The 68,040-nt window shown below is 47.4% G+C and overlaps 1 protein-coding gene and 1 non-coding gene across 2 annotated transcripts; one reads left to right on the forward strand and one right to left on the reverse strand.

Moving 5' to 3' along the window:
* Positions 1-13,509: 13,509 nt before the first annotated feature.
* Positions 13,510-60,670, reverse strand: LOC119433694 (GTPase HRas-like). Its single transcript, XM_037700948.2, is given in 10 exon segments — positions 13,510-14,713; positions 16,476-16,552; positions 22,461-22,621; positions 30,666-30,681; positions 30,683-30,706; positions 34,387-34,489; positions 40,564-40,648; positions 48,429-48,457; positions 52,437-52,485; positions 60,384-60,670. Coding segments are annotated over 9 exon segments (570 nt in total). The 5' UTR covers positions 60,415-60,670; the 3' UTR covers positions 13,510-14,713; positions 16,476-16,480.
* Trnas-gga (transfer RNA serine (anticodon GGA)) lies at positions 21,137-21,211 on the forward strand. Its single transcript has one exon. It is a non-coding gene; the product is annotated as a tRNA-Ser (tRNA).
* Positions 60,671-68,040: the final 7,370 nt, after the last annotated feature.

The raw sequence follows: 68,040 nt of genomic DNA on the forward strand, positions 1-68,040 counted from the left end.
GGCCCAGGTTTCATACACCACAGATTATATTTGTGCAAAAAATTACTTGAACCACTAAATGTGCAAATTCGCGATGTGCTTCCTAACAATACGCATTCAAATTACCTGGATATCAGGTTCGACGATATTTTCCCAAACCACGTAAAACTACTGCCTTACAGCATCTTAAACGCCATGTTACAAGACCACCTAAGCTCCTTAGGAACAAATATTATCATTGCAACAGATGCATCACAGAGCGAAGAAAAGACTGGCATTGGGATATTTTGTCCTGCACTCGACTGGTCTTTTTCTTTAAGATTGCCCGATTTTGTGCCTATTTTTCTGGCCGAGTTTTTAGCAGTAATCCTAGCTTTACGTAAATTAGACCAAACGACTACAACAGCTGCTATCCTTACTGACTCCCTTTCTGTATGCTCTTCCCTTACCGCCACTAATGATTCACCTATGCTAAAACTATTTTACTTGCTAGTTCCTGCCCATGTGCAATGTGTTCATTTGATTTGGGTACCTGGTCATAAAGGGTTGTTTTTTAATGAAACTGCCGATTCACTGGCAAAGACCTCACTTTCCGGCCCTGTTCTTCCCATTATACCAGTGACTGCACACATCACGGCGGCTAGATTTCGGATGCGATCAATTAGAAAAGCCTTATCAAACCCAGTTCTGACTGCTTCTCCAGATTATAAGCACCTGATATTTCCCTGGCGTAGCGAATCCTGTAACACAAAGATGCTTGAGGTCTCTCTCACCAAATTACGTTGCCGTATACCCTCCCTAAATTTCTACTTACACAGGTCGGGTTTGGTTCCCTCCCCCCTCTGCCCGTTTTGTAATGAGGAAGAGACGATACACCACTTTCTTCTATCTTGTCGCCGCTTTACTGCGGCAAGAAAACGATTGTTGGAAATACCTTTTCGAAGGCTTGGCCTGGACTTAACAGAACCTAATATTCTTTCGTTCGGGGCGTCCACTTTGGGATTCAGCCACAGGGATGCTTGCTTCGCCGTCCAAACGTTCCTTACAGACTCCAAACGAATACCCTGCTAAATTCTAACATTTTTTTTTGTACTTTCAAATTAATGATTACTCATTCGATATGACTTTCTTGGTTTACTTTAACATATAACTCTACGCTGTTCAATACTAATCTTGCGTTGTAGTGCACGTTTAAGAACACCAGGTTGACAGAATCAATCCGGAGCCTTCCACTACGGCGTGCCTCATAATCAGAACTGGTTTTGGCACGTAAAACCCCAGAAAGAGGAAGAAGCCCTATAGCGAAGCCAGGTATCGGTTTCTCCGAGCATAAAGGAAAAGGACGTTACCCAATACAGCCATGTGCTTGGCGGCTGTGCCTGATAATACAGGGTGTTCAAAACTAAGATTTATGGTTTTCTTAAAATTAGGCACTGGGAGGCACGCAAAGACCACCTGTGCAAATAACTTATGTGGCTAGGTGGGCACAAAGTGAGAGGATAATTATCGCTGTGAGCAGCCGAATTCACTTAAGTTGAACAATTATTTTTTTGTCGACTGCAGTAAGTGGGTATGTTTGTATTGAAAACTTAGACACAGTAGTGTTTCTACACAGTATTGGTCGGAAGAATTATTCTAGCGTGTTCGTGCTCCGAGATATCCGACTCCAAATTTCTATTGTCGTACTGCGAAGAGTTATGGAATCGACGCGGGAGTGGTTTATGCTTTGCGTTGCTGTGGAAGGGAGGCATTTTGAACGTTTTTAGGGCATTGACATCCTGATGGGTGAAGTGTTGTCATGAAATTCGTGCATGACAACATCAAACTTAAAACGGCAGTATATATGAAATATTCGTTAGCATAGCTAAAAAGGTTTCTGTTGTTGATGGTGTAGTTGTTGCTTTTGATTTCAATAAAACTTACAATACTTGGAAATCAGCAGTCACTTTATTTGCGTAGCCCAGGAAATGACCATGCCCGGTCATCTAGTCACCATTACGCACGCGCATTGCCCTCCGGCTTCTCCACTCGCGCCATTATCTCGGCATAGCAGCTGCCGCCAGCTTTACAGGCTGCGCGGTCGCATGTTATGACAGCGGTTACGGGTTCTTCGATTTCTTTTATTTCGCCAGCCGTCAGGGGAAGGGGGACAGTTATTATCTTTGCCAATGCATCCGCCGCGTTGTCAGACTAAACGCCGCACCCAACAGCCGCGTCACATCATGGAGGAGCTTTGCGCCAATCCTCACTCTCTTGCATGCGTAATCATGCGAACGACAATTAAAATTTGGAGTTGGATATCTTGGAGAATAGACATGCTAGAAGAATTCTATTAAGTGAAACTGTGTAGAAACACGGCTGCCTCTAACTTTTCAATACAAACATACACACTTACTGCAGTCGATAAATAGTTAATTATTCAATTTTAGGTAATATTCGGCTGCTGACAGCAATAATTATTATCTCACTTTGTGTACCCCTGGCCACATAACTTATTTGCCCAGGTGGTCTTTACGTGCCTCCCAGTGCCTAATTTTAAGAACACCATAAAGCTTAATTTTGAACACCCGGTATATCTAGCGTGTATTGTTTCTTAAAATAAAATTTGGGATGATCTGTCGCAGGTTTGTTATAAATGCGTAAGCACAGGTCCATCTTTGGAGTTCTGTTGGGACATCTTGATTTCCTTAAGAAGATTCTTTGTGTTCGGCTGAGACACCTTCGTTTGCTTTGGAGCTCCAACGCGGCAACCACTACGCTGGTTGTTTACGATATGCGAATCACCGCGTATGAAGAAGACTCACGACGCCACCTACAAGAACGATGTGGCCTAGTAGCCGAGAGCGCGAGCCAGCGTCTACATGTTTTGCTTCCCACGCGACGTCATCCTTTTACACAAGGCGCGCATCTGCTCCCGTTTCTCTAACCACGCGTGGTTAGCGGCCAACGCCCGCGCGCTGGCGTTGGCCGCTGACGTCACGCTCCCCCACTTCGCAGCCGCTGCTCGAGGCTTCGCCCCGCTCCGCGAGAACGGCCACTCAGATAAACGGATCCGACGGCTTTGAGCCTCCTATGCTTAATGTACGACAATAAAACTGCGAAGTTACAATGAAAAACTTGAGCGTACGAACCGTACTGTGCTCGTACTGGATATTGTCAACGTGTAACTGTGATCACACTTCTTTCTGGGGTTTTACGTGCCAAAACCAGTGATCACACTGAGTGCTACAGTTTAAAAAAAAGTTGCCTATGCGAAGTTCTTAGTTTAGCTGTTAGTTGTTATTATTTATATATGAACACTTCAGCGAGAGATCTCTTTCATTAAGTAGGTTGGTCGCGGAACCGATGACTGCCAATGAGGCAACCGATGACACCCCAATCGCGGGAACTGAGTTGATCAGTTGCGAAGGCGCTCGCGCGGACATCTGCGTGCTTGGCAAAAGGCACGTCCCCTCGTTCATTCGACGCCACCGATGGGAAGAGTAAGGCACGGCCGGCGCCAGGAGGTCCAAGGTGTTCATGAGAAAAAATAACTACGGCAACTTCGCAACACCACACCCCTACGGAATACAACTAAGCTTGTGAGCGAGCTAGCTTTACTTCTACATGGCTCATACCACTGGTACTCGCGAAAAATAATTTTGAAGAATGCTGGTGGCGATACTTTTTTTTTTTTTGCGACAGGGCCATCCCCCTGTCAGCGAGGGGGCGATGCAGAAATCTGAGGGGGGGGGGGGGGGGGGGGGGGGGCTCAGGACATCCGGACATCCCCCCTGGATCCGCGCCTGGTTCCACCATGCCCTCTATGATTGTACCGGCAGATGCAGCTGCGAGAAATTAGGCGTTATGGCGTACATTTCAGCGGGTTCCTGTCACGTCACAGGAAGTAACGAGGTTCAACATGCTGCTTTTTTTTTATCGGTTGTACCCCTTCTTTTATGCTCTCAACACGACACCATGCTCTCAGTGTGTTGTAGTTTTTTTAAACGGCCTGGCACCCAATTTCTCCTAAATGTGTCGAGGCCATTCACTGGGCCAGCACCTCATTCAGCGATTGTAGATTGCAGCCATCTTTTTCTGGGGACTGCGGAAACAGGCGAACGAGCGAGAGGGGTACCGCAGTCCCTCCAAGCGCAGAGTTTCATAGAATAATTACTAGAGGGAACTCCGGCTATAGTGTCTACGGCAGCTGCAAGCGGGGTGGTTCAGCCAGCATGAGTATAATGTGCACTAGAATGGGGGAGTGGGTCCAGCGGACGCATTGGCAAGCGCCAAGGGTGATGCAAAAGAAAATTTTGGAGGGCGCTTCAGCTTCGCCTTTATGAGTGGAACGCGATAGCGTCATGTACCGTAGCCATTGATCTCAATCCATCACACGTGTCGCAAGAGCGAGCGCGCGCTCCGGCGCTTAATGCACTAGCAGCATCCACAGACCTCAAACGGCAGCTGAAATAGGGCTTCGTGTTTCTTGCCGCGTAACAGAACTGTTTTTTCGTATATTAAAATTACATGGCGATGCTATCATGCCTGTAGGTTGTGTGTAAGTCATACTTTACGAATTTTCGACGCATTTTACTTTGACAAATTCAATTAGTTCAGTAACGCCTATGCGCCACGCGAAGGTCCTGCGTGGTTAGGGCTGGTTTTAGGTGCGAAGCACCTTTTTCGCTCGGGCTGTCGGAGACTCCTGTCGTCGTCGTAGTCACGGTAAACAAGCAGCTCGTGCTCGAGCTCGGCACACGCTCGTGCCACTGCCCCCGCGTTCGTCGTCGTCGTCTTTCACCGCTGGCTCGTTGGAGCCCCTCGATTTGCGCTCGTGCCGTTAGAGGTCGTGCTCGGCACGCGCTCGTGCCAATGTTCCCGCGTTCGTCGACGTCGTCGTCTTCCACAGCTGGCTGCGTTGCCGCTCACGGAAACGCGGTTGGCGTTTGCCTGTTGCCTGGTGTGGTGCATCGGCTCCGTCAATTATTGACGAAAGCCACGGTCAATTTCGTGCAACCCCATCAATTTTGCTTCCATCGGACTCCTAAAGCTGCCCGGCATCCGAAGACACCAATCTCATCCAGGTGAGCCCATTTTTGCAAACTTGAGTGATTTTCCGTTCCGGCCTCGCGTTGCTGGCGCTGAGCCTAACGGCTACGCCGGCGCGCGAGTGAGAACGGACCGGTCAGCTTGCAAGATGGCGGATCTCTCTGCTCAACGCGGTTACGATCCCAACGCCATGGCGTGGGCGACGTTCCTGGTCCCCGAGGGACAGCAATCTGCGGCTGCGGACCCCACCCGCAACGAAGAACTCTTTCGCATGGTTGCGCGCCGCTCCCAGCGCAAAGCTATGATGATGGCTCCATCGGCCCCGCCCGCCGGCAAGGCGCCTTCAACTCGGCCAGGATCTGCCACGCGTGCGGCACAAGGATACAGCGCGAAGCGCAGCAAGCCTACAACGACGTGGAAACCTAAGCCTCTGCCTCGGCCACACCCAGAAGACTTTGTCGTCATCATTAAGCCTCGTGAGGCAGTGGCGTTACGAGACGTCTTCCCGCGTGGCGCGCTCGGCGCCGCCTTCGCCCCTCTCGTCGGAGTACAAAAGGCGGCGACGCTCAACCTGCTTCTCTCGCCGGAGCAGAACCTCATCGTCGCTAGCACGTGGGAGGCCCAGACGGCGGACCAGCTGCTCGGCGACTTCGAGCTACAAACTGACATAGGCAAGGTGGCCGCCCACGGCCACCTGAAGCAACATGGCGAGGACGTCTGCTACGGTGTGGTCACGGTCGCCAACCACGATACGACCGACACCCTACGCCAGGCTCTGCAGTGGCGCGCAGGCAAACTCTTGGATATCCGAAAATTCGGCACATCGAACAAGGCTCGACTAACCTTTGCTGGCAGAGTCAAGCCTCGCTACAATCATCACAACTCGGAAATAACCTTCGTTCAACCCTATTACCGGACCATTCTGACCTGCGGACTGTGTGGAACCGTTGGACACCGGGCTGATTCGTGTCCCAACCCAGCCAATGCAAAGTGCGACCTGTATGGACAGCAGGCGGAGCTGGTGGAGGGGGTGCGGACCCCTCACGAGTGCAACCCAAAGTGCGCGGTCTGTGGAGGAAGCCACGCCACGAACTCGCGCGAATGTACAGCCAAGTACAGACAACCCAAGATGACCGCCCCTCAGCAGAGCGGCCTCCTCAAGTCGGGGAAGAAGACTTGTCATCATGCGGCGTTCTCGCGCGGCGGATCACGCCACATCGACGTCACAACGCAGCAAGCGCCACCACGTGGAGGTGACGTAAAGGGCCAAGCGTCGCAGCAACCGCCATCACACGACGCCAAGGGGAACCGCGACCAGCAGCAACAGCATCGAAACGATGCGGGAGCCGGTGCCTGGGCGAACGCATTGAAATATGGCAAACAGGTGAGCGGTCCCGGTTGGGCAGCCTCCCCTATACACTCAGTTTGGGTTTCGCCCCAACCTATCGGCGCAGGATGTCCTCCTGCATATTAAAGAGACCTTATTCTATCCCAAACGACGGACGGCACGCACGAGAGCTATCCTCGCATTAGACATACAAAAGGCCTTTGACAATGTAGGACACGAACATATCCACAGGACCCTTGCCACCACAGGATGCGGCCGTAGATTGGGACACAAGAGCAATTTCCGGAACATTTTCCTGTCAACCGGAAGAAATGGTCCAAATCCAGGAGAGTCCCGGGTAATCCGGAAGACTTGGCAGGTATGCAGTAGCAGTACTGCAGCAAAGAACCAGTCACATGCCCGCACCAAGTTCCGACGAGTGCTAGATGTGGGATAACGCACTATACAGTAAAACCTCGTTATTACGAACACAACATTAACAAACTTTTCAGATTAAAGAACTTTTAGAAATTCCCTGCTGACTTCTTATGGCTTCAATGTAAATATATTGTACTACGAACTTCAGAATACCGAACTGTTCAGAATAACGATCGTTATTCAGTTTCCCTGTCACGTCAACGCCTCAGTACTACGAACTAATATTCTGAAATCGGAGGATTCTTAGATTTTTATGTATCCTTCCCGGCAGCCGAAGCAGTAGGCTAGCAGACAGTGCATAAAGTGGACGTTGCCGTGCATGGGTTCGAAAAACCCGAGACGGCGCTCAATAAAAAACACGCGAGATAATTGTTTCTTTTTTTTTTTTTCAAATCTATTGCGGAGGTGACGACGCATCAGGTTTTGCGAGCGCATGTTCCGTCCAGAGAAATGTCGCCTAGCAACGGAGGCGCATCTCTCCCTTCTTTATCCCTTCTTTCTGCGCACGCCTTTCTTTCGCGCTTCCTTTGCGGCCGTACTAGCTATGCACGCGGAGAAATGTAACCTCTGTACTCGCGAGGATGCCACACGGTCGCACTTTACACTACAGCTGCCGACCATTTATTCGGCCTCAACGGGAACCGCCGAAAAGTCCGAATAATCGAGAGTCCGAAAAAAAAAAAAAGGATTCGACAGAAAAAAAAAAGTCCCGTTATGGTCACAGTGGTCGGAAAAAATTGTCAATGCGTGACTGTACACATGCACGCTTACGCGCGATCAGGTCAGCCTGTACATCCGACAGTGTAACTTGGGCGTCTTGCACTGGAGTTTGAGGTATAGTAGTGGTGCCTGGTGGCGGCGAAAAACGTCATCTGGGTAGTACCAGCTTGCCCTGGCTGTGGCGAAGCACGTTTCCAGCCCGCGTTTTGCGTCGATTCGCACTTTTTTCTGCCTTGTTTCGAGTGCGAAAAGGCTCGTCACTTCTCACAGACCATGGCGACCAGGCTGCGAGCTGGCCGCAGCCTATAGTTATACGAAAACGGACTTTCCGTGTGCCGTGGGACGTAATGCTGGAAGCAGAAGACATCGGCGACGCCGATCCGGAGAGATCTAGCTCAGCCTCGAAAAAGCGTCACCGTCGTTACTGCTGCGTCGTGGGCTGCCATGAACAAGAAGGCCTGAATCCCAACATCAGATTATGCCGTTTTCCTTCAAGGCCTCACGAAGTGGAGCGTCGGGCGCGCTGGGTAAGCGAAATGGAAGACCGACATAGCAGCAGGCATGGCTGGTGATTCACGATTCGAGACCCGGCCACAGCGACAATTAACAATTCGACCGGTGCGAAGTGGTGAAGTGAGCAGGCGAGTGCAAATGAATACAAATGGCGGCCTGAATGGGTGACAACTCACTACCCCACTACGAGCAGCACAGGTTAGAGAGTTGAATGTGCTCATCCTTGACCTCAAGCCAGCACGTTGAGGCAGCACAGCAAGGTAGCATTGATTACAGCACATCGATGTTCGAGCGCTGTCATTAAAAGCTACATCAAGCGAGCAACGCACGAGCTCGCGCTGCAGCGCCATTCGCACGTTACTGCGAGCTTATGTGCATTGCATCAGTTATTTATTAGACCGATCCCACCGACCGATCTGCGCATGCGCCGGTTTTCCGGAAGTAGCACTGACACCATCTTGGTTGTAGTCAACCACACCACCGCAGTCCGCGCTCGTCGAGTACTGCGCACGAGCTTCCCAGACATCTCTGCGACTCCACCACCGAGACACATTCGTCGCGTATTTAAAGAAATTACATCGGCTGTTCATTGCAGCATGCGAGGCGAACGTTGAAAAGTGCCTGTTCCTCTTTCCTTTCGGTTGTTACCCGCTTATAACGCGTTGAGTATCGTATTTTTTCGAGCTTTGTATGTAGTACATGCTGATGTACGCGGTCGTTTTGCGTTACTATTTTTGCGCACGTGCATCTCGGTGACTGCAACGTTATGTTTGCTTAGCGACGGACATAATAGGATTTGTATACCTGTTGGAGACAGGTTTGAAATGCGGCGCCAAAACTTTCGTTCCCTACTTACCTACATGGGTTTCGCGCACGACTTGCAGACTTCGGTAACAGCGATATCTAGAAGTTTAGAAGTTCTGAAGTAAGCTAGGCGGCGTTTTTAACAAAAAAAAACGCTGATAGCCAATCAATAATTGATCAATAATCAATAAATTCCGGAAAATTCTGGGGATGACTTCGTAGTGCTTAGCCTAGCCCCAAATACGTAGCCAATACCTTGCGATACCCAATCGATAGCCAATCAATAGCTAATCGATAATCGATCAATAATAATTCCGGAAAATGCTGGACATTGGTAGTGCTTAGCCTAGCCCAAATACGTGACTAATACCTTACAATAGCCAATCAATAGCTAATCGATAATCGACCAATAATCAATAAATTCTGGAAAATGCTGGGCATGACTTGGTAGTGCTTAGCCTAGCCCAAATACGTGGCCAATAACTTGCGATAGCCAATCAATAGCTAATCGATCAATCAATAAATTCCGGGAAATGCTGGGGATGACTTGGTAGTTCTTGGCCTAGCCCAAATACGTGGCCAATACCTTGCGATAGCCAATCAATAGCTAATCGATAATCGACAAATAATCTATAAATTCCGGGAAATTTGAGTACACGGGTGTTTTCGCATTTTGCCCCGATCGAAATGCGGCCGCTATTCGTCCCCGTATTCTCACGCTGTGTATTACCAGTACCACCTATTAATCCGTTGGATCCACGTCTCTCGAAGCCTTCGCTCTTTAGGAAACACATAGAATCCGAAGCCTTTGTCCCTTGTGTGGTTGTTGTACCAGCCAGGAACGCAGCAGGTCAATCCTCCCATCGCACGATGGCTCTACACGAACCATAAAAATTGCCAAAAATCGTTCGGATACAGAACACACAGGCACTCCTGGCGGCTGGAGCGGCCGGATGACTACAAGTACCAGCATGCACCGCGGCAGCGGTGGCGTCGTGAAACTGGCTGGTGGGATCGGTCTATTGCTAAAGGGACAGATGGCCGCTACTACAGCGCAGGTATAATTACTTGTCTAGCGGCATGCAGTCAACAAAAATTGCAGGAGACCCGCCATTTCGCGGCATGTCGAAAGACCGCTGCCGTCGCGGCGCGTAGTCGTGCGCTCGAGCAGTTCCGCACACATGCCTGCTTATCTCTGCTGTGAATTCATTTATAGAAAGCATTTCCTCGCGTTTGTGCGCCTGAATCTAGCAGCGTGCAAACCTTACCTGAAGTTCAACTTCGCACGTGCGTGACTCGCTTCACTTGCGATTGACACCGCGCTAAAACTTCGCCGCTTATTTCTTGAACGGCGTACACGTACTCGGCGTTGCATAATTTCTTGCCTTTACACAGCATGTCACCCATGGAAAAATCTTTGGCGTCCGATATTTGCTGCAAGCCGTGGTACAACACAACCGAAAGTGGCGGGTCCATATTGTAAACGTGCTTCTCGAAGCAGACGACCGAGCTTGGTACTACCCAGTTTCGGATTGAGGGCGCTTTTTAGCACCATTTTTGCAGCACCCCCTGGGCAACGCAAGAGCCCCTGCAGAAAAGAGCGTCGTCAAGGCCTGCGCCAAGTCTGCACTCGATGGCTGTGGTGTGGGCGGTGCGTCGTCATCAGAGTCGCTGTCCACTTGCGACGGCTCCAGAACCTGACGGACGATCTCCTCATCATCCAACTCGGCATAGGGCAGGACGGCACTGTGGAAGTTCACAAACTGTTCAAACGTAACAGCGGGGATATCGACCCCACTGGCAAAGAGGTCGTTGATAACGTTCACGTCAGGTGGCAGCTCAGCCGCTGGATTTTGGTCTGTGGCACTTCACTATCAAGGACAAATCCTGCATGTCGAAAGCAGTTGCGGATTGTGTCCACCGTCACTGCCTTCCAGGCATCAGACAGGATACCGATGGCCGAGAGCGCATCCACAACGTAGTTCTTGTCGCGGTCCACACACATAGAGGCGCGATCGGTAGTGAACCTTGAAGTTCTTAATCACGCCCTGGTCCATGGGCTGCAATACACTTGTTGTATTTGGCGGCAAAAACTCTAAATAAATCGCCTTCAGGTTGTTTATGTGCCTGGAGGCACCGCAGTTATTGACGAACATGAGCACCTTAAAGGGAAACCGAGACATCCACCCAAATGTAGCAATTTGCTACAATGGAAACCCAACCGGGTTCGTCGAAAGAAAGCCTCGCAGTTGAAGAAAAATTCGTCCTGGTCCGGGACTCGAACCCGGGACCACCGCCTTTCCGGGGCAGCCGCTGTACCATCCGAGCTAACCAGGCGGCTAGCAGATGGCAGGGCGAAGTCGAATTTGTCGACAACTCGAAGCAAAGGCAAGTGTATGACGTAATAGTTCAGCGGAAATCCGCTAGGTGGAGATAATTAAAGGGAAACTGAGACATCCACCCAAATGTAGCAATTTGCTACAATGGAAACCCAACACGTTCCTCGAAAGAAAGCCTCGCAGTTGAAAAAAAATTCGTCCTGGTCCGGGACCTTGCGAGCACCTTGCGGTTCTGAAGCTCGCATTTAGGGTCAAGCTTCCGTGCATACATTTTGAAAAGATCCTGGGTTATCCACGCCTTAGAGTTTTCCCAATACCAGACAGGCAGCGTCTTAAACCCTTTAGAACATCTTGGATGTTTCGACTTGCCTATAACGAGGAGCGGAAGCTTCTCCGTCCCTGACATGTTGCCTCCCACAACACACTCCTTGCTATGCAAGGACCCCGTGGCAGGGCTCCCCGGACAAAGCAAGCGTCTTGTCAAAATCTTATAAAAGAGATTCGTTGCAGTTGAGATTCTCATCGCAGTTGAAGACGTTGTCTGGAGAGTACTGGTGCAGCATGGCACACATCTTGTCTGCGCGGTAGTTCCGACAACGGTTTAGTCAACAGCCCCACTCTCACCACACATTCATTTAAATGCCAGGTCGTACCTTTTTTTTTGAAGTTCCACAGCCAGCCATCGCTGAATTTAAATCCGGCAATATTCATGTGCAGGGCCAGTTTCTCTGCTTTTTGTCTGAGCACATCGACAGACACAGGTATCCGCCTAGCTACAGTGGTGCTCAGCCACACGTTCAGGGCCATTTCCAGCTTCGGATGGCTGCCATCGCGGAAATTTTTCTGCTTTCTCACAGACACTTTTTCCGCTGCCTCCAGGATCTTCCGCTTGTTCAAGTAGTCGGAGACGGTTTGCTTCGAAATCAAGAACTCTCGAGCAACTTCGCATTGAGGTCGGCCGCTTTCCACCTGATAAATAATGGCTGCTTTCTTCGCCATCGTCAGAGTCTCGTCTGCGCAGATGGCACGGGCGGCATCGGGGAGCCATTTCGTACCACGCGACGACTGGACGAGATCGTGTGCTACAAGCAAATCAGGCCTAGCACACAAAGCAAAAGAGCAAGACTTAAACGGTAGCTGTTGACAAGGCCTAGGTCAAGTAACAACTGACAACACAAAGGCCGAGCAGACTTACTGGCTTGGATTGGCCTAGCCTGCAGTTTGGCCGCGGTAGACAGTCTGGACTGGCTAAATCCGATACGTACAGCCAACGAGATCGGCCTTCGAGATCGGCGTGCCTTCGAGATCGGCAACTGTAACTTGTAGGTGTTGCGTGGATTTAGACACCAGCTTTCCAACAGCAAGCGCACCCTTTCAGTACTGGCAAACCAGCCAAATGTAAACATCGCGGTCAGCTTGTCGTGGCGTTCGACGTCGCATCTGACCAGGCAGCCGGAGACCGAAAAATCGAACGACGCGCTGTAGGGCGTCCGAAGTATCGGTCGTGGTTGTACATTACTTCAATTGGACGAGTGGCGACAACAAATCATAATATGCTGGGTGCGTGGACATAGAGGCATCGAGGGTAATGTTCTTGCCGACCAAGTGCCGCGAAGGTGTCCGAATAAACGGTCGGCGACTGTATCCGGATGGCGTGGTTCACACACGCTTGCACTTTGGAATACTAGTTCAGGTGTCCGCCTCGAGTAAGACAGTTGCGATGTCCACGGCAAGGAATGTGAAAAACAAACAAGAAACATTGCACTTTTGAGGCGACATGGAGCTTCCTCTTTGTCGGTAGTTTTCTCAGCGCGAGCGTCTGCTTTTATTATATGATGCTTCGGTTGTGCGTGGCGGCGGAATCTATGGAAATAGTAACATTGCGGGCCAAGAGCCAACAGCGAAGTTTTCGTGGATAGCTTTAACGGTGCCAATTTGTCAACTGATAGGTTGATGGGCGGAATGGTTAATTTTGGGGATTTCACTATGACAACCTTTCAGAATAACGAATGATTTTTGACGGTCCTGCTTCATTCGTTATATCGAGATTTGACTGTACTCGTCTGCTTATGCTTGTGTGTGTCTGCAGGCAAGAACTATCAATGACACTGAGGGGCTCGACATTTCGTAACAACCGTACGAAGCTAAGGAAAGCATGGGGTTCTTTAAATTCAAATTTGGAATTACTAATTATCAATGATGGTTAAATTTGCGATTAGCTTCTATTGTTTCCTTAGCTTCGTATCATTTGTGTGCGTTTCTTTGTAGGGTTTGCCAAGAACATTTGCCCTCTTCAAGGATAGCTGACCAGAGCTAAGCCATGCCCCACAATGCTGCAAAAACACAGGTGCACAACAGTAGTGTTAAAAAACAGTTTATACAAGTGAGGCTTGTGCTGTATGACTCGATTCCAACGGCATGAAACAATGACAGGAGTGGCATCGCGCCCACATTTAAATGTCGTGAACCCTTGCCATGCCATTGACACACAACAGCAATGAAGAAAGGGGAAGAGGCAGTAAATCCAAAGCCAGGCATTCATGCTTGTGACACTAGCATACAAACTAAGCAGGACCGGGAGGCTTTGTTGGCATCACATCCCTCACATGCTTTGGTTTGTAGAGTCTTACCAGCTTTGGCAATCATCATGCAATTCCAATGCATCGTTTTCGTGTAGACACCAAAAGGTCAGAGGCATGAATGAAAAGCTACTGCTGCAACCGTGTAGGCGTGAAACGGCTGAGAAAGCAACAACGCTTGGGCAAGCCAAACTGCACACAAGGAATTGCTTCGCACCATGAGTCAGCTACAATTAGCTCTGCCAGAGCAACAGCTTCACACCATGGCAGAAAATGTAACAGAAACAAACATCAGGAACAAACAGTGGGCTACATTATTGGACAAACACTAGAGAGGAGTACCAAAATGAATCAAGACCAAACATTCAGTTAGATGTGCAGAGGCCAGAGTTTGCTGCGCACTCTATTCCAAAAGTTGGCCGCTTGGCGTTCACCTGGGAAGCACTAGGAGCAGGGCTTTGCATCACGAGGGCCAGCTTGGAACATCACATCGCCCGCCCCCAGCCAACAGTGTGCGACCAACCAGGATGCATAAGAAACCCACCACAAAGCACAGAAAAGTACTCTGGCGGGTAAGAAGCTAAAACAAACCACCCCGACAAAGAGACAGCACAAAAAGAAATGACTCGATAAACCGTGGACACATTAGGAAAGGGGGTTAACAAGTTTGTCAGAGGCAGGCAACATCCAACTGAACATGCACGTGGTGAAAATGTAAGACACCGCAGCACCTGCTGCTTCACATTACTAGACCGCCCGTGAAGTGGACGACACACAAAAACACAGCACATAATTAGAACAGGGTCGCCGTTAGACACACGGCGGAGCACACATCGTGGCCAGTCTTCCAGTCTGCTGCAAGCTGGCCACCCTAAGAGGTGTCCCTTGCGCATCCGTAACAGTTTGCATCCTGCAACAAGCCGCCCCCTCCTGCTGGCATGGCAAAAAAGGTCCAACGATGTCCTTGGTAGCTATGCACCCACCTGCAATGCAGGGAGAACAACATCAGCACCAAACCAGTTCAAACCTCACAGATCAGCAGAGCACTGAGGAACGGCACCAATAGCTGCCCAGATTTGCTTTCACAACAATGCTTCACACAGCACTGCTGTGAACTAGCATGCCCCACCTGTTAAAGGAGCTGTATATAGTATTAATTCATTGTGTGGCACATCATATATTGGCCAGACCGGTTGTTTAAACATTTCACTGCATGAGCATGTCAAACAATGTTAAAGATCCTCTCACCAGCTTTGGCGGTTGCAAATAGACAAGCACAGTGCATATATCACAGTGACGACCGTGTCTGCAAAGCGCACTGATGCACACTGCAAAACGGCTTGGACAAACCACTTGTAGCATCGTAGCCCAGCACGAGACGTCTGCAGCATAATCTAACCTGGGCAGCCACCAAAAGACGGTGCTACTACTAACTGTATATACAGTTGTACCCCTGGCGAAAACAGGAAACACGACGTCGACCAAGGTGAAACCTGACTATATTGAACCTACTTGCATCGAATTATCCTTTAAGTGAACAGTTTCTTAACAGTGGAAAGTTACAATGAGAATACTTAGTAAAAAGTATGGTTACATCGAACAAAAGTACCAGCCACTACCAATATATCGAGCTTCAAACAGCACGAAACTGCCCCAGAAGTTGGCTTTCCCACATGGATCATGTATTTTGGGAGAGCTACATGCTTCAAGTTGCATGTAGGCACAGGAGCGCCTTATCAATTATGTGGTTCGGATGCTTGTTTTGCACTTGTTCTTCCTTGAAACATATGCTGTTCTTTATGCTGTATGTGTGATTCCGAACAATGGATGCACTGTTAGCTTCACTTTGCTGAGTGCTGCAGCCTCTGCTTTACGGGGTGCTTTGAGCCATTGCATTTTTTGATTGCTTACGGTGGTACGAGTCATTGATGATGGTAGTTTTCTGTCGACGGACCGAGGTTTTACAGCTTCGCTATAAAAACCTCGGTTATCAGACGCGATTTTACCCGCGTTACAAGATGACCCACACGAAGCGCGGGATCGAACGGTGCACGAAAGTGCCGTGGGCCTTTGTTTGGATTTTGCAATGCTTTTTATCGATTCGGAGAAAGTCGTATAATCGGGGTTCCACTGTAGATTGACTTTTCAGACACTCTACACACATCTTGTTGTACTTTCTACCCTGCATCAATTGCAACTATTTTAGACCATTATGCATTCTTGGAATGCCCTAGCTAACACTATACAACAAGGAAATAATCATTTTACATTTTATTTTCTTTAGCAATGAAAAATCCTTTTTAGTGCTCGAAATGTAGGAAGGAAGGAAGAACAGGACAGAGCGCACACTCACAGCTAGCACCGAGTTGTGAACATGCGGTCTGTCCTGTCGCCTTCTTCCTTTCTTCCTACGTTTAGTACCCTTTTTTTTTTTGAAGTATTTTTCCTTGTCTACACAATGTTTCACCAAACAGCCTAAGGAGCCTCACATTTACATTTTAAGTACATAGTATAAGTGAATATTTGTGCTTTTTTTCTCTAACTAATGTTGTATAAACAGGAACTACCAAATGTTTATGCATTATCTCGTACCATTCGCCTCTCTAATGCTATTTTACCTTGAAATACTTAAAGTATATCTTGAGGTACTTCAGATAAATCTCTGGCCTAGTTAGAACTACAGATGAGCTAGTGTGCAATATCTACGCACTGTGCATTACCTCACCTGGGTGTGCACACACTCACCCGTCCTATAAGATGAAGCAGCGCTTCTTGCGACCCTCCTTACGATGCCGCTTCTTGTCCTTGCCTTTCCACTCGCGCTGCATTGGGAGGAGAGAGAGAGAGGGGGGAGAGTCAGCATGGCACACTACACTAAATCAGCTTTGGCTGATAAGGCACTCTTTCAAAACTCCATTTCTTTCAATGATTTGCTGATAACAGGCTCATTACAAAAAAAAAAAGAATGAAGTCTGATTTTCCATTTCATTTAGTTTTGTGCTGAATACCGCATCGTGTGATGTCATGGATTCCAGGGTATCTCTTTTCTATCTGGGCTGTTGTGTCACAGTGAAAGACATCACAACTTGCAAAGTGCACACTTGGCTCCTTTAGTAGCCCATATTTACGGATAAAAATTAAGTAGCCCCAATCAGATGCCATAAACACCTATGACGTCATGGTGAGCTGGTGTGACGACTCCATCCAAGCCAAGCCTCCACTCGCAGTACAAGTTGCTTCTGTGGAGAGACTCAACTAGTCTGACAACTGGCCAGAACATGTCGCAAGACATTGATGGAAATGGAATTACCTGATAGAATCCAGCATGCTTTTCTTGATTTAAGCAGGAACGTTAATTGTAAATTGGCAAAGAAAGTCAAAAATAAGCAAGTGGTGCGGCCCTTGTGGTGAAATCTTGTTACTTCAGATGTAGTACAGTAGAACCCCGTTGTTACGTTCCCGGCTGCTACGTCGTTTTAGGCCAGTCCCGGCATAGCTCCCATAGATTCAATGCACTGGAAAACCCGCTGGTATGTCACAAGTGTGGGAACGTTCCCACATGTTATGTCGCGAACCGTCACTCCAAGCGGCCAGTGCCGACGGCTATATTGACTTTTCACGTAGCTTGAATTGGCGTGACTGCAGGATTAGCCTCACAATGGCCTATGCCTATTACGTTTCCGGCTCCCGCCAGCAAAATTATGGCCTTCGAGATCAGTATTTACTATTCATAGGTGGCGCCTATGACGAGTATTCGAAACTAGATGAGGCATCTGTATGCTGCAGTAAAGATCCGGAGACCACTCAGCACATCCTAATGGAATGCAAAGGGATTCACCCAGCAAGAACCGTAGGCAATGTACAACTTCCAGAAGCGCTTGGGTTTAAAGTGGAAGGAAACATCAACCAATCAGCCGTAGAGATAAGCAAGAGACGATTACAGTGGAATCTCGATGATTAGAATCCCATGAGGTCACGAAAAATATTCGTATTAGCCGAAATTCGTATCATCGAAACACAATTAAAACTAGCTAAATTAAAGAGTCAGAGGTGAACTCACTCAGGCACACGCACGTAAAAAGCATTTACAGTATAGGCCACTTATAACGTAACCGTTTATAGTGCAGAACTGGCTACAACGCGGCCTTTTCCGACTCCCATTTACACTCCCATAGAACTCCATGTATACGCATACCGCTTACAGTGCAGCCGCGCAAGACGAAATACGGGTTATAATGCAGGTTCCGTGGGAAAATCTCGCCGACAAGGGCGGCAGCGAGCACGCTTCTGAGGTGCGCCCACGGATGGGAGAGGAGATTAACAAGGGCGATGTGGAGGAGGAGCATGAGACGTGGAGCATGAGTCCAAGGGCGATAAAATCGTCGCCGCGCGCCTTCACGGAGAGCGAATGCACAGGAAAGAGCAAACGCGACTTCCGTCACGCGAAAGGCCGTGGAGGTATGGAAGGGAGGGAGGGGGGGCAACGCTGTGCTGTGGCACCAAATGCATATCTTGCATATCTTGCAATCTCCCAAGTGAAAGGAGCAAAGCGGGAAGGCAGCACGGGAGGGAAGGAGGGAGGCAGGGAGGGAGGGGGGGGGGCAGCTTCTACTTTGTCAACAAATGCGTTCTTGTACTTTGCGCCTGTGCCGGCTGTCAGTGTTGTCGTGCGCACCGTATCTTGAAATCGATCTCCACACGGCTCTGACCTTTGTATGCGCTGTGATTACGCCGCTCAGTTTCCATTGAAGCGATAGACCGCACGAACCTTTGCTCGCTGCGGTGGCCGTGCTTCACCACGCCGGCGTGAGCAAAAGCACAAAAGGAAAAGCACTGAAAGCAACAAAAGTGCCACTGCTTCAAACTCTTCACGCCCAGTCACGGCCTCCGTGCTGTCCGGCGCCGCGTCTATGCACTGTTCTCTTTCACGGCCGTCGACACGGGTCGAAAATCTATTCGTAACAACCGTTCTTTAGCACGCTGCAAAGTAATGGGGCTCGGCCGGAACCACAGAAAAATTCGTATTAGCCGTGATCGTATTATCGTGATTCCACTGTAGAGCAATGGTGGAAAAAAAGCAGGGAAGAGATTGATACGACCTGGGGCGGTATTCTGTAAGAGTCTACTTAGTGGACTGTCCACTTCGGCTGTGCCATTGGGTGCTGCTTGATGTGCGCGAAGGTGCCAGGCAGTCTCCTTCCAGCTCGTGAAGCAGCAGCCAATCAGAGACAGCCGAAATGGACATCCACTAAGTAGACTTGCAGAATACCGCACCGCCTCTGATCTCTTAAAACCATAGATAGCAGTACAAGGTAGATTTTGTGGAAAGAAAGAAAAAGATCAATGGGAGGTATACAAAAATGCTAGATAGAGAACATGTATAGGCGACTATTTGTCACCGCCCCGTTTCAAAGGGGATGCCATTAAATCATCATCATAGCCTTGAAATCTGTTTCGGCATACAAATGTAGTAAAAGCAGCGCCTTCCAGATCCGTTTCCGTTGCCCAGAGAGCCGTTGCGTTGGCATGGACTCATCATCGTTATCACGTGCAAGTGGTCCGTCCAAGCTTCCCACAGTTTTCACGCGCTGCCTTTGTGTTGCGAGTTAACACGCGAAGTGGCTATGCAAGCTTCGTCCTTCCACTTCGTCTTTATTTTATAACTCCGACGCTCCAAGTTGCCTGCCTGCCTGCCGCTGCGCCAAACGCTCCTGCTTCTCATCGTGGCTGACTGTGTGTAGCGGCTTCCTTGCTCCGTCGCCTGTCATCTCCTTCAGTTCATGCCACACGGACATGCAGAAACAAGTGTTTTGGCTCCAGTACATCTTTGTTTGACTACCGTGGAAGCATAGTCTACCACCAGAATGGCATCAAGAAAAGGAAAAGCACTTTCGCTGCAATAGCAGTTCAATATTCTCCGCGCTGTGAAAGAAAATCCAACTCAGAAGAGGGTGTGTATTGCGAAGGAACTAGGACTAACGCCTTCAATTCTCAACTCCATTGTCGCAAAACGGAGTGAAATTGAAGAAAACGGCAGAAACTTACGCCGATAGATGCAAGCAAGCCCGGGGATCAGAGCACATGCAGCTTGATTAGGCTGTTTCGAAGAGGTTTAAACAAGCGAGGGCCACAGGAGTCAACTTCGATGGCACCATCTTGCGAGAGAAAGCGGTTGAGATTGCCGACAAGCTGGGCATCTACAGTTGTGCATCAAACGGATGGATCGACCGCTTTAAAAAGAGGCATTGGATATGCTACCGGACGGTCATCGAAGAGGCTGCAAGCGTCGACACAGCAACCGTCAAGACCTGGAAGAGACCATTATCAGCGGCTACAAACCTGGGGACATTTTCAATGCCGACGAAGCAGGCCATTTCTTCAAGGCACAGCCATCCAAGACACGGAGGAAAATGCAGCAAGGAATGCTTAACAGTGCTGCTGTGGTGCAACTCGGATGGCTCCGAATTGATGAAACCCTGGGTTATCGGCAAATTTCCAAACCAACGCTTCTTCAAAAATATCTGCCACCTGCCCTGCATAGCGAGGACTGGATGAAATGCTCACTTTTTGAAGAGTTTTTGGCTTAAATGGACTCGAAGATGGGCTGCCAGGACAGAAGTTATTCTTTTTCTGGACAACTGCTCCACACATCCAAAAGACACCTTTCTTCTTTTTTTTTTCTTTCTGGGGTTTTACGTGCCAAAACCAGTTCTGATTATGAGGCACGCTGTAGTGGAGGGCTCCGGAATAATTTTGACCAGCTGGGGTTCTTTAACGTGCACTACAACGTTAGCACACGGGTGTTTTTGCAATCCAAAAGCCACCAAGTTGCTGCAAAATATGAAGGTGGTTTTTCTCCCCGCCAACACCACAAGCAACCTTCAGCCCTTGGACGCTGGCATAATCAAAAACGTGAAGCACTTCTACAGGAAATGCATTGTAAAGCGGTCCCTGGCCAATGTGGAGTGTGGCAAGCAGCGGACAGGCATCACAATCATAGATGCCATGCACTATTTAGCTTCGGCATGGAGCACTGTCACTGCAAGTACGGTTCAACACTGCTTCGCAAAGCGTTTCAGCACGCATGCAGACGGCACAGCAGAAGTCGTGAGATGAAGCCTTCGCCGACTGCGACGAACTCTGCACAGCGACGCAAACTATTGGTGAAGTAATCGCGTACAGTGTTTGACGTAATAGTTCAGCGGAAGCCCACTAGGTGGAGAGAAGTAATTAAAGGGAAAATGAGACATGAGGAACAGGAGCAATTGCTGCATTTGGGTGGATGTCTCATTTTCCCTTTCATTACTTCTCTCCACCTAGCGGGTTTCCGCTGAACTATTACGTCAAACATTGCCTTTGCTTCGAGTTGTTGACAAATTCGACTTACGCCCTGCCATCTGCTGGCCGCCTGGTTAGCTCAGGTGGTAGAGCGGCTGCCCCGGAAAGGCGGTGGTCCCGGGTTCGAGTCCCGGACCAGGACGAATTTTTCTTCAACTGCGAGGCTTTCTTTCGAGGAACCCGTATGGGTTTCCTTTGTAGCAATTGCTGCATGTGGGTGGATGTCTCATTTTCCCTTTAATCATATACAGTGATTACGTTTCTATCGACGACACCGTTGTCACCTCCGAGGTTTTATCTGTCGACGAAATCATGGCCGAGTGTGCCGAGTGAAGTGGCCGAGTGAAGACGGAGGCGGAAAGGAAGCAGCTGCCACAGCCAACTTCCTCGTCGGCCGTAATGGCACTAGATTTACTCAGATGTGCGAGCTCAAGCGACGATGTCGAGAGCCGCACGTCACTGCAGCTTCTTGAAAAATGCCTCGTGCCGCTGGGGCGTGATAAAATGCTCCAGGCAACGCTTCACGATTTTTTCAAGCGCTAGCACTGAGATAAAATTGTGTGCCGATCCCCACCGCTCTCCCCCATTTTTCAATTTTTCCCGTTTCCCGGCTCTTACGTTTTTTCTTTACGGTCCCGTGAAGAACTTATCAGCGGGGTTCTACTGTATATGAGAATTCTGTACGTAAGTCGGCTATTAAGTACAGCATAGTTAGCGCTTAAACTTGCAGTTCGTATACTATTTGATGCTTGCACTTTATTCTATGCGTATTAAGAAGCAGGCTGACACAACACCGATGACGACAAGAGGACGACCTCATGCTGACGTCTACAATCGGCCGACTAGTTGGCAGACGTACAATAGAACCTCATTCATACGTTTTGCAAAAAAAAAAAAACACGAGAAAAAACATACTAACCGAGAAAGTGTATGATACGAGCAACTAAAAAATTTGACAGACTCAACTGCAGTTGACATCTACGAAATGAGAAGCATTGCGCGAATCGTTGCACATGAGGCACAAGATACGCATCGAGCTGGTAGGGCTTCGGCAGCCTGAGGCACGTTTTGTTGTTTTCCTATTGTGTAGCGTTTTAGTGTTTCAAGACGGCAACGGGAAACCGAAACAAAATGAAGCTGGTAGGAGACGCCGGATGCTGTCAAAGCGAAAACGTGGCGCTGAAATCGCGCCGTCGTTCCCTGCTGCAAGCGGCACAATTATCCCCTACTAAACTAAGGTGGTGCCACAGCACAATGCAAAAGGAAGATTGTCTAGAAACATCACTTGGCAGGTGTTGATAGGCACATGACGTTGCTGTTGCTACAACAATCAGGACCGCGTTCTGTGTTGCCCAGAGCACTATTGCCCGACAGTGACAGTCGGTGACTTACATCTTTGCGAATTTCCCGAACGAGCGTGTAGAAGGCATCGTCCACCCCCATCCGGGTCTTGGCACTTGTCTCGATGAATGGGATGGCGTAGTTGCGCGCAACCTCGCCCGCTTGCTTCATGTCTACCGCCCGCGTCGGCAGGTCACACTTGTTGCCCACCACTGCACATGAAAACAGATGACCGCCATGTCAGGGAAGTTGTGGCCGACTCTAGGTCAAACCGTAAATGGACAATCACGGCAAAATTCAAAGTGCAAAAATGTTTACAGATGTAATTTGGCGTGTTTACAATTTAGCGTTATGAATTTGTTTAAAAGGCCAATTCAATGAGTGGTAGCAGTGGCGTGAACATAGGCTGCCAGAGAACACAGGCAGCCACTGGGGATAATTTGCATGCAAGTACACAGTTTTCATGCTGTGTAGCTAAAAACCACGGTTAAAGTACACAGCATAGAGTTATAAAATATTCCTGGTTCCTGTAAACCCTACCATGGCATAGGTTGTGCACCATGCCTTTCTATTTAAGCAGGTCGCCAACTTTCCAGAGAGGTGAAAGCCGAGTACCGAAACTGTTCACTTTTGCACAGACAAATAAACAAGTCCGAGCATTGAAATACCAACTGCTTTTGCCAAACTTGGCGGCACTTGTAAACTGCACATGCTGGTTGTAAGCAGCATGCATGACTTACAAATGGAGCTACTGCTTCAAGTCAGAGGAACTGCTTGTAACATTCATTCTAGGGTTGGCAATATTGATGAATGAATGATCGATTAATCAATGTCCACTTTTCATTTAATCGACTTAATCGATTAGACCTGTTCGATTAATCATTTTCGAGAGGTTTACAGGAGTAGTGGGAAAATTTTGAAATCGTACGGGAATGGCTGCGCACGAGCAGTGACTGTGCAGCTGTGGTAGAGCTACTGTCGACTGTTTTTCCGAGTCCCGAGTGATGCCGAGCCATGCACTTCCCCCATCTTCCCCCACACTGCACACACCACCATGCTGCGCGAATCCGGAGCATGGTGGTGTGTGCTCACAATTCAAGGCATGCTACAGTCGAATCTCGATAATTCGAACTCGAAGGGGCCCAAAAATTTGTTCGAATTAGAAGAATTACTTATTTTTGAAGTATTCGTGCACCATAGCACGACGTACGAGCGAGTGCCACGAAACTGCCCACGTCGGTTAATGCTCGGTTCCCAATAACGGCAGAAAACTAAACTTCAGGGAGCAGGCGGCGCCGGCACGGCGCTGCCGAGCAGGGACTGTCGAAGCTGAGGAGAAGGGCGGCAGGGAAGTGGATTTGGCCTCGGCAACTCTGTCGCTTCGGTGACAGTGGCTTTGGTGGCTCTCCTCGCGCCTCCTCTCAACTCCCTCAAAACTCCTTCAACTGTCTCAGTGCGCGCCCACCGCCGTGCCGGCGCCACCCGCTCCCTGAAGTTTCGTTTTCTGCCGTTGAAGCGAGCGTTGGCCGGCGTGGGCAGTTTCGTTAGCCGGATTGGGCCTCCGTCGTTGCTTCTCTCTGTGCCGCAGCATTGCCCGAGACGTCCCAGTTCTTTTTCCCGTTTTCTCTCTATTTCTTTTTTTCTCCGCGCGGCGTTGTGGGGTCTTACGCCTAAGCTTTTGCTCTATGGCGGTGTCGGAGAAATGCCGGTCGCAGGCGCCGCCACGTGATTTGGCGTGCTGCTGAGAGCATTGTCCGTGCGCGGTATGTTCGAATAAACCGTCGCAAATGCTTTTGCGTTCGAATTACCGGGCATTTTCGCCCATTGGAATACACATACTACCTTTGATGGGAACACAGCCCGAGTTCGAATAAACCGGAAGTTCGAATTAAGCGTGCTCGAATGAACGAGATTAAGCTGTATTAGGAACCCAGTCGTTAATCGTCGTGCCACTCCCAGTCCACTAAAGACTTGGCACAGCATGCGCACCAGTTTCGAGCATGAATTTCACATAGCAATGGAGTTCATGTCGATTCCAGCAAATCTATAGCGTCCGAGCATCTATTCTCGCATGCTGGATATGTTACGATTCAAAGAAGGTGTCGGTTTCACCCATACATCCAAGCCAATTGACATTCCTTCGCTCTGTAGAAAAGAGCATGTGGTTTAAAATCCTAAACCAGGAATTTTCTTTTCCCTGGTGCATACTGCAATTTCTTGCATATCTCAGTTGAACTGTACTGTCACTAGTGCCACGTACCTTACTTAATTCTGCCCTAATTGACATTTTATAACATATATTGTTTATCTTTTCAAAAGCCACTAGTGCAAACTATATTTAGTTGATCCTTTATCATCATTTATACACTTGTGCTTTACATTTGGTTCCACCTCTCAAACATTCAAATAGGGTCCTACAAAAGCAGATCAACTATGTTCCAACCTTTTTAAAGTTGCCTGGCCAAAATTTTGATTAATCAATGAATGATGAAAAGCTCTGCATCGAAAGCGATTAACCGATGAAAGTCTAAACTGATGAATAATTAATCGTTAATTGAATAAAAATAATAATCAGCCATCCCTAATTCATTCATTGATACTAGTTGTTTAATGTCCCAGTAGAGAGCTATGAGCAACTGCTTTAGTGGAGGGCTTCGCAACTAATGATGTGCTCGGCAGCGGATCGTCATAGCCACCATGACGAATGAAGAACTTAGTACTAAACCAGAATAAAAAAATTTAATTGTGGGACTTAACATGCTTTTTTCACTGCTATAGCAAACCTTACCGAACGAAACCGAATCTACCATACCCGAACTAATGATATCTGGTTCCAGAGCAGACTATGGTGACCAAATCTGCATTATCAGCTCCCCTGGTTGTCTGTGGCGGATAGCACAATTCTAGTTCACGAGCTGGTCTACTCGAAGAGGTGGACATTACTTGCACAAAAAATTGAAATGCATAATCGACTAATTAAAAAATCACCAATTAGGTGTTGAACATATTAGCTTATGGCCCGTGTTGCAATTTACAAATTCTAGCCGTGGAATTCGCAAGGCGGATGCACTAGGAACTAATTCTCAGGATGGCACCAGTTTCGGGATATTAATTCCCGAACATTGCGGAGAAATGCATTGGTGTTCCAGTTACTTTTGCACTTACCCGCCGTGGTTGTTTAGTGGCTATGGTGTTGGACTGCTAAGCATGAGGTCACAGGATCAAATCACGGCGACGGCGGCTGCATTTCGATGGGGCAAAATGCTAGAACACCCGTATACTTAGATTTAGGTGTACGTTAAAGAACCCCAGGTGGTCCAAGTTATTCCTGAGTCCTCCACTATGGCGTGCCTCATAATAAGATCGTGGTTTTGGCACGTAAAATCCCATAATTAGTTGTTTTCATACTTTTGTGCTTTGATGCATAAAAGACGTTTTGTTGAGAAAGTGACTGGCATGCCAATGTATTTCTCCGCAAAGTTAGAGAATTAATATTTAGTTCAAAGTGCACTCCACAGCTGGAATTTGTAAATAGCAACATGGGCTATAAAATAATTAGCTAAAAACTTAATTGGTTAATTTTGTTAATTAGTCGTTTATGCATTTCAATTTTTTGTGCAAGTAATGTCCACCTCTTCGAGTAGACCAGCTCATGAACTGGAATTGTGCTATCTGCCACAGGCAACCTTTAAAAATTTTGGGAACTGTTCGTTGAAACACCTTGTATATAGAATTCACTCAGTAACCGAAATGATGCCAAGCCGGATTCACTCAACATCAGAATAAATAGAAGTCTATAAATCATGCGCAGCAGCACTTATACTCGGACTCAAAGCACTAAAAAAATTAAAGAGAGTGCAGTTTGGCCGGGGAGGCGAAGCAGTATTAGTGATAGCGAAGTAGAAGACAATTACACTAAGAAAGATTCTTACCGTGTGAATCCGTGTACCCGCACCCCCAACTTGACAGCCAATATTTAAAAAAAAAAAAAAAAAATGCAATCGAGAAGCAATTGCGTTCCATGCACTGATTCTGATCGGGCTCAACAGCGAATTGTTGCGCGCAGCGTACTTTCGCGCGTCGCTACTGGATGTCGAGAGGAGGCGATCGCGGAGGTTTACGGCGGATTTCATACTCGTAGTTGGAATAATGCGGTCAAATGGCCTGGTCCCATGACCACGGAATGCTGTCGCTCGTCAAAATCGCGACAGAAAAGTGTGGCCCTTACACGAGTATACACGTTAGTTATAGTGGTCATATAAATTGTAGTAAACATTCACCTAAAATTGAAATAGTAAGCATACTGGACATAGTGGACATAATAAGCACGGGCCATGTAAACCTGTAAATACCTCACTGGATGGCCTCGAGCACTCGCTTTCACAACGCAAGCATTGTGAAGAACGCCGGCAGCGGAGGCGCACGGTTCGTACAGCCGCGCAATTCACCGCAACTCTGATTCAGCAACATTCATCATCATTATCTGCCTATTTTTATGTCCACTACTGACGGCCTCTGTGAGTGATCTGCGATGACCCTTGTCTCTTAACTCTGCAACACTAGGGGCGCAGAAAGACAGCCCGGCAAGGAAGACAGCGCACATGAAGTTAGCAGCCATCCTTGGTCGCCCTTTATCATTGCACCCACCAATGATTACCAACAATTAGATATGGCACGCGGGCCCCCATAAGTGTCAGCCGCGCACAGTCATTCACAGTTACGGCAGGGCTAGAGGTGAAGACACGTGCTCTCCTTCCCATTCGCGTTTGATTACGTAACCTATAACTAACCCGAATATTGAGCGCGTGGGAAATAATGCCATCAAGCCGCCATCCTTTTCGGCTCACTGTTACGTGCTTTGTCCCGCACAGAGTATGGATCGCTCATGTATGATTTAATGCGGAACATCATGGCGACAACAACCACGACAATTTGCCAGAAGTGTCGATATAAGTGCTGTCGCCACAAAGCTAGAAAAAGAAAATTGTGAGCAGAGGATATATATATGGGTAGGTTTCGGAAATCTGGTCGGGACTCGGCTACGGAATGGTAAATCTAACGCTCAGTGAGGCAAATTTATTTTATGCTAGAAAGTGCTTTTTCTTTCCTATTTGTGCATATGGAGCAGCATTAAAAATGAAACAATTACCTCTATCATTAAATAATCATTTTTAAGCACTGTCAATAACAAAGTACGAAACGATGTCTGCGAAAGCGTCTACGAGTGAGCATGCAAGTGAAGCGCATCTCTTGAAGATGCAAACCACTTTTCCTTGCGATGCGCAGCAGGTGCAAGGTGCATAGATTCGCGCGAGCTTGCACCCTTCGGCAAGCACACGTGTGGTCTGTTCTTAAAAGTGCGCCTGAAAAAAGTCCCACATTCTCTTCCACGTTGGCCTAAGCTGGGAAAGAGAAAGACCAAACACACCACTTAGTGTTAAATGTGACTTATCTTTTTCTGCTTTTCCCTTCTGTGTTTATGCAAATGCGAAACTGTCCCATGTGGAAGCTAAGCTGATTCAGTACCTCTTCCAAGAAACCCAAAGCGCTGTCAAACATCACTGCAATACTTGTCGCAGTAACGCATGTGCAGAAGCTTCCCCACCCCTGTAGCTTTTCCTTCATTGCAACAAAAAGCTGTCTGCGAGTAACCTGTGCCAGCAATGTGGTACACCCAATGTGGCCGCTATACAGTGAAACCTCATTACTACAGTCGACGACAGGTAATTCGTACTTCACGGGGAACGTAAACAAGTCCGAACTGTCGAATGTGCCCAAAAAGATCATTTTATTTACGTTTTAATGCCCCTGTGCAAGGAAGAAGTGGTCAATTCGTTGCTGCACACACTTTCCGCTTACGTGCAACCCAGTACGCCTATATTTCTGCCGGTTTTCTGTTGTCGCTGTACGCTGATGCCCGAGTCAGATCCGTACGGCACATCACCCGAGTCGCTGTTTGACGGTGGGAGAACTTGCTCAATTATTTCGTCATCGTTCAGTTCGGCACACAACACCGCGCTGTCGAGGTCTGCAAAATCTTCAAATAAAACGGCGGCAGGAACCGGCACACCGCAGCCTAGCAGATCATCAACGATGTCCGCATTTTAGCTCATTGTGGTAGGCGGCAGTTCAGGCTCTTCAGTTGCGGAATTGGGGTCATTTGGACTGCGACTCAAGATTCATTCGGATTCAGACTGCGAGGGGACCGCTCGAGCCATTTGACGCGGTCTGTCGATAACTTCATGAGAAAGACTTCTAGTAGCCAGCAGAGGGCTGTCTGGAACGCCAACTAAACAAACCGAATGGCGAGAGCAGGCCATGCGCTGCGATGCCGGAATCGGATGTGATGATCGCGATGTTGATGCGACCTCACAATTCAGGCAAAGCCTCCAAGATCATATTTGTAATTTAATCTAAGGCGCAGTGCTGCGACCGAGACAAGGCCTCAGGGATTACCGTTTTACGTGTAATCTCTTCATGTCTCATCGAGGTTGCCAGAGGAGATAATGGCGGCAGAATCCGCGCACGCTACAGTTACGGACGGAGTCCAGATAATCGAATGTAGAGAATGTCGACATTAAGTCTACGGGGCATCACTGACGGTGGGTGCCGTGAAGCTGTCCGAATTACCGAGCATGTCCGGATTATCGGTGTCGGATTAATCGGTTGGTAACTGTACACCCGACGATTTATCGGTTGGTAAACTGTACACCACATTAACAAATTTCAGATTAACAAAGGAAATCTCCTGCTGCCTGCTTATAGTATCAATATAAAAGTACTTCAGTACTACACACTTAGAATACCAAACTTTTCAGAATAACGATTGTTATTCAGTTTCAGTGTCATGCTAACAATGCTTTGGTACCACAAATTCACATTCCAAAACCTCGGGATTCTTAGATTTCAATGTATCCTTCATGGCAGCCGGACCATAGCGACGACACTGTACAGAAAGTGCATGCCCTGGAACATGGGCTCGGACAACCTGAAATGGTACAGGAGGAGAAAAAAAACTTGGAGTACACTTAAGCTTTGCCTTTAAGAGTGGAACGCGATAGCGTTATTGGACGCCGTTGACGCTGACACTATTTCCTGCGACATGGGGACCGATCAAAATTTAGAAAGGCTCTGTTTTCAACATTCCCCTCTATGTCGCCTAGAACCAAAGTACAGCGAAACACCATCAGATTTAGAGGACGCTTAAACTTCGCCTTTAAGAGTGGAACGCGATAGCATTCAAAGATCCCTGGCTGCTTATCAGGCTTTTTTCTCGTATATTCAAATTACGATCCGACGCTATCACGTCTGTAGGCTGTGGTTAAGTCGTACTTTACGATTTTCCCGACGGATTTTACTTTGAGAAACAAAATTTTTGTTCACTAACACCTTGCGCCACGCGGAGGGCCTGTGTGGTCGGGGTGGTTCGGGATGATGTGGTTCGGCATGATTATTTTTGCCAGACGCCGATGCTTAACGCCGAAGCCGACACCGACTCCGGATTTTCTGGGACACGGGGCCCTTAACGCTATCACATTAAAAACGCCAGGGGGGACGGATTTTGGAGCTTCTTGTAATTGCCTTTAAAGAAAGTCCGCGGAATACAAAAACAACCACGTGATAGCACCACTATTTCAGCACTCCTAGACGATCGATCAAGAAACGAAATCGCATATCTGAACAGCGGTTCCGGGACGAGCTTGGCGTTTCAGGTGGCCGCAAGGTACGCACCAACATCTCTTGCTAGTAAGATATGATGGCGAATGAAAAGGAGAACATGACAATTGCATGTTCCTTCCCCATTAAACAGTTGTGCGGTCAACATTTACTCAAACCCGAGCTGCTTTTCTTGCTTTTTTTCTTGCCTTGTGTGTGCGGGCTTCATTCCACGAGTAGAGCAATCGCGACAGGGCACGCGAGTGAGTTTCGAAAAAAGATGCAAGCAATGTCCTTTACTGATTGGTCGTCTGGGGGCGCTGAACTAGTGGCGCTATCACGTGGTTGTTGTATTTCGCGGGCTTTCTTTAAAGACAATTACAAGAAGCTCCATCAATGGTACTTAGTTACGGATAAACAAATTATAAACAATGTACGCGTGTCAATACTGACATCAACAGGCAATAAAATATTGTTTGTTAGTCAGCACTGTGTTTGTCAGTCGTCACCTTTATCCGGTTTTTGTGCTGCTTCCTTCAAGTTTAATGACAACCCAACATATCAAAGAAGCACGCTGAAAAACATACAAAGGCTACTTACAGACCATGGGCACAGTCGTCTGCATCTTTAACCCTCTTGATCTGAAATTGCAGAAAGAGGAGGCAGTGAGAGCAAGCACTTTGCTACAGGCATAAATGGTCACATTTAAGATGACTGCACCCACTGCAGGTTGCAAGAGGTTTCTAGATGGCGTTAACTATGCACCGGATTTATCAGTCTAAGTTAAAAACTGGCGCGTTTTTTAATCCTCGAATCTAAGCCGACCCTAGAGTTTCATATGAGATTATTTCAAAAAAACTATCGGCCTAGATTTGAATAAATACGGTACGTAAAAATATTCTCTAAACATAGCGAAAATACCAATAACACGGTTATTCAATTATGCATATAATTTTTTTCAAAGCCCAATAACTACAGAATATGCATAACACAGGTGACACGGTGAGCTGTTCAAATGAACCGGTTCATTTCAGTGAGCTGAGCCGTTTCGAGCGGCTCACTGAAGTGAGCCGTCTTGCCCATCTCTATTGTGGGCGGTGCTTTTTCGTCCTCTGCTACCATCGGCTGCTGCGCTTCGGATAGTCACGAAGCAAGCAGCTCACATAATTCATATTTAATGGCAGCCATTTTCCGTCCCACTGGAATGAAAGTGACTGGATAGATTTGTAATCAGATAAAATTCCCTAAATGTCAGCAACATTGACACTGCCGCCTTTGTTCGCCTTCTTGTTTCATAAAGATTTGCCCGTTTCAAAAATCTTTTAATGTGCGTGTCGATTCCAATGATTCAACGATAGCTCGAATGATTACTTTTCGTAAAGTAATATGTTCTTTAAAGGCGTCGGTGGATTCTTTGTTCAGCCTACGCACTGCAGCGACTCGAATATGCATTAGTAAAAATTAGGTGGGCACTATACATGGAGAAATCTTTAATATAGATGTACCACAAAGAGACAAAATTGTCATGTTGGTCTAGTAAGTTGAAACGGCAAAAATGTTTGCGATTTAATATTTTGCCTCGTCCAATTTTCTTTCAGCTTTGCAACGGCTGGCTGTCAGTGTGTGACCATGCAGTCACTGGCCAACATAACAAAGGCTTGCTTCACTACTATCCGAAGCGCGGCAGCGCACGGTTACAGACGACGAAAGAGCACCGCCCATAGCGCTCACTGTGCCTGTGCGAAACTCGTTGCAGCCACCAGCCGGCGGTGGCGCCGAGCAGAGGTCATGCGCTCCAGTGTTCCCTATAACAGTGGACCGCTCTGTACATCCACCCTCACAGCGTCGGCGGGGAGTGCGCACGCGACAAGTGAGAGGGAGCAAGGGCTTCTGAGAAGGAACCTCTGGCGCGCAATTGGCCGCGCGGTTGGTGACGTCGTTCCTCTCTCGCAGCGGTGCGCGCGCAGATCATTCTCGCTCTGACATCGCAATGGTACAGCCACGTGTCGTGCGTTCTCCCGAGGAGCAGCTCGCGCACGAAGAACGGTCACGCGAACAGCACTGGGAGTCCCCGCCTGCCGCCGTCGTGCCGCCAATGCTAAACGTGTTTGTGTCTTCATTGCTTGGCATCAAGGGGCGCGTAAAGTGACACATAATTGCCTGACACAGTTCAGAAACACTTTATTATACCCACGTGATAAACCTTAAGATAAACACCGTAGCGGCCCATTTTCAGCTTCGCTGGTCAACCATCTCCATGGGATGTAAGGGCCGCAAATTTCTTTAAGCGAAGCTTTATAGGCCCACAAGTGTCGGTGGTGATGGCACGCTGAAAACTGGGCCAATCCTGGGGATAGTGCAGAAGGCATCCAAGCTCAATGGCACATACCCCGGTGGGCTCGCGGACCTGTAACGCACCCTTGAACTACCCTTGTCACAGATGGGGGTAAGCAAAGTGTGTTGTCCTATTGTAGCGTGAGGGCTTTCGAAGCCCAGGCGAAGCGCCGGCGAAGAGCCGCGGACTCCGAGTTGCGAGAGCACGAGGTTGAGGCCAAACGTCGGCGAAGATCCGCTAACCCCGAGTTTAGGGCAAACGAAGCGGAACACCTGCGACAGTGTCGTCTAGCCACAAGCTTCGCTTACCCCCATTTTCTTGACGGGGGAAGGGCTGGTGATACTTTTAACTAGCATTTTGGTATACATATCCTTAATCTTTTTTTTCGCCTTCAATATCTACCTTGTACCGCTACCTATGATTTCAAGAGGTCAGGTCGTATCAATCTCTTCCCTGCTTTTTTTTTTCCCCCACAAGTACTCTAATCATCTCTTGCTTATCTCGACTGCTCACGGGTTGACCGTTCCGTCCACTTAAAACCCAATTGCTTCTGGAAGGTGTACGTTATCTACCGTTTTCACCCAGGTGAATTTCTTCGCATTCCATTAGGATGGGCTGAGTGGTCTGCAGCAGCATCCACATGCCTAATCTAGATCCGAATATCTGCTCTGGTATGTTTTTGTCCTTAGGCAACAGACTCTAGCCTCAAATAGCATGGCACTGCGGTTTGTGTTATCGTACAGATTTTCCCTTCCAATTTCTTTCTTCTACGATTAACATGCAATTAACTGTCTCTGTTTCTCTCACTTTCTTTCTCATGACTCCTGGTTGTCTATTTACAGTTTCAATTACCCTGTACTTGGTTGCCAACTTTCTTGACCTCTTCCTCCATTCTGTGTCCACGCTTTTCAAGTACAGATACTTGTGCATTTTAGCGGCCCATTTATTTTAATTCATGTTCCTGTGTCTTAGAGTCAGGGACATGAACCAACTAAATTTAGAGACTTAGATAAATTATCAGGCACAGCCGCCAAGCACATGGCTGTGTTGGGCAATGTCCTTTTCCTGTAAGTTCGGAGAAACCAATACCTGGGCCGCGATTTTGTAGCGATGCCTTATGATTTATTCTATACTACTCTTATCATCCACCACTCACGGCCGGCTGATCCCGTTGATAATGCGAGCGGACTGTCGCTCTGACCACTGACAAAGCGCGCGATAAGCGCGAAAAGGCATTATTCCCGGAAAGACATCGCTACAAAATACTGGCCCTGGCTTTGCTACAGGTGTTGCACTAGCCGTATACGAGGTGGGTTTATCGTGAACAGAAACAGTGAATTTCGGTAAACATGGAAGGCTACTATCATCATCATCACTGACGGACGCTGACCCACCCCCAGCAAAAAAAACCTTGATCCACCCCTGTCTGCGTCGTACATTTACGTAACACTACATGTGGCACGGCTTCACCTTTGAACAGCACAGCATCAGCGCAGTGCAGAGTCACACTGCGCAGCATATTGGTGCCCTCTGTGGCTGATTGTTAGGGTTGATTGACTGTCAAAAAATTCATATCAAACCGCCCCAAGTGTTGTCCCGTCGCGATTTTGCCCTCTAATGCGCATTTGTGCAACACGCCACCCCAAGTGAAGTGTGCTGCAATGCAATCATTGTACTTGTAGATTTCTTTGAACTGGCTTTACTCCAGTGATAGATCAAAATATTTTGCAACTTACGCAGGTGGCATCATCAATACACAAAGTTGAGAGTCTGACGACATCTCAGCCGATCGGGAACAATCGTGGCAAGAAACAACACAGAATATGATAAAGGTAAAAAATGACTTCAAGACTAGAAGTTTTGTTTCCCACATTGCAGCCTTGTTCACAATGAAGTAACCCTTTTCACCTTGGTCAGCACCTGAGTGTACATCAGTACACAAATCATTTTAGTGTGAAGAGCTGCCCAGCAGCTAGGCTCACCCACCTGCTCCCTGTACATGCTGATGTCCTCGAATGACTTGCCGTTGTTGACTGCGAAGACGAGCAGGAAGCCCTCGCCCGTCCGCATGTACTGGTCCCTCATGGCACTGCAGTTGATGCCAAACACACACACTTGCGGCTACAAGGCAAACAAGACCCTGCTCACATTAAGTCAAAGCTCCCATTAAGTCCCATTCCGCTGCAGTCTAATGTACATGGTTAGAATGGAAAAACGCTTGTGTACTGTGCTTTGTTAGCATATTGAACACCAGTTGGTAAAAACTAATGTCAAGTCGTGCCCTACAGTATTTCACTACTGCTCTGAGACATCAAGCCTAATTAATCAATTATTGTCTCATAATAGACAGCTCTTGAAGCACACCAGCACACACACGCAAAAAGAGAACGGCAAAGGAGACAGGGCAGTGGAAGCACAGTCCTGTCTGCTTTCCCGTACTCGCTTTGCATGAGCGTGCTGGTAAGCTTCAAGATCTGTCTGTTACGAACATCAACCAACTAGCCCGGCTCACCATCGTGTCGAATTATTGTCTCATTTACTTCGACATTTCATCTGCATTACCCCTGCAGACACTGTTCCCCTGAAGTCATCTTAAAAAGGTTTCGTACAGAACAACTGAGTGAAAATTCAAGGACAATTCAAGGATTTCAAGGCTGCTGAAGGCCCAAATTCTAGGAGGGGTAAGCGAACATTCGTACATATACAATAAAAATAGTAAAATCTCCTTAGTTGCAATTTCTTGCAGCTGAGTTGAATATGCATTTCAAGCTCTTCAGCTGGCTTTCCAATGTTTACTTTTCCGTCGTAATAATGTCAATCGCCTTTTGGCATGATGTTTATTAGTGTCTGGCTTCAGCCAAAGATATTAGTCAAATTAAAGCCAAATGACTGAAACTTACCTTCCACCACACATTTTTTTGAAGTTGAATTTATTTTCATCAGTAGTACAAAAAATATAACAGGCGAAGTATAATTGCACAATCGGAGGTCCCGAAGTAAAAACTGTCGGGGGGACCTCCTAAACAGGAAACAAATGGGGGTTAATACAATTGTGGCAACAGTAGCAGGCTACATCATACAAAGGTTGTGTTTGTCAGCGAAAACAAAAACAAAACAAACAAAAAGGAAAAACAAAACAGCCTAGGGCTCAAAAACGGAGCCATGATGGCCGAGGTTTGATCCAACTAGCAAAACAAATGAATAGTGATACGGATTGGACGTTTAATCTGGCTTCATCTAGCTCCACCATGGCAACTTCAATTTAAACAAGCCCCGACACAGTTTGTTACTTTGAATGTTAAAAATTTGCCCACAACCAGGTTTTCAGAGCACATTTACAAAGTAAAACCTCGTTAGTTTGACCCTCGTCAATTCAGACTATTTGGACTCATCCTCTGATACTGGCAGGCACGTACATTATTTAACAGAATTTAACTCTCATTAATTTGGACATATTTGGCCGCACACCGGTTCATTCTCACAACTTTTGGAGCTTGCAAGCGCCACAAACGTGCGACACAAAAGAACAAGAGGGGCACTAGTGTCCAACTGAAACGATGCGGCGGAGTCCTTATCGCAATAGTCACCAGCAGAAATTGTACGTGAACCACCGCTAGGGTTGCTAGAATAGGGAGGTGTGAAGACCGGCGTTCGGAGGCTGGCCCAAAAACACGTTCCTGCCGCATGACGGCGCTGCCATCGGGGGCGCCATAGTTGCTCGTGGCGTCTGCATACCTCTGGGCGGGCGAATGATTTGGTCGTGCTTAGTTTTTCTGCTTGAGTGCTTTTGATGCCGACGAGCATTTTTTGTGTACCTTTGCGAACACACCTTGGCATTTTTTTCTTTGTCATTGACGGCATTCTTTAGAGCGTGTCAATGCATAGCCACAGCAGCTCACAGCACCTACTTTGAAGAATTACTTAGGAAACGCAAGAAAAACACAGCTGCATTACACATATTACGAAAGCTACATCGCGCAGCTGTAGAGTAGCTGTCTGGGTCAGTTGGTACATACTGAATAGTAAAAACCAGTCAAAAGACGAAGGACAGAGAAGAGACATGGCACACACGACGACTGGACTACGAGACTGACAGGCTCACGGTGCCCCCGACAGTAGCACCGAATTTTTCCCCAGTGGCAAGAACGCGCAGCGGGGCCTTCCTAGGCAATAGTGGCGATACCGCAGTCTTCAGACCTTCCAATTCTAGCCACCCTACCACCGCACATAACACCAGCCGCGTGTCATGCCGTGCTTTCATAACTGAGTGGTAGCGATCCATGATCACGCCAACAGCGACCACGGTTTCGTCTATAGCGGTTGCGGCAAACAGTAGTTTCGTTCTGACCTGGTGCATGCAATGGCCACATGCCTTCATAACTGCGTGGTCACGGTCCATGATCATGTCGATAGTGGCTGTGCTTTCGTCAGCAGCGGTTGCGGCAAACAGTTTTGTTTTGACTCGGTGCCCACGTCAGCTGTGTGCTTTCAGAACAGCATGGTGGCTCTTCAACATCGCGTTGTTAGCGGGTGCGGTTTCATCCACAGCGATTGTGGCAAACAGTGTTGTTTTGAATGTGTACGCGTCAGCCACGTGCCTTCATAACTGTGTGGTCGCAGTCAACGATCACGTCGATTATGAACCTAACCTAAACCATTTGCTGCTTCGGTCAGTCTTGATGGATAGTCCTTTAATCTGAAATTCTGGCAAGCTTTTCTCAAGGTTGGATATATCAGATTTCTGCCCTTATGCGGCAAAACCTTTGCAGTGTCACAAGTGTCACGAGATGGGACATGTCAGTCGAACATAAAAAAGTATTGATTTGTTGACAGTGCAGCAAGCCTATCACTTGGCTACTGTACTGCTGCGCCTCTCAAGTTGCTCTCCTGAAGCACATCTTGTGGGAGTCTTCCCCAACCCGTAGCGCGTATAATCGCAGCTACGTAGAGTTCGGGCGAATAAGGCAACAAGCGAGTCAACTCAACAATGTTTATTGCTGTGGCCAATAAAACACACTTGCAGAGGGAAGTCTGCTCTGTATAATAAGTAATAAAATAGGCTTGCCTCGTTGTGTGTGCTGGTCACGCAAACGAGGTCACTAACGGGTTGCAGCGGATAAATGCGTACGGGCAGGTAGGTGTAGCGAGGTCAGAGAGCCCCGGGGGTCTGTCGGTCGCGCTCTTTTATACCTTTTTACCTTTTCGCGAGGGGAATGTCCTCCTCGCCCGCCAGATACTTTCCCTCGTCCCGCGCAGGCGCACGCGTCGCGAGAGGCATGCGAGAATCAGGAGAGGGCAAAGTGCATCTCTCCTGTGTCCGCCCGGCTCCCACTGCGCACGCTGTGCGCGCACGAGATGTCCACCCGGCTCCCGCCGAGCGCGCTCCGTGCGCAAGCGACGGTGAGCGACCGTGGGAGAAGGTGGCAGCGTGTGCTCCCCACAATCTACAGAGCCCACAAAAAATTAAAAAATTCAGCTGTCTGGCTTTTGGTGCACTTTGCAGCTACTTGGCACGTCAAAGCTGGTGTTATGAGGAGTACCACCACTGGCTTTGCAGGTGTCGCACCTTGAAGGTACACGAGGCGAGAGCAAAGGAAAAACAAGGCGGCGAGTCTGGCTAGTTGGTTGATGCACCACCAGCCCAGACACCAAAAGAAAACAGCCTGTCTGATTTCACCGTTCTCTGTGTGCTGGTGCGCTTCTGTCCACTGCGAAGGACAACTTTTGGCGCTTGTAGCTTGAGGTTTTACTCACGGTTCTGCTCAGATCACTGTGCACCACAGCATGGTATGCACGCAGCTGATCAGCACGAATGGTAAGTGTCTGTGTGCACACAACACTCGTGCCTGCAGTGGGACGCTGGCCTGGCTCTGCTGTGGAACCGATTGAGCAGCGCGTGAAGGCAGTGTTTGGTCCACATGGTTTGGTCGTCTTTGCAGTTAAAGAGCCCCAAACCACCTGATATTTTTTTACCATTTCAAGTAAACGTGCATCGAGTTCGGAATGCCGTCATGATCAACGATGCTTAACGCTGCAGTGTTACGCACCGCGGGCCCGCCACAAAATAAAGAAAAACAATGCCGTCATCCTCTCCTGGCCTTTCCGGTATCCCCAGCGGTCATCACGATGTCAGCAGGGTGAATCTGGTGATTTCAGCATCGGCGATGATGCCCATTGGTCGAACAAGAACCTACAACTTCCGGTTTGTCTGCTAGCAGGTACGCGCGCTCCCTGCTCTTTCTGGTCGTGTTGCTCGCTTGTGCGCCCTTGCGAATTGGTAACTGCAGCCCGCAACGCAAGTGCCAAATCGCTCGTGTTCCAACACAGTCGTGCTTAGCAGTCCGATTAGCTGCGCGAACAGAGTGCGACAGTGTTGGCCTTTCTAGACGAGTGCACAACACAGGGTCTATAGGGGCACGCTTCGCATGAACAGGGGCCGGCACCGCAGCAACAGCGGGTAGCCGAGAAGCGCCGAGTCCACGTCCCCGTTAATGGCACGGTAACTCGCCGCATGCCGTTTGCCATTCGCGGGCCACCGTTCGACGGCGGTTTTCTTCGCAAATGACGACATTTCCTTGCCGTAGAGAGGATGAGACCAGGACCAATTTGTGCGGTATATAGCCTCACCGCCGCCGATCGCTCGACGGTGCCGATATCGTTGCTAGGCCTTTTCCGGCTCACTTCAAAGCTAAAACGGACGGCGCTTCGGAATGAATTACCGTCGCTCACAAGCCGCAATATTTTCTTACCGTTGTTATCGTTCTTCGCAATAATTGTACACGAAGAAGAAAACACGCTTATATTAGAGGCGCCGTCGGTAGCTGTGCACGGCAGCTGAGCTCTCAAGTTCATTTTTAACGTTTGACAGTGGATATCGTTCTTCATAAAATGTCCAATTTACGCATCACTTTATCTAGGAAAAATAATTTTGCTTAGAACAGAAGCTGCAGCCGATGTTTTCGTCGCCGGTGGCGGAGGCCATCGCAGTCGTCGATTGGCCTGTTAATCATACTGCGGGCGGTGCGCCGGCCGAACTACCGTCTACTTTGGACGCCTCTAGCGCGGCAACGTTCTACGGCACTGGAGGTCAGTTCGCCGTCGCTATGTTTGCCGTTAGCGCGGACGTGCCTTAACCGGAAGTAGGTAGTGTTTTGAGAAGCGCGTTGGCAATGACGTAGGTCACATGACATTTGGAGCAGCACTCGGTGAGATGAGACCAGCCAACAAGGAGAGTAGCGAAGGATAGAGCGAAACGAGCTAGGGTCATTTTTCGATCATCAAACTAGTGTAACTCCGCTATTACGGCACCATTTCGAAAAATTCTCGCGGCTACGTGTTCGTTGTAGACTCGTGCATAACTGCAACACCACAACTAAATTTCGACCTCTGGGTGGTTTAGGGGCCCTTTAAATGCACTGTGCATCTCTCAAGACCTTGTAGTAACTGCTCTCGCTTTCCTTCGAAGGCACCATACAGCAGCGGAACCATAAAACATTTGGTTGGTCTATTTGAGTGGGAACTCATGTCCCCTCTCACCCGGTTTGCCTTTTTGCTGGCCGGCCCCGCCGAAGGTCCTTGACCCAGGTGGGCACATGCCCGTTAGCTGCTCCTGTTTTGAAGGCTATGCCAAAGGGCTCACTTCACGTGCATAGGCGTACTGTGCCGGGTCACCCTCGGAGGCTATATTGAGCTGAAGGAACACTGCCTTGGTAGCCCCGTCATTGGGAGCAATCCTTCCATATAGCGGCGCGTTACAGCATTTTCTCACACTTGTGTCACCCTTGAATTGCGGGAGCTCCGACTCGTGCACGCCACGCGCACAGACACAGTTTAACAACGCCAAGGTGGTCGTCCCATAAACGCCTTCCTTGTACTCTGGGCCTTGTCCTCATGGTACTCTGTCTCGCTCCCAGTGGAGACCGAACGAACATCCAGCTCGGGCACACGCAGCTGAGCTGATCCTCCCCCTGAGGGCAGGGATCGTCAGACCCATGCGACGGTCAAGGTGATTCCCGACGGAGCCATGCATGATCTCACAACCTCATAACCTTAACCCTGTACACGTGTGTTGCGAATGCGCCACAGTACGACGACATCACGGTGGTTGAGAGCACAAAATCGTGCCTCGTGCACCCGTATAATTCCTATCAATAAAAATCCCACCTGTACTCCTCTTGACCTGCAGTGTCGAGGATGTCCAAGAGGCATGTCTCTCCATCAATCACCACCTGCTTCCGGTAGGAGTCCTCTGAAATTAGCAAACAGATCACCGCTGTTGTCTCCACAAAGGAATATCTTCCCTTAAAGGGACACCAAATAAGGGTGTACAGACATTCGAAACATTTGAAAAACCAAGAGAATATTGTGCTACAGTGGAGTCTCGATGATACGAATCTCACAGGGTCACGAAAAATATTCATATTAGCCGAAATTCGTATCATTGAAACGCAATTAAAACTAGCCAAATTAAGGGGGGGATCAGATCGCGAAATTCGCGAGAAAAATCGATTTTTGAAAACCACGCGTTTCTGTATCTGCAACGCCTAATCTACGCTGTATCAAAATGGTTTGGCTGAAAACACACTAAAAGTGCCCGAAAAAGATTAATTCGTCAGTGCGCAGGGTGAGAAAACAGCTTTAAATCGCGCAAAATCACCGCAGATCACGGAGACATATCTCGTATTCCCGCCACCGGGCGCCGCCATCTTGGTATCGTTTGAAAGCTCAAAGTTTCGCCGTTCCGCTTCTCAATTCGTCCGTCGTGGCCATCTTGTAACAGACACACAAACACAAAGGAAGCGTGGGTCTGCGATAGGTAGTTACACGGGCCCTCCGATGAAAGCGGGCCTCCGATTGGCTGCCGTGCTGAAAGGCGACTCTCCATTGGTTGCTGCTGTGACAGGGGCAAGATGGCAACGGCAGTCGTCTGCTTCGTAAACCACGCCGGCGTTTTCACCTGACACGCAGAAATCGGATTACTGTGAGCTCCCAGGTTAGTCGAGATCGTATCTCGGTAGACATAGCTCGCTGCGACTAGGCAAAATGGCGCAAACACAAAGAACGCGGCCCGAAGCACAGCAGCCACTCCGTCCGGCCGATGGCACGCGGAAAAGGAGGAAAAGCACAAAAGCCACAAAAGCGCCACCGCTTCAAACTCTTCGCGCCGAGTCGAGGCCTCCGCGCAGCCCAGGCGTGGACGCGGCACCTCCGCACCAAAAGAGAAAGGGAGAAAGCGCGTGTCTGCGCGCTGTTCTCTTTCGCGGCCGTCGGTGGGGCGGCGTTTATTCGTATCAACCAACGCGGGTCAAAAATCGATTCGTAACAACCGTTCTCTAGCACATGGTTTCTCAAAGTGGGTTCCGCGGGAACCCTGGGGTTCCGCAGGTCCCTGCTCGGGGTTCCGCGAACCACTGATACATTGTCTGTGGTCCCGCGCTCACCAAGCGGCTAAAACGGCGAAAATGAGGTGCGCTCGATCCACAGAACCTCCATTACTCATGCCCGAGTGTCAAAAAGCACTCGCAGCGCGTAACGGCAACGCGCGAACTGCGCAATAAATTCGCAAGCAGCTTGTAGCCACCCAACCTCCGAAAACGGGCAGCGCGCCTAAGCTTTCGCACTTAAATCTCGGAGGCTGTAATTTACCAACATGCGCATTTCTCCCATTGGTAGATAGCGTAGGTGCCGATTGCGTGCGCACTGATGTATACGTTGGAAGAATTTAAAAAATGAAGAAGAAAAAAAAATGCACGGACCATCGCAAATACGCGCCGCAGAAGAGCAAGAACGGCGCTAGCACCCAACCGAAACGAAGCGGCGCAGTCCGCATCGCCATGGTCCTCAGTGGCAATCGTGCGCGGCACGTGATTGACAGCTATGCCGGAGCAGTTCGTGCCTAATTGTGCCCTTAAAGACTTTATTCTTGCGTTTATCGCCGCGCGTAACACCGCGTTGGCGGCATGCCGCGCACCTTCATAAGTGCGTAGTTGCCATCCATGATCGCGTCGATAACCACTGCAGTTTCGTCCGCAGCGGCTGCGGCAAACAGTAGTTTCGTTTTCACTCGGTGCCACACAACTGCGTAGTCGCCAACCATGGTAACGTCGATAGCGACCGCGGTTTCGTGCGCACGTCTTGCAACGAACGGTAGTTTTGTTTTGCGTGCGTCGGCCGCCTGCCTTCTGAACCGCAAGGTCGCCGTCCATGATCGCGTCGATAGCGGCCGCGGTTTCGTCCGCAGCGGTTGCGGCAAGCAGTAGTTTTGCTTTGACTCACTGCAAAGCTGTCAAAGATTAAGAGCACCGGCTACATCGCGATGTACGGACAATTTGTTGGCGAGCAGCTGACTGGCTAAAAAATAATCGGGATGTACGCGCGCAAGGCCTTCGCCGCTGCTGGCGCTAATCAGTCATGAGATGACTAGAATTTCAGCTTCCGCACTGGTCTTGTGCTAAATAAATATAAACAGGATTGGCTGATTCATTGAGTAAATAAAAGCGTGTTGACGTAGTCAAGCATTTGTTTATTGTTTTCTTGATACCCTCGATAATTTGACATTTGGTTAATTACAACATTTTAATTGGGCTAATTTGGGGGAGGTTCCTTGACACTTCATGGAGCTTAGCACGGTTCCCTGGAACGAACATGCTTGAGAACCCCTGCTCTAGCACATTGCAAACTAACGGGGCTCGGCCGAGACGACAGAAGAATTCGTATCATGCGGAAATTCCCATTAGCCGTGATCGTATCATCGAGAATCCACTGTATTTGACTTGGTCTTCAAATCGAATTCCAATAACTACTGTCAAAGCCCCGATTTCTGGGACTCCTCAGGGGCCGCGAAAATGTTTTTAAAAATGAATGCGTGCCTTTTACTGCCCCCAAGAGCTCAAATCGCCACAGGCACGTCCGAAATAGCTCTGAAGGCCTGCCAGTACACTTACAGGCAGATCGGTGCTCGTACCGACAGGAGACGGCAGGTGCACGCGTGTATAATTAAGGAATAGGCACCGGGCGCGGGATGAATTTGGACTGGTGGCGCCTTCATGCGGCGGCGCCGCCCATGTAATGGCATGTGGCGGTCGAGCCGCGCGCAGCAGGCGCTGCCGTGAAACCCAGTCTGATCAAACATGTTGCGTTTTTAGGTGCGCCAACAGTTACTGCAACATGACTGTAGCTTGTTAGGCCATTCAATTCAATCGTTGTTCATCGCAGCATCGCGTTTTTCAGGCGGAAAGCTTGTATATGTGCGGTCTGTAGCCAACAGCGCGTACAGTGCTCAGCAATTGAAACGCGATACTCGAATCGCTTGGTCCCCAGCGTTTTTTGCACTGACTGTAAGCGCTGGGGACGCCAAACTGATGCCTTGTGGTGTAGAGTGAAAGCGAGAACCTTCGTAACGCATTATGACTGCATTTGGTCCCACGGCGCTCACCTGTGGCGCGAAACAAAAAAAAAAAAAAAAAAAAACACGGCGGCAGCCGCGTGCTGCCAGCACTTCAATCGCTGGACACTGTACATTTCCGACCCTAATTTGCTATGGTCTAGTTGTTCTAACGTTAATAAAAGAGCCGTTCATATGCAAGAGCTTCGTGTCCCACTTGCCTGTCTTCGCCTCCGCAGTGTAACGGCTCCGGAGCTTGGGCACCGAAGGCGAACACTCAGATTTGTAGTCATTTTGCCGTCTTATCAGTGTATCAGTCTTCCTTTTAATGTAGATTTTCCTGTCTAGCAATTCCCAACTCTGGTTGCGTCCGGCACATGACTGTGCTGTCCATCGACGACGAACGCCAACGCAGTGGCGTGTTCACACTCGTCACCACCGACGGCTCCCGTCGCGCTAAGCTATATAAAATGGGCCGTGACTGAAGATTGGGCTAGTTTATGAGCAATTAAGAATGAGGAAGCATTGCAAAGATAAAAGAACTACAACGGACAGAGAACGGGAACTTACTGACACATGTGCGATCGGCGAAGCAGCTCAAGAAACAGAATAAGGAAGACGTACGTCTCCTTTTTTTTTTCTGTCCACAATTTTTGTGTTCTTCGCCTATTTACATGATTAAATACGCGAGAATGTTAACGTGCACAGCAAAATAACACCTGGAATATAACTGCTGGAGTTCCACGTCTTAGCTTGCCGCGGAGCTCCGTTCGCGTGGTGCATTTGCATCGCAATTTGCGCTCGTTTTCTGCTTCATTTACTACTTGATGCCACGAATGTGATCTGCCTCGTACAAGTGACGACCTTTCTCAAGAGCAGACAGACGAACATGCGTTTTCCGGTGCGTCAGCCCTTAAAACCCGCAGTGCCAAATCACTGGAAGCACCGAGCGCCTTCGTCCCGTCGTCTGCCTCACATGCCAGTACTCCGACAGCTGCCGTTCGCGGCGCTGTTCCCCAGCATATCGCCGGCGCGCTGCTGGCGTCTTACAACGGCCGCCCGGTGCCTGTACATATTGTGTCCCGTGACAGTTGCCCCTTTCCACTTTTGGTATGCTTCACCGCAATACATTCCGCATGCTTCACCACTTAACACCACTGTATTGCAGCGAAGCTGACTTTTGGGAACCAGCATAATGCAATGCGCCATGCTTTTCGTGCTTCAAAGCCATTGGCGAAGATTACAAAAGTGGAGTCATTGCCATTGCTGACATCACCGAATTCTTTCAATGAAAAACAAGCCACCGCACAACAGGAAGCTTGGTAGCAAACCTCAGAGCAGCTAGGCCTAGCGTTGTCTGTGTGTGTGTGCTGGTGGCTATGGCTGCCAATGGATCGGCGTGCAAGAGCGCCGGTTCGAGGTTGCGAGATAATTGAAATAGCGGCAGTGTTGGCTTCGATTAATGCAGTTTTGGACCTGCGGTAATGGCAAAAAGTTCGGAAAATCGGATGCCGAAGGGTCTTTGTGTCCTAAATTTCAGATGTTCTTATACAGTGGCTCTATGGAGTACGTAGCGGTGTCACGAAGGCATCTGAAAAATCAGCCGTTGACTGCATTTGTAACTAAACAAATATCTTGTTCATGGCTTTACAGATATACAAAATCATCAAGTGTGAACGATTGAAACATGAATCGGAGTACAAGTCTCATAATTTTGTCCCAATTGTCATAGTAGACATGAAACGCGACAAGTTATTTATTATTTATTTATTATTTATTCATTTATTTTATCCTCAAGCGCACAGAGCTTTACAGAGGGGAGTGGGGTACATAAATAGTAAACAAAATAGAAAATGTAATAATATGTACAATTCTAATGACATCTACAATACACAGGACGAGACAATGTTAGGCTAATACAACAAAAGCAGGAATGAAGATACAATGCGAAGAACCGCGTTAAGAAAAAAAAAAAAAAAACTTCATGCGTCATCAAATAAGTGACTGTAAATCGTTACACAAAATTGATCATGGTCCGAAATGGAAACAATATCTGAGGGAAGGTGGTTCCAGTCACTGGACGTGCGTGGGACGAAAGAATAAAAAAAGTGTTAGTGCGGCAAGTAGTAACATGTACCTTATGGTGGTGATCTAAGCGTACTGAACGATAAGATGGGGTCGTAACGAACTGGGTTTTGAGAACTGGATGATGGTATATTTTATGGAAAAGTGTAAGACGACATGCTTTGCATGCTATGTTGTGAAGCAGACTACATAACCCGGGGAGCCAGACTTTTCCTACTAAACTACGTTGACGCTCTTTCCTAAAAGGCATGCAAATGAACTATTTATTTGTGCCTAATGCTCCATTTTTTTTATAAGCAATGATTGATAGCATGCAATGTAGAGGAATATCTTGCTAACATTGTATATCAATGGTGAAAACAGCTGTACTTTGTTCTAGAAATGTACAAATATATTCTATTTCGATTCATATTCGACTCGGTCTAAAAATTACTATTGGCACACTGCTAGACACTATAGAAAAAAAAATTAAGTTGGGCTGTTTCATTCATCTTAAAACAGCGCCAAAAAACGCAGATGAGGAAGAACGCGGGACGGGTGCTCTAGAATTGCTCTTTTACAATTTCAAGAATGAAAGATGGGTGGTTAGTGCCTTGAATTTACAGCACCAGGTCTTGGTGGTGTCTGCTCTGGTCTGTTAATTCATTACTGATAAACGTGGACTAGACTGTATTCTAAAGGCCCAACCACAAGGGAGAAATCTTCGACGAATTTTCGGGCGGCATTGAGAACAATGCCGCCACCAGTTCACGCTCACTCGGCGCCCCAAGACCGAGCATGCTAGAGTGCCTCGATGTGCGAGGCCCCAGAGACGAGCGAGCGCATCGAGGCACCCTAGAGTATGCCAGACTGCAGCGCCGACGGCGGAAGTGGCGGTAGAAGCAAGAGGCAAACAAACTATGGCCTCCGACACGGCGCGACGTGCCATGTGAGCGAGCTCGGAGGCCATTTACAAAGCGAGCTTCCGGCGTTGCCATCGGCAAGTGCCTCGTACGCGTCCTAAGCAGCCAATCGCTCACACATGCTCCGGCCATGGTACATGGTGGAGCTTTGTATGGTATCATAGATAATGATGTAGTCTTTCCGGACAGGAACGTGCAAGGAATGCCAAAGTGCACACTTATAGCGAGCACGACAGCTGCTGGTGATGCTATGTCACTGGTGCAACGTGTTTCAGTACAGACACCAGAAAAAATACCGTATATATTTACGCTAGAGCTAGGGACAATTTTTATGAAATTTTAAAACTACAATAAGTCCTTACAAAGTAAAACAATTGTTCCGTTAGCCCATCATTTTGCAAAACTGTCCGGGTAAATTTGCGACCATTAAGAAGGGAAGATCTGGCCACATTGCGCCACTCTTGAAATATGTCGAAGCCGAGAGTCTCTTGTGGTTGTGGTCAATAAACCTCGTTGAGCGTCGACACCGCGTGCCGCCGGCCGGCGCTGATGCCGAAAATCAGTCGGAAATCTGCTCCTTGCGATTGGGCCTTAATGGAGCCAAAGTGAACTTATCAAAACTTCAAATCGTGCTTTGAAATCCATGATGTCGCACATGACCGGTGCTGGAGTTCCAGCCCAAAATTTGAGGATCTAACTTTAGAACTGAGGTTTGAACAGCGCGAATAAAACAAGGATACGAAGAAACAAATACCACAAACAAGCATAAATACAGCGCTTGTCTGTAGTATTTGTTTCTTCGTGTCCTTGTTTTACTCGCGCTGTTAAAACCTCAGTTATAAATATGGACCAACTAGGCCTTACTGAAGAACCTTATTTTCACTTCTAATAAACAACCTTGGATTTTTCAGGTCATTTCGTTGTAAAGACATTTGTTGCAAGACATTCGACTTTAAATTAAGGAACAGTTTTGCTTAACACTTGACGGACTACGAGACAGCTGTAAAAAAAGTGTAGAGGGGAGGGCAAGTGCCTACTTTTCCAGCACTTTTCCTGCACAATGTGCAGTGGCTTGTTTTCACCTAACTTTTGCTGACTCCATGTCAAGCCATCGCTCGTGTTGCTGAAAGAGTGAACCTAGAGGAGGCCTCTTCGGGACATTGCAAGAACTCGCCACCCCTTATACTTTTGTTCTTGGCACATTTTCTGCTTTAGCAAGCTTCCTACTGAACGTGGATAAGTTTTCACGGGATGCAACTGCCTACATTATCAGAAATTCAGAACAGACAATGCTCAGTGCAGCACTACATGAAAGCAGTAGCATTAAAAATTTACATGCATTCTGTGAAAGAAACATGCATTGTGAGCAACAGAGACATACATCTCACAAAACACAAGAGGGCAGTGGCCATCAGACATAGCCCAAACAATGAAAACATCAATATAGTGGCTTCACGCATGGGCTGCTGGGAGCAAGCATCAAATGCTTTGTAAGGAACACACAGCACACTCAAGGCACCCCCCACCAGAAATCTGCAGGGAAAGCAAAATGGCACTTATGTGGCTTGTTAAGTATGAGTGTGACTATATGGCACTGTGCAGTCAGTCGGGTGTAGGCCACAGTAGCAATCAGAATGCCCCAGTGCACGTCTGCTCACCTATTGTCGGGTCGTATTCGTCCACAAAGCTGAAAAAAGAAAAAATGCCAAAATTAGGTTTTGCTTGCTTTCAGAAAGGACACAGACGCTGCTCATCACCTTCAGCAACTTCCGCATCTACAATTGCACCACAAGACAACACAGAGATGCTGCTCGTTGCGGCAGCAGCAGCGAGCGAATTGACCTTCATGCTGCGTCTCGCTTCAATGGCAACTAAGCCTCGAAACCATGCACATATGAAGCTACCAGCACTCAGCGCACTTAGTCCACATCACTGATCACTTTCAAGATAAGGGCGCCCAGATGGCATATGAAGCAGCCGCCAGTAGTGGCAGGCTAAGTCCCAGTTTGACCTTGGCTGAGCTTGAAGGTCAGATTTACGGAAGCAGGCATTTTCTGGGTTTGTACCTGGAGTAGTAGAGCTATCGCTCTAAATAGAAAATGAGCTTCAATCAGGGGCTCTTTTCTCTTTGCATGCTCGTATGAGGTATGATGCCAGCGAGACAGCGAATGGTATTGAATTTCTTACCCACTGCACTCCGGTCGATGTCAAATGGTCATAGATACTGAAATTTTCTTGTTAAAGGGACACCAATGAGAGCATTAGTTCAAGACTGACAAAGTAGTCTCGAAACTATTTGCACTAATTTCACGGTAAGAAGTTATTTATAAGGAGCTAAATATTTCACCTGAAAACCAGAGTGCCGGTCTTAAGTGTAAGATCATGGATTTCAAAAAATATTTTCTTGCATTTGGGCCAGTGCCATGCAGTAAAAGTTCAGTATTTGGCTCTTTTAGAATGCAATGCAGTCCATCTTTATCGATAACTAGGCCCATACGGACGCAGTCAAAACTGTCAGCTGCAGTGTTAAGGACACCCATCTTTCATTTTTGCATCTCTTGTAGTTTCTTGCTATTCTCGAAAGGCTCTTTACTGTTGCTCTTGGCATCCCCCTTTCAACATTTTGTCTGTACAGCAGCCCTTTCTGCAACAGAAAACTGGAGACACGCACAGCCCAGTTCTGCAGCCACTGCTGACCTGCACCTAGGTGCAGCTCTTTCGAATGTACTGCTACTCCTAGGTTTTCCTTTGCTATATTTATTGAAAATCCCTAAGTAACAGACAACCAGACCGGCTTTACACCGTATTCACCACAACCAGGTCAATCCTGATGTGACCCCAAACACAGGCCATATCATATGTACAGGAACTTGTAGATTGAGGACGCACCTACAAAAAAGACACTATATTTCCCATGTTTTGGCTGGGGTCCAGCCTTCGTCAGGGAATACATGACTACCGCTTCATGTATTCCCTGACGAAGGCCAGACCTCAGCCGAAATGTAGGAAATAAAGTATTGTTTTCTTCGTACGTTCGTCCTCAACCTACAAGTTCCTGTTCAACTACTGGATCCCAGCATACCCTCACCTTATATCAACATCATCAGCCTATATTTACGTCCACTGCGGGACGAAGGCCTCTCCCTGTGATCTCCGATTACCCCTGTCTTGCGCTAGCCGATTCCAGCTTGCGTCTGCAAATTTCCTAACTTCATCACCCCACCTAGTTTTCTGCTGTCCTCGACTGCGATCCTAAGAAGCACAAGGTTAGCAACCGTTGATTGCAGCAACAAACTCGTTAAATGCAAGTTACGAATGTGAGGGGGCAACTAGTTTGAGATTTCAATGGTTCAGGGAAGTTAACTATATTGAAATTTGTCAGTCCTGGCGTACAGTGGTGTAATATTCAGGCGGTGAAAATTTCTTGTGGTAGATGTTGTGACGAACTTTACATATTCAGAAGATGAGCAACGTTCCATGGTAACAGTAGTGTAACAAAATTTATTACTTTCTACACGATGCCATTCTGCAAGGGAAAAAATGTTCAAGAAAAAAAGTTGAACGGCTTTTTTTTTTTTTGTGTACAGCTTCCAGTTTTTTCATGTCAGATTTCAAATATCGGCTCCAAATGGCACAGCCGTATTCTAACATGCACCGCACTAGATTTTTATAACTGAGTAATTCGGCTTCCTTAGATGCTGAGCGCAGTGAATGCTTTAAGTAACCAAGGCGTGCTAAGAGTTGCATCAGTTTGTTTCGACCATGAAAAATTGTGTGTAAAGAGAATGCCAAGCTACTATATAATATCAAGATATTTTTCCAAAGGAAAACTATCGAAACAATAAGTGAAGCACATGTGGTGCATGTTAAGAAGAACATAAAGACTGTTTTACGGAAGTTCATCTGCTAATTATTACACGTACAAAAGTTGGCAAATGCTTTGTTTAGATTTAGAACACTGCGATCTTCATGACTGCTACTGGTGTAATACATAGGGCAGTCATCAGCGTAAAAACAGTTTTTAGCTGATACGTTGACTGGCAGGTCATTTATATACAGGAGATGGAGAAGTGGGCCTAATACTGAAAAGTCTACAATCATAGCATCGACTTGAAGACCTATGTCTAGAGAATAGCAGATGATGTGAGCGAATTCAAATACTTGTGTAATGCTGCTGTGGCCACTGTGAAATCCATGCTGACAAAATATTGTGCTTCAAGAAATTCAACAATAAGTTTGTAGATTACATGTTCTAAGTTCACTGAAACTAGAGGCTAAAGAAATTGGTCTGTAGTTGGACAGATCCATGTTTACTCCCAGACTTGTGCAATGGGATTACTTTCGCTACTTTCCATGCTGAAAGAACGGAACTCATTTGATTTATGAAACATCACTGTAAGGAACCTGCGGGACCAAAGTGCACACTGAACGAGAAAGGGATTATGAATGTTATCTAAACCACAACCCTTTTGAACCTAAGTTTAAACCATATTTAAGAGACCTGGAGAATATTCATTAATTACACAGTGCGTCTGAACTGAAAGGAGGAATCTCGTAGTTAGCCACAGATAGACTGAATGAAAATACATGCTGAAGGCAGTTGTAATGACATAAGAATTATTAGTGCACACATCACTTGTTGGGTTCTAAGTTCGTCTGGAAAGACATCCCAATACGTCACAATATTTTTAGGATTTGATTTTACTGGGTAAAGCGATGGCGTTAAAGGTCCTCCTTAACAGCGTAGAACCAGGTGACTGCACGGGAGTCGCCAGTGCATCTTTGTCGCCTTAGTCTAGCAAGGTGGCGAGAAAGATGAAAGATATCTCTAGTCCAACCGTGGTACATCATTTCTTTTCTCCAATTTAAGTGGAACAAAGCGGCTAATGCATGTTTGTACAGTAGCATTAAGCTCTACCAAACTATTCACATCGTCAGAAATAGTGATTATGGGCTAAACAAATGTAAACCAGACGTGGCAATATGATGGTGCAATTGGTGCTGGGGCATCTTATTTTCCGTTTACTGCTTTGACTTTTCAATAATGAGCTTGCGATATTTTATTAATGAAAAACATTTTCCAGAAGCAGGAAAATTAACCTTAACCAGCACAGACATTCGAGTAAATTGTCAATAGACTTCAACACCACCAAATCACGGAACAAACTAATGGTAACATTTCACTGATACCAAGTTCATGAATGATGTAAAACTAATTACATAAGAAGCAATATCACTTCTTCATACATGCGTTCTTCAAGAAAATTTAAAAAATAGAAACTATGCTTAACAATCAACCAAAGCACAGTGAATGCTGATGTCATACTATCATCTCAGAACAGTGGTAGGCAGGCACAAGTTCTGTTTTACAAGAAAGGCATTTTCCTGTGAAAATTACGTTCAGATTCATGCTCCCACAAAAAAATTACAATAAATGAAATCTCGATGTGTATGTGCAATTTAAGGGAGAGCAGTGCCTGCATTTCTTGCATACACTTTACCAGATATGCAATGTGCTTTCAACCAATCTTGCAGGAAAGTTTTGCACACAACACCAATGTGAGCTTTCCCTGCTCCAATGCAGTGAGGACAGAGCTTGTTCTCGAATGCACACTCAAGGCCATAGCACGTTTCATAGTGGAACGAAAAAAAAATGGAAGACTCACTGGTTCTGTATGAGCTGGATTGTCAAGGCACTCTTTCCAACGCCACCCGCTGCAACAGAATTGCACGAAAGAATGAGGCACCAGTGTATAGAGAATAGGACACCCACAACAAACATCCTTGTTCTTTTTGCTTTGTGCAACCTCACGTTAAATGATATTACAAACATTGAAGCTACAATGTGGGTTAAAATACAAAAGGCAAGGCAGAGGAGCCTCAGCGTAGAGCTGCATTGGGACAGAGTTGGTTCACGGTGGCGGACGAAGGTCTTCTCCTGCGTGCACCTTCGTCAGTGTAGCGCTGCCCCACCACTGTCAAAATGCTTGGCTCCAAGCTGAGGCTTCCCTTGCTCTCAGTCATTGTTGAACAAAACAGAGTAAAGGACGGACAAGTGGCACCCCTCGCTGTCTTTTGCACTGTTTCATTCAAAGATGTTGCCTTACCTATAGGTTAACCTGTTTCAGTAGTTCCATGCAGCATTGTGGAAGTTTAAGCTACAGGCTTCTCGACCAATCAGGGGGGGCGAACACATCTTAAAGGTGCTTTTACGTGCCCTGTCGGCTGCTAGCGGAGAGTGCAGGCAGTGGTACCATCTACGAAGACTGCAACTGCGCAGCGTAGCGAGATCAGCTGCTGCAATAGCGTATTCACTCCGACACCCAAAATAATTGCGATTTCAAAATACAGAGGAGAAGGAGGGTAGCAGAGACAGTGAAATTGGAGGGTTCAGAAGGAGTACGCAACCAGCGTGTCATGCAGGATGGTGGTGCCATCTCTTAATCCCTCTTGTAATATCCACTTGTGCACAGTGCGCTCACCGACATTCGTAAGTGCAGCCGTTTTCTTAATTAGAATTCTTGCATGTTTAGCACACTTCTTCCACACTGTTCTAAGCATGCTCAACATCAACTTATTCGTTTCTTTTGTATAAAAGAGCAACTTGGAACGATACCGCACAAACTAACCAGGAGAAAGCCCTCTGCGGGGTTTTGGCTGTGCCGAATATACGTATGAATTCCGCCACTGCCAAATCAAGTAACTGTTTGTACTTTTTAAATGCAAACTATTGTCTGTACCGCGGCGTTGCATAAAATTTTATTTTTGTTCTCTGCACGTTTTCAATCGAACAAGTGGAGAACTATTTTCAGTATCATACAGCCTCAATGAATATTTTATTAAAGAACAAAGGAAAATTTCCTAATAAACCGCCCTGCAACGAGCAGAGAAGCTCCCATGTAAACAGCTGCTGACAAGACCACTTGTCAAGGCCATTTAGTCCAACAGGTTCCAAACTGTGGTACTACATCTCGATGCACAAGAATTGGCACTCGCGGGTCCAGTAGCCTTGGCACTGCTGCACGGAACTACTGAAACGGAGTATACACGCCTGAATTCAGACCTTAGTACAAGAGAACTTGTCATGGCAAATGGGTCAGTGCCATGCAAGCTTTAAGATAATCTGGCGATTCTTCCATTTATGGCGGTTCAGATGGTCCACACTGGACTTTGCTTTTGGATCTACAGAAACCGTGGAAATCAACCATTTGCAAACGTTTGCACCTAACTCGGTGCAATTTACCGCTGCCCGACCGCATGCTCAACTTATGCAAGACCATATCTTGAGTTGCTATTTAACCAGACAACTGCACGAACTTTGAATCAAAACAACAGAAACTAACCCGATTTACGCACGCACTCAACGTCATGTGCTCAAACAGATATAACCTTGCACCCTCCCTGCTTACCACTGCATTGTGAGTAGGGCTCTTGTATGGGGGCCAATTCTTCCTGGCCAGACTATTTATACAGACTTTCGAGTTTATTTAAGCCCATTCAGCATGCATGGTCTTCAAAGTGTGCTCGGCATTAAGACAGAGTGCAGAAAGTTCACACATACCAAGTATCAAACCAAGTCAAACTTGTAGAGGACTACTTATAGCCAATTACATTTTCTTTCTACTTGCGTCATGACCAATTAGTAGTTTATCAATAGGCAAGTTGTTAACCACAAAGCAACATTGCACACACGAACTAGGTGCCAGAGTGAGCAAAACATCCTGCAAACGTGGACAATTCCTAAAGGAATACGTGCAGAATTTTTGTCTCACTTTGTTTTATGAGGTAGCTCTGGACTTGACAAACACAGTGTCAGGCCTCCAATTCTCAAATGTTTACAATACAATCAATCAAAGACACACAAGGTTGAGTGCAGCCTTGTGCCGTGTCAAGCAGGACTCCTCCATACATCCTGAAATCTGAGGTGGTGGTGGTCATGCAAGATCATTAACAAGGGTTGCTAAGCCCAGTCTGGGCCACATTGTGTTCATCCTGCGAAAGCTGGGCCCACTAGGCAATCAACCGGTAAGAGCGGAGAAGGGTGCCCCACATTGAGATAGGCGACAGCAGTGGAACAGGCCATGTCAAACGCGGCACACGTCCAGATTTCAGAAACACAGTACATAGTATGTGACCATTGCATTAAGCTGGCTGACGTAATTTTTTAATAGCACAGTAAACAGAACAAGAAATAACGATGGGACAAAAGTGCAGAGTCCTATGTTGTCAGCGCAGATGTCTTCTCGTCTTGTTATCTGCACCATTTATAGCATGCAATTCACAAAACAACTAGCTCAATTTCGTACTCTTGTGCAACGGCGTGCGATACATGACCACGACATCCAATTTTCCAGATGTACGGAGGAGTCTGCTAGGCACATCTTGCTTTAGGGAAGCCTACTGCACATTGTGTGCATATTGAAGTAGTCACATTAAATAACATTTGGTGCATGTTTGAGGAATCAGTGCGCTATAGAGTTACTACATGGCTTGCAGCTGTTTAACATAGTAAAATAAGATGGCAAATTTTTCATCTGTTCCCCAATGTAGTTATTAACAATAAATAACAATAAATTGTAAAGTTGTGGCAGCTCCCATGGCACTGATCTCATGTCGTGTGACAGCAGCCTCTCAAGAGCATTAAAAGCGAATAGCTTTCTGGGCCTCTTTCACCCGTTTATGTGGTGGTTGAAAAGACGCATGCGTCATCAAACACCGACCAGCATTTACAGGAGGTGGAGCACTCGGGAAGGTGAGCCCTCGCACTGCCCTCTCCCCCTGAGGGAGAGCAGCATGGCATCAGCCATGCACTCTGCGCTCCCGTCACTGGACTCCTATGATAAATGTGCTTAAATGTATATTAAAACCCATATATGTATTTATTATGTTTACAGTACTTTTATGTCTATATTAAAACCCATATTAAAACTAAAAATATGCTGTTGCGAAATTTGCCACATCATCTCTTTAAAGGGCCCCTCACCAGGCCTGGCCAATTTGAGCTGACAAGCGCAGTGCATACAATACGCGCTAATGATCGTGCCTGCAAAGTATTACATCCCTACGTGCCGCAGAAAGACCTTAAATTTGAAACCATATGCCATTAGCCCTTCAGGAGAAGGGCTCCCATCCAGAGAGTCGACGTCAATCGCACAAGTGACACGCGACTTCAAGAATTATTTGAGGAAACATTAGCTATTTGTTTAATCTGTTGCTTCAATAGACAAACTTCTGAGAAATAATAAAACACACAAACCAAATGTCTGCGTGTTTTTGTTTTACTTCATACTGTAGCAAGAGATATGTACTATTTCATCAACTACTTCTCACGCCGTGCAGTCACAAGCGCAGGGAACGAAGGCATGTTATTTTCTACCATGTTCCAGTGCTGCTATCATGCTCTTTCATCCTCTCGCGTCTGCCTCAAGAGTTCATGTAGCACTGTACTGCTAAGTCAGGTGTTCTCAAGCAGAGCACACACAATCGGCCACTCTGCAAAACGAGACAAACGCACGAGACCATCACCGGAAGTGTGCCACTCAGCAAAAACGTGAGAGAGAAAAAAAATAAACGAAGGCAGGGCTCGTGATGTATTCGTCACGCGATCCTCCAGCACGGGAGAACGCGGGGAAGGAATTTCGCTTGCAGGGGCTAGATGGGGCAATTGCAAGGAGTGACGCTCGCCTCCTGAAATAATAGCTTCGCAGTACTTAAAATATTTCTATCTCGGCTATGAATGAGTTAATTTGAAAAATTATTGCGGAAAAACGCTCCTTAGAGGGTATGTTACAACTTCCAGCGTATCACCTGTTATCACTAAACTAACAAACATACAGTTTTCAATGAAAACTTTATAAATCTGAACGGACGTAGTGTTTCTCTTCAGTGTCCCTTTAAGATACAAATGGTATCACATTTGCTACTGTAGTATCTCGTATCTCAAACACTTCCACCTCACTAGCCACCCTGTATGTATACCATGATAAAATTTAAAAGTATATCTGCCCATCCCTGTGTGCAAGCAAATTTTTCTACATAACAAAAGCAAAGCTATGTAGCAAAGCTATGAACCATAGCATGCTTGTGACATGCCCGCAGCCTCGCACTTAGTCGCCAAAAGCGATCGCCCATGAACCACTGTAAGGAATACAAAGCAGTGTCAGGTTAACCACACTGAAATGATGTGTGCACAGACATAAAGTCCGCTTAAAGCAACGGAAACTGCTTACAGTAATCCATTGTGCACCACAATGTGAAGCTCTTTCTCAAATAGCCAAGATGTAAACGACCTAAACAGAAGCCTTAAATAATGAATTTAGCCCCAAAAACACAATCACAGAGAGGGGACATAAAGACAACTTGTCCTTTCCATAACCTTTTTTTTTTTTAACTTACCTTGTCTTGGCAATTTTTGTAAACCATTCAAAGCCCTAAATGCAAATTCTGCTTCCTACAGTCACTATAATTTAATGTAATTCAAAGGCAACAAATTTCACTCACATTGCCCCCTTCAGCGGTTGTCTAATGACATGTATTTCAATAGGCAGCATTGGAGTTGGCCCCCTTGCTAACGCTTCTTCCTCTTAACTGTCCTCAACTATGTACTTGCACATGGGGCATAGCAGCAGAAGAGAACCACACTACCCCACTGCCACCTCGTGCAAAGTGTCAGAAACTAGAGACCTATCGCAAAGCCCTTAGAACACTAGGAGAGTGGTGCTGCTTGGCCACCGCCATTATTTTAACGGAGCACAGGCTTGAGGTCCAGACCACAAAGCATCCATCACTCCAACATCCTTCCGCAGCAGCTGAAAAAGTGCCCGTTTTATATCAGCCCTGCTACTGAATCCCGAGTGCCTGACAGAAGGCACCTCTGTCCAGAAGGCAAAGTTAAGGCAGTGCCGTTTTTGCTATACGTCACCAGGCCACATTGTTTAAATGTTTAAGGAGCCCGTGGTTTGCAAGCCATTACGACATTACGATCATTACGACACCAATGAACCTCCGCTTAAAACAACTGGGCTAGCTCAAAATAACGTACACAATTTCAGCCTCAATGCTACACAACGGTTCGTGTCGAGGTAAGCCAGCATAGCTTCCTAACTACTGATGTCCACAGAAGACTTGGCTGCGAAGTAATTCAGAAAAAAATAAAATAAATGACATCTTTTGGAGGCAGAGAGACCCATGAGACTTATGAAAAGCTTCAAAGTCCAGGTAATAAGACTTAAGTTCTAAAGAAAGCTTTGGAAATTGGATTAGCCTGCAGTCAACCAACTTTTCCTCCAGACAAGGCAATCATTAATGCAGTATGAAAGCTATCGCCACAATCAGTGCCTCAATAGTAAATATACAACAAGCTACCGCATATGTGCATCATCTTCATCAATGTGAATCCCACGTAGCATAGCGCAGCCCACACACCCCTGTTGTATCTTTGTGACCACAATAATTCATCTGTGCTTTGGTTTTTCTATTGTGAACCTGCAAATCTCTGACATCACAGCCTCATATGGAAATATATAGTGTGGCTCATTCTCTTTATATCTCGAGCTGCATTATGACCATTTACTTTAACACTCTTCACGCATGATTTTGCCAACTTAATGTTTATTTGCTTTTATTTCTAAGCAACAACGTGAAAAAGAAGCCATTACCATTGTAAGGTGGTGACCTTTTACTTTTAATAAAAATGAGCCCGATTTAGGAAAGTAATTTTATAATTTGCTGCCCCAACTTTGTCACCACTGTACATGTCCGAGCCACAGACAGCATTTGGGTTTATTGGCCATGCAATTTAAAGAATTTTACAACCCTGCCGTAATAGCTTACGAGTAAAAAACTAACTACAAATTCGAGCAGATTCCGCATTAGCAAACTTGGAACAAATTAAATGCACTGTGTTAAATAGATGGTTGCAGGTGTTAAGTGCACATTCCTAGTGTCTGCAGTTCTAATGTGCTGGGAGGTGTCAAATGTTTTGCTAGCTGCACAGCAACTGCGGCATCAAGTTTACAATGTCAGATTTCATATCGACTGAGGATACATCCACGAGACCCATTATGCTGAATCAACACCTGAGCAGAAAATGAATAAACCACACAGAAACGAATGGCGAAAGAGGTACAAGGCGCTGCGTGGATAAACAAGCGATTTGTCATCGCTGTTCTCCGCTAGGTCCTAGAACTGCCGTGATGCTGACATTGGTGCAGACCCGCTGCAACCTTTTGTTTTCACGTTCCATAACTGCCGACTGACCCACAAGCATGCAGCAGGCTTTGACAATGCATTTCTGCCATCCGCACTCGCCACGCTCAAATAGCGATGCGCTCATTCTGCTCACAGGCTGCAAACGAACGGACCACCAGAAAACGCGGCCATTTGGTTTCTACAGCGTAGTGCGTGCCAGCGGTGAGGCTTTTGCATGCCATGTTCGGATTGCACTCACTAAAAAAAAAAAAAAAAAAAAACACCTAAGCTAAAACCGACGCCGATTGTTCACGAGCAATCTCATCGCTGTCTTTGGGATGCTCGACAGCGCCAACAAAGAAAGTTGCCAAGAATATTTGACAGAGGGGGCGCTTCTGAATGAACTGACACGCGCGAGTCGAAGTAGCGCAGCTGAGTATGTCGCGAAGTGGCGTCACAGACAAGAAACTAGCCGCACAAAATATCGTTAACAAAGAAGCGTGAGGGCGGCGAATGCAGCTTCGTAAAAATATTTATTCCACCTGGGTAAAGCTCAAACAGGAAGAGTGTCTCCCGAGTAGAGTTCATAAAACACACACACATATATCCGCGCGACACATATTTATAAGCCGCGCGCGACGAGATGTGAAAATACCAAGTAACCGAGTCATCACACACTGCGAAAGACCACCTCGGATAGCACCGGCGTTCGCTTCCTCACCTTAGGCCTATTCACTTAAGCCTAACGCCTTAAAGCAACCGGACAAGAAAAAGAGTGAGAGAAAAAAAAAAAAACGCTGCACCCCCCCATTCCCCCAAGCGTCTCTCTGCCGCTTCTTTTTTATGTTTTATTGCGCGAATTTATCGCGGAGGTTCTCACGCGGTCAGACCCGCTCCTCCTCCCCTTCGCTTTTTCTCTACCGTGCGTTTTTATGTGCGGTCGTTCTTGCTAAGAGGGGCGCTTTTTCTCACGAGATTCGAGAGGGCACAAAGCAACGCCGTCGGAGAGCAGACTGCAAGCGCAGAGGTTAATGCTTAGCTCTCTCCACCAGCGCGCACAGTGGTTCTACCAACGTACTGCGCCCCCGTCCGTGTCTTGCTAGTTCGAGGCCGTACCGTGTTTTGCCGACAGCGGCGTACCACAACAACCGGATTTTCGGCTAACTACGGCGGACAGGGAAACAACAAGGATGGTTAAGCGCTTGGACATCGCAGTTCTGGAAGAAAAATAAAAGGCGTTCAAACGAAATAACAAGCTCCAAGTGAGGCAAACGAGAAATTCCGTGTGCAACTACCAGAAGGGGTGGATGTATCGCACCAAGGCACGACAGCGTACAACACTTGCGCGACTAGTGGTGGCAACGGAAAAAGCAGAAATGAGTGCGAGATCACAAAGTGAAAGCCACAAGACTGAAAAAACTCACCGCCGACGACAACTAGTTTATATTCCGTCATTGTGGCGGTGCGCTGTAGCCTGCCGGCGCCGTGGTTTGCACGATCACCTTTCCGGGCCTTCCCGCGGTGTCCCGTGCACAAATTCCTCGCACGCGCGGAAAGCACAGCGATGTCCGCACTCTCAGAGGCACATGGAAGCGCGGTACTCGCACTGCTACGAGCGAAGTTAACCAGAGGGGCAACTGCCTACCCACTACCCACACTTGCGCCGACACCCCTGCACCCCTGCTGCCCCAGCAGACCACTAAGTGCCACTACAGCCACTGCTACCGCTACCACCACCATCTTGCAAACACTGACGCCGCTGCTCCCGTGGAGGCGCTGCAGTCGTCAGCGCTCTTCGACCACAGTGGAAGAATATGAAAGGTGTATGTACTGAAACGCACATGTGCGGCCTGCCGTATGCGGCGGAGACGGCGTAGCTCGCCTAGTGTTCCGGGCCACCGCAGCGGCGCCACCAGTAGGGGAGAGCAGCCGGAGATTCTTGCGGCAGATCGCAGCGTGACAGCGCAGCTCGCGAGTTCTCGCCGGTATTTAAAGGGCGGCAATCAAGTTCTTATAGCGTTAATCATATCAGTAAGCGTGACTATCGAATGTACCAGGTCAGCGATGTTTCCAACAAAATATAGCAACTGTTCGTTTATAACTAAAGTGGTTGTTTGGGCTAGTTCGGATTGTCCACGTCTTTTTGTTTCCTCTTTTGTTGCCGCTGCGCTGTACACCCTCGAAGATGTTCCTTTATGCGACAGTTATTCCTGCAACATCACAGCGGCTTGTTGACAAGTGCGCTTGTATTTACTGAAGCGTTGTGTTCCTCACTCTGAAAAAAAAAAAAAAAAAAAAACGAAGATGTTGAGAGCAACGGGGAAGTTATACCGCTTTATTGTCCGTGTAGGAAAAAAAATACCCTATGTTGTCGTAATTACAGGCGCAGTACTTTCCTGGCGAGAGGCGCTTGCGTCAGGACTCAGGCGTACAAGTCGCTCAACTAACGGGTTAATATTTCCTGCCCAGTTTGTAAGAAACGGTCTCAAGAGCTTTCTCAGGAAAACTGCACACTTCCATGGCGTGGCTCCGCAAGTCAGCTCCCGGCATTGCAACGGGTGCGGATTCTTGCTGACGATAGGAGGTCGCAAATTTTGCCACTTCTCACTTCTGGTAATTTCATTACCCTGTTAATAAAGACGCATATGAGCTTGCAAATACCAATAATTTACGTCTGAGGGTATCTGAGGTTGCCGTTGCTAATATTCTCGATTAGCCGTACAGAGCGTCGTTTGAAGCTCCTGCTGAGCTTTACAAGCCTTGCACTGCATCTGTGTCAAAGGCAATTAGAAAAGAGGGGAATGTGTAATAGGCATTTCATACTATCAGTGCGTCATACTGGTTATTTAGCGCACTCGAAACGCAAGGTTCAAACACTAAGTAGGTGACAAATTTAGTTGGAAGAAAGCGCTGCGTCTTTGTCACCTCCTTGTTTGTTTAACCATTTTGTTGCAAGTGAGCTAAGTAACCAGTATGACTGAATTCCAACTAGCCTAAATCGCCACCCTCTGAAGTGATATATCAGTACGTATTCTAAAGAGGATCCTGATTTTTTGAGCAAGAACCGTGCCCATCAAAAATGAAGTGCCGAAACGTGGCTCATTGTGGCACATATATTATTTTATTATTGAAAAGGAGGCGCCCTTACAAGCACGCACTATAGGTAGCCAGCCATATAAGCAATTGGAGCTAGTTCTATGTCAGCCCGCGTCTCAGACCAGCTACCCAAGAATGAAAGTTCGCTGGACAGCTCTCTCGCAGTAAGAAGCGCGATCTTCGCTTGAAGGCGGCGCGTTGTTTTCTTAGATTCTTCTGTCATTTTTGAAACTCGAGAGAAGTTTGGCATGATGCATTTGCAAATGAAGCAATTTCACCCCAGGTTTCAACAACTAGTTCGGTGTTATTAGGCCTTACGGTTTCATTGCTGTCAGGCGGTAAGCCGTTTTTACTAACAACAGGCTTGTCATGTGAAGCAACAGTGCCCGCGCATTTTGCCCGTGACTGCGGATCATCTCTTCGTTTTAAGCGCTGCCGCTTCTATCTTGGAGCTGGCATGGTCCTCGTGCTCATGTAGCTGGGATAACCGGGGAACACTGTCGGCACCGCAGTTGGCAAAAGCACCCTCAACTTGGCGGTCGCCTTGTAGTCGCTCTCTGTAATATGCAGAGCACACACCAATGACCTGTCATTTGACTGCCATATTGTTCCATTTCCGCCAGGTCCCTACCGGGAAATGTTTCGCAGCCATGCTGCCCTGCGTCGCTAAGGAACTCGTGGTAATGGATTTCGGGGTCCTTCGAAGAATTCGTCGTACACAGCGGCACGCAACAGTTGTGCGGCATTGTGCCGCAAGCATTAAAGATCATGCAAGCGTAAACTGTCTTTAGTAACACTAAACGGTAACGATGCACGCGGATAACAACCACAGAGCTGCCCGTACTTTTACTTTTGAATGTTCGCTCCTTCCCGCCAGTGCCTCGCGCGGGCTCCCCCTGACAACTAGCGTCCTCTTCGCGAAACGCGGCGACAACTGTAAACTCCACTTCCACGCTCTCGCCCATTGAAAGTGGCGTGACGCGGCAGGCCGCACTAGGGTGCCTAGGGTGCCTCGATGCCCAGCGCCGCTGTTCAGGGTGGAGACAACCCCGCTGGCGCCGCCAAGCGTAGCTGAGCTCAGCTACGCTTGCGTTCATAAATAGTGTCACTCGCGGCGCACTTCCAAGTGCTTTGCCTTGATGAGGATTTTTTTTTATCGGTATCGCATCTGCACATCTTTATAACCAATAGCCGTTAACTCGTCGAAGGTCGAAGATGTAAATGTATGGCGCCGGGAACATGCCCCAAGTTGCCTAATTCAATCACATTTAATATGCCGTGTGTATGTTTGAAATGCGCACTATTTTTTTTTTTTTTTGCGCTTCGATGCTTGGTATATAAGGTTTGCGACCCCCTGTGTGTGGAAGTTTATCTTTTTCGCTGTTGTATTTTGGTTTACAGGTCACGCCTCCTTTACCGTAGCCAGCCACTCGCGCACGGCGGTTAGTTTCCCTTGCGTTGCGCGTGCTCTTCGCGTTCGTTGCAATTATTTGACGATATCTACGCACAATTTTGCGTTTTTTGCCCACAAAACTGTGTGCTGACAGGATTAAGCTGGTGTAAAAATAACTGCGATGTGAAAATAAGGTTTAGTTAATGCTGTAGAGAAAAGTGTAACGTAACTTGTCTGTCAATCTTGCGTAGTACATACAAGAAACCAAACGATGCACAAAATACATTTACTTAGTAACGTCTAGTACAGTCAATCATGAAAGAAATATGTATACATGAAAAATTATATTTACTGTGTGGCGCCTGAAGGTTACGTTGAAATACGAAATAAAAAAAAATTCGCAAGGTAGGCTCGACACACACAATTCGGGATAGGGAGAGTTTTTTTTTTAATTTATTCATTACATGGGGGGGGGGGGGTTCAAGTGAGTACATCAACTTTATTACACACAAAATAAATCGAAAACAAGAATACAAACAAGAAAACGCAACCGCGGGTAATATTAATCAAGATATCCAGCCAGAATACATCAGCTACCATCGAATACGTCGCATCAGCCAAACACATCGATGGCGAGTACAGCACATTTTATAAATAACCATTAGAACACTGATAACTACATTGAAAAAATAAACAACACTGCATAGATATCGCGTACAAAAACCGTAAATGAAACTAAGACAGTCAAATACAGATTAGCAATGTTTTTCACTTCGAAAATATAGTCCATGATGATGTAGGGCGGTTGACTTTAACAGACGGCGCCCATTTTGTCGATTTCCCTCGTACTGGTCCTCTTCAAAGTGTTTCTAAGTACAAGTAAAACAACAAAAGTGATTATTGATATGAAAAGTTGCCTTGTAAATACAGAGAACCCATTACAGTGCTTAAAAATAAATTTTCGCAGAAGTAATGTATTACCTCGCTTCACACGTTTCGAAGAAATGCACAGGCTACAACAGACACCATGCCAGAAAGCGCCGAAACATTTTGGTCCCATGATGCCCCTTAAGTCTACTACACCTGGGCATACCGTGCACATGTATTTAAAGACCGTCACAGTACCCGCTACGATCTGGAATGAGCACGAATGACCATCGGCTTACAAGCACCACACTACAAATATATTCGTTGAAAAAGTCTGCTATATAACGTAACAACCTGAGATCCGCAAGATATCTGCTGAGAAATCAGAGAAAATCACAATGCTTCGCTTGCCACATACACAACAGCCGCTCTTCCCAGAAGAAGCACTGCGTTCTTTAGTCCCAAATAACTAGTAGCGAAAAAAGAAACTGGGAAAAAGAAAAGAATCAAGAGACACACGATGTGTGCTTCCCGTGAAAAAGTAAAATAGGTGGTTTACATGACGATTTGTAGCTAATGTAAGACTATTTCGCGGCGAAGCATTTTCGTCAGTCCTTAAAATAAGGGTACTACTCGCATAGACTTCGCCGATCAAAACGGCAAAAGCCTATGCGACGCGCGCTCGCAAACCATAGGCTAATCACACAGCATTGAAGCAGGTGCTTAGTTCGTGAGCGAAGGTAGGTCCGTGAGCGAGGATCAGAGAATACTTTCTTATTTAAATGAAAAACACGGTGCGATAGTCTAAACTTTCTTGACACTTACCTCGCAAATGTAGGAGCTATCCGTTGTCTTCCAGTGATACCGCTTTACTTGGGCTTCCCATCTCTTCCTTCGCTCTGGGTCCCGGGGGAAGCGTAAACAACGAAGCCCTTTACGCGTCGATCCGGTGCACTTGGGAACACAACAGCCCGTCATGTCGACTCGATGCACTTGACAAGCTTGTCATTCATGCGGCTGAACACTGTCCTGCAAGTAGAAGCGCCAGCGAAGCATCCGCGCGCACTGTGTCTCGAACTAAGCACCGGCACCAAGCAATCGCAACCGCTCGCTGTGATTCAAGATGGCGTCGCAGCGAGAAAGCGGCGGCGCGGGGGCGGTCAAAGGATGGCACCACCCTGAACGGCGGCGCTGGCATCGAGGCACCCTAGGCCGCACCTGTGCGTTTTCATCAAGCGGCCGTGGTACTGGCCTCTGAACGAGAGAGAGAGCTTCCTAGTGTTGCGCGCTTTCTGCGACAGATGGCGCGCGAGAGTGGGGGCTCTCTAAAGCCCCTATATTTATAAAAGTAGCGCCATCCACTTCCCTCCTCCTCCGTTCCACTATCGCGCTCGGCGCGACCAGCGCGATCGAGGCGCGATATCGACAGTGGCGCCGCCTGCGTCGGGCCTGCCGTGGCAGACGACAGCTAACGCGCTACCAGAGGAAATCCGAAGAAAACTTCGATCGCGCCCTGCGGAGACGTTTTTGAGGCGCGATTTTGCTTCGTCAGTCAGTAACTGGTCTTAATAATGCCGTTTTGGAAGTAGCAACGCGACGATGCGAGACGACGCAAATATCAAGTGTGCAGCAAGCGGTTGCGCACGCCGGATGGTAAACAAAAATGTGGTTGATCCCTCTTATATAGGAATCGGTATAGAACACGAAAGTGAAACGTGTCTTCACAGAAGTAGTGTAATGTTTATTGCACATTGATATATAATGTCTATTGGTGTTTTGTGGCTAAAGCGCCCTTAGGCGTTGATGCACCCACGCTGACGCCTGGTGGCACGTCTCCTCCATCACGACTACCAACGTCGATGACCATGAGCAACCGTCGTGCATATGGAAGCTGCACTACGCTGCACACGCTAGCACAACGCGAACGACGAAGCACGTAACTGACACACTAATACAACGCGCAAGACAAAGCACGTAACTGAATCGTCACCGAGTCAAATCAGCGCGTACAGCGCGTCGTAATTGCAGCCTCCGCGATCAACTTCAGAAACATTTTCAGAGCTAATTGCGGAGGCCACGCTCCGCTGTGCTGAGTACGGTGAACGCCACCTGGCGTTGGTAGTGCTTCTTGATGCCAGCGTCCCTTCGAATGCTGGCATCGAGGCGTCGTAGTGCTGAGACCACCGAAGCGTTCACTGTCGGTGCGCGTTAGTGTCATAATGCAGTACTTCTCTTTTCTGCTCGTAGGCGGCGGCACCGCCCCGAGCAAGAGCGCGGGTACACGGAGGAGTGTTAGATATATAAGGCGCGTCTGTGTAGCTCTCTGCAAATGCGTTTGTGGCGCAATGGGTTAAACGCTCGGCGATCTATCGTCGCGGACCGAGAGGTCGTGGGTTCGATTTCCACATTTTGCATGTTTGTGGAACTTTTTCTTCTGGTTTCTTTCTTTGTATTATGTTCGTGTACATTGTAAGCTGACGTATTTCCGTGACGGAAATACGTCAGTGAAGTCTTGGTGGACCCCGGCATAAAACACTTTCGTGTTAAAAAAGCCTTTTGCCCTCGCCTTGTCGGTTGCGGCAACTTAAGGCGCAGCAGCATGCCATCACAACGAAGTTCTTGTCCCTAACACGTTTGATCCGTTTGTGCGTACAGCACTTTCGTCGCACAGGCCCGCGAATGGCAGTCGGAGCGCGCTGGAAAGAAAAAAATATACAAAAGCGCGACGCGAACTTCCACGTGACACGGATTGGCCAATGGGGGAGCGGAGGAGGCTGGGACGACAGGAGGCGGCTAAGAGAGGGCGAGGAGGAAGCGTCAGGGTGAGCGCGGTGGTGGCAAGATCTAAGAATGGCGCTACTTTTATAAATATGGGGGTTTTAGGGGTTCTCGAGTGAAGCCGAATGGGACGGTCGTGGCCGAGTGGAGCTCAGCGCAGCAAGAGCAGTGAATAAGTTCAATTTTTGTTTATTTTTATTTGGTTGATAGAAGTGTTAGGGTACCCGAGCTATCTATATATATTGTTTTTCATGCTTTTTTAGTTTCTTGGTTAGTTTGGTAGGATGTTAGTAGGCAGCGAATAGTTCTTTTTTTTTTCTTTTTTAACATTTATGCCCATTAGCTCGAGAACTTGCTCGAGAACAAGTTAAGGACCGCAAAAAGAGCGATGGAACGAAAAATCTTAAGACTAACGTTAAGAGACAGGAAGAGAGTGGTGTGGATCAGAGAACAAACGGGGATAGCCGATATTCTAGTTGACATTAAGCGGAAGAAATGGAGCTGGGCAGGCCATGTAATGCGTAGGATGGATAACCGGTGGACTATAAGGGTTACAGAATGGATACCAAGAGAAGGGAAGCGCAGTCGGGGTCGGCAGAAAACCAGATGGGATGATGAAGTTAGGAAATTTGCAGGCGCAAGTTGGAATACGCTAGCGCAAGACAGGGGTAATTGGAGATCGCAGGGAGAGGCCTTCGTCCTGCAGTGGACATAAAAAATATAGGCTGATGATGATGATGATGATGAAAGTCATATTATTACCTCAACAAAACTTCTCTAAACAAAATCGTTTTGGCACTGCGGGCGGCCCAGTATGGCAGTACCGAAAGAAATATAAAATCGTGCACCAGTGACGTCGATCTGTCTATCCTCTCCATTGCGAGTGCAGACCAACAGTAGCGCAAGCTTTCGCTGGCACGGGCTTCATCGCGGCCTCTTTTATTGTG

This window comes from Dermacentor silvarum, chromosome 11 (assembly GCF_013339745.2).
Source record: "Dermacentor silvarum isolate Dsil-2018 chromosome 11, BIME_Dsil_1.4, whole genome shotgun sequence".
NCBI classification, from domain to species: domain Eukaryota; kingdom Metazoa; phylum Arthropoda; class Arachnida; order Ixodida; family Ixodidae; genus Dermacentor; species Dermacentor silvarum.